At 35.8% G+C, this 72,089-nt stretch overlaps 3 protein-coding genes across 3 annotated transcripts; 1 reads left to right on the top strand and 2 right to left on the bottom strand.

Annotated features, from left to right (window-relative positions):
- The first annotated feature begins 29,205 nt into the window (after window positions 1–29,205).
- On the top strand, window positions 29,206–31,108 carry Idgf4_1 (chitinase-like protein Idgf4). The gene is made up of 3 exons (XM_011190758.3): window positions 29,206–29,364; window positions 29,797–30,354; window positions 30,428–31,108. Exons 1-3 carry the CDS (start codon window positions 29,265–29,267, stop codon window positions 31,066–31,068), a joined length of 1,299 nt encoding a protein of 432 aa, XP_011189060.2. The 5' UTR covers window positions 29,206–29,264; the 3' UTR covers window positions 31,069–31,108.
- Window positions 31,109–35,313: 4,205 nt separating this feature from the next.
- Window positions 35,314–37,158, bottom strand: LOC105216321 (phenoloxidase-activating factor 3). Its single transcript, XM_011190757.3, has 6 exons — window positions 37,003–37,158; window positions 36,762–36,889; window positions 36,270–36,640; window positions 36,017–36,204; window positions 35,830–35,934; window positions 35,314–35,772 (listed from the first exon to the last, which is right to left on the bottom strand). The coding sequence occupies exons 1-6, from the start codon at window positions 37,073–37,075 to the stop codon at window positions 35,426–35,428; spliced, it is 1,212 nt and encodes a 403-aa protein (XP_011189059.2). The 5' UTR covers window positions 37,076–37,158; the 3' UTR covers window positions 35,314–35,425.
- Window positions 37,159–44,826: 7,668 nt separating this feature from the next.
- LOC105216320 (tubulin beta-3 chain) lies at window positions 44,827–68,804 on the bottom strand. The gene is made up of 4 exons (XM_054233246.1): window positions 68,418–68,804; window positions 47,175–47,283; window positions 46,084–46,328; window positions 44,827–46,022 (listed from the first exon to the last, which is right to left on the bottom strand). Exons 1-4 carry the CDS (start codon window positions 68,472–68,474, stop codon window positions 45,069–45,071), a joined length of 1,365 nt encoding a protein of 454 aa, XP_054089221.1. The 5' UTR covers window positions 68,475–68,804; the 3' UTR covers window positions 44,827–45,068.
- Window positions 68,805–72,089: the final 3,285 nt, after the last annotated feature.

The following is a 72,089-nucleotide window of genomic DNA, read 5'->3' as shown; positions in this document are numbered from 1 at the left end:
TTATCCATGGTGTCGTTTCCATCGCTCTGAATCGTCGATATCATTCCTCCGCAGTTCGAAATAATAGAGTACCATCCCCCAAAACACCATTGATCTCACGGAACGTTTCTCTAGCGGATTTGCCTTTAACGACGAAAAACTTTAAAATAGCGCGAATTTCGGCCTTAATGAAATCCATGTTTACACGTCTATAACTGTTGAACTTAATATCCAAACTAATCATACATAGCGTCGTTTTGTAGGTTATGTCAAGACCTTTCAATGATATATAGTACAGCCAGATACGAGCTCTATAGCGCTGTATGCATATGTAGTCGCGATTTTCAAAAGACAAAAAGGCGCAAGGGAGATATATGACAACCTTATATTTAAACAAAATTTGATTCATTCTTTGGTTATCCATTATTATCGTTGGATCCAAAATAGATTTTGATTTTACGCACTAAATGCTAAACTTAATTGCACAACTGAAGGCACATTATTGTTTCAAATGCGAAGTAGTATTGGAACCAAGAGAAAAATTGTGCTGCATTCCGCCAAACCAACGGTTTTCCCTTTCGCTTTCATTGGCGCGTGAAGTGCCGAAACAACCGAAAATTGCCTGCAGACGAAAATAGTTAGCTAAGAAACGAAAAAGCCAAGAAGTGATCACTCAGTCAAGCATAGGTGGCTATAGCAATACCAGCTACTCAGCTCAGCTGGAATGTGTGGATTTTCGGTTTTTCATTTTTTCATTTGCTAAATTTAAAGCTTTAATGGTGATCAACCAAGCTGCAACTTTACAAAACCGTAACTGAACTGAATTGAATGAAAATGGAGACCTCCTTAAGAGAAATATAAATTTGTGCCAGCAAGGAAAGAAAAAAATTCGCTAAAATATTTTGAATGTTAGAAGAAACAACAAAACTAGTCAAATAATTATTACTATCTGTTGGGAATAGTAATTTTTGTTATTTTAACACATCACAGGTACAGTCGCTAAGTATCCACCGGACACTCTTAATACGTTACTAGTTAGCAAGTATAGTAATGTACTTAACTACACATATGTATAGGGTGATCCATTTCGTGGTTCCCTACTTTTATAAGAAAAAAAAAAACACAGAAAGTTCAAATTTAATGGAGAATTCGAGAATGTTCTCTTAGCCATTTATTTTTTAAAGATTATCTCTTTCAAATGTTGGCCGCGGGCACGTCTCAGATGGTCCATCCGTTGAGTCCAATTTTCAATGACTCGTTCGAGCATTTCGTCTGGTAACTGGCGAATAAGATGTGAGTTGTTTTGCTCCAAGACCTGAATCGAATCGGTATTCTTCGCTTAGACTTTGGACTTTACATATCCCCACAGTAAAAGGTCTAACGGTGTGATATCACACGATCTTGGTGGCCAATCGACCGGCCCAAAACGTGAAATAATCTGCTCACCGAAGTCTTCTCTCAATAAATCCATTAATTGATGCGATGTGTGGGAAGTGGGGCCGTCTTGTTGAAACCAAATGTCGCCGAGATAACGAACTTCAATTCCAGTCATCAAATAGTCGGCTATCATGTCGCCATTGACGGAATAATTGTGGACCATATTACAGAGGATATAAACCAATCTAGAGCAGAAAGGTCTCTGTATGGTTTTAAGTATAATTAAAGTATAATTATATGGAAGGAAAACTAGATACTATCAGACCTCCAGAAACACTCATATCGTATCTACCTTGTGAACCCATTTTAGGTCGAATTTGTATTTATATTATGAGCTCGGAGGGATGCTGTATGAAAGAGATATAAAACCTATTTAGAAAGCTTACACTAAATTTACTAAAAAATATATTAAATTTATTATATTGCTTAGACACCTAGTAGTAGGCTTTTCGCATATTTAAATAGATCTAACACCAATCGCCAGTGACGACGCTTGCGACGACATCTCACATTTTGTATTGCCGATTTATACGCTTTTCGTTTACGCATTCATTTCATTTCCTTCTTTTAATTTTACTTTCAATATTTTTTTCTAATTTGCTTTGTGCGTATTTCTTTACATTGGCCGCTGCTTCTTTCTTTGCGTTTGTTAGCGTCTTATTGTCGTCAATAAGCTTTGCGGCTGAAATTTCGTGTTGTTGTTTCTATTAAGGTGGTTAAGCTTAGAAAATTTAGGTCAAAGTATTATTTAAATGGACAAACACGAGCTCATACAAACTTACATGCATACAACTGTCGCCGTCACAAACGTCAGTTGTAAATAATGCCCTGCAGGAAACGCTGAGTGGAAAAATTTAAAAATATATTGTGCAGAAAATCGGCCGAATTTGATATTTTAAATAATTTTGTATTGGTTCATGGTAGTTTAGAAATGTTCTGTATTCAATGTAAATTATATAGCGTTGGTCAATTGCTTTCTTTCTTTTCATTGATAACAGTTTTGTATGGCTGGTAGCATTTATAGTACTGAGGCTATTAAACAATCTGGAGAAGTTGGAGCTCTCTATAGAGCTTTATAAAGCAGAGGGTATATTAGGTCTACAACTTTGCTTCCGCCGTTTTCCAAAAGATGTCGCTAGGGTCAAGCACTGGTCGATTAAATCGTTTTATATCGATCTTGGACATTTGTGTCAACATTAATCCAACAAAACATTTGTAGAGATCTGTTTGCTTCGCAAACTTATTCTCAACTGAAAAGGTCACTTTTTGAGCCGAATTTGCGGGAAATTTTGCTTTCCTTTTTTAATTCCAAGAAATGTGCGTCTGAGTCTCATCCAATGTTTTCGGATACGTACGATAAGGCGAAAGGGATTTTTACATCGCATTGTAACTGGCGACGAAAAATGGGTCCTCTACGATAATCCTAAGCATGAAAGTCATGAGGAAAGCCTGAACATGCCGCCACGTCGGCAAAACCGAACATTCACGGCGTCAAGGTCATGCTCTACATTTGGTGGGATCAGCTGGGGGTGATATATTATGAGCTGCTAAAGCCAAGCTATATTTTTAACCTTTGTTCGCTATATATCGCCTATCTTAGTTCGTGATGGGAACTATAAAAAACGATTTGATGAGGTTGGCAATGGTCACTCTCTAGCGGAGCACAAAAATTAATTTATGAATTACGCGTGTGGATACGAGTGTATTTTTCATAGGGAATGGTGCTCAGTGCTCTAAAATCAAACACATTTTGTATCACAGCATTTCCTACAGGGTAATTCCACACGTTAATATAAAGCGCACACTCATAACAATAGCGTTGGATAAATAGTAAAAAAAACTCTCTGACCGGCAATTCCATCCAACGATAACAGAACTGCCCAGACAATGCTAGACGAAACGATGCGAACGTCGAGCGGCTTGAAGTATGTAATTGCTGCTGAGTTATCCAGTTGAAAAAGTATTGTTTTTACACACAATCAGCGTTTGTTTATACTCTCAATCGGGCCGTCAAACACAAGTCAGACGGTCAGATTAGCGCAGTACTTTGGGGCTGGTGAATTTAGTGAATTTAGTACAAAAACTGACTGACAAAACGCGGCTGAAAGAAGATGCAAAATTCATAATGTTGCCGCTCGCGTCACACGCTTAGTGAAACGCCAGTATTGACGCAGTGATATAATAATATTAAACGAACAGTAACTTAACAGTCGTAGGCAAAATACAGAGGCGCAGATACGCAGTTAACACGTTGGTTTAAATGTGCGACGCAACAACAAATATATGCAGCGGTGTTGACTTTTCTGTTGTTGTAAAAAAGCTCCAGTGAATATCGCGATCAACAATGGGCAGTGGACTGCAGTAACATTGGCGTCGACGTCGACGCAGTACATCTTCGTCGTTGCATAATCACATTCGCAGCGCTTCAACGAACCCGAAACTGTGCTTTTTCGGCTTTTGGTTTCACCTTTGGATTTGTACGAGTAGTTTTGCTCATTCTTACAAATTTGTATTTTTGGACTCAAAAGCAAAATGAGTGCTTTACAGTTATGACTGTAGTAGGTGTTTAAGGTTTATCGTCAACTTAAAAAGTAAATATGAGTCACATTTGGGAAAATTCTCAAAATTTCGAGTTAACGGACTCTCAATGCCTCTCTATGTTATATACGTTACAGATAATGGTAACGATACTTCGAGAAGTGTCCAGAATTGTTGGCAAAACCCACCGAACTTCCCCATAATATAATATTTCTTAAGAGAAGACGCTGGATTCTCTCAAATGTCTCTCTCTTTCTATAATCATATCCAATAACTTTGATTCTGGTCTCATACTATTTCTAATAATTTCGAAATTTTTCGATGAACATTTTATTTTTTAAACCCTCGTGTGTATGTGTTCAGTTATAAAAATTTCTTCTGACTAGTTGTTAAAAAGTCACTTTCCTTAGACTGCCAAATCAAACTTTGTTTTAAACCATCAAAACGTTTATCGCCAACAACATCCCAATAACCATAAGCATAATAAACCTGCTCGGCGACCCATTGACCAATTTGTGCTATGAATTCTCGCTGCTGCCCACATGCAACTATCGAACACCGGACCAGCCAGAATCCCACCCAATCGCCAGAGTTTAAGTAATCGCCAGAGTGGCTTTTAGTTTGAGCAGTGCAAGTCTCGCCTCCACGCGAGCAGCGCAGGCTCAAAACGCAACGGTACATGTATTCACCAATACCTCGAGTGCAGTGTACGGCAGTCAACGGTGCTGTAGAGATTCCATTTACTTCTATACTTAATCATGGTTAATCTTATATTTTTGTCGGCTGCGTCTGTTTTCCAGCTGGCTAGCTGGCTGTTTTTTTGGTTTGCACTGCCTAGGTGTGGCTTCCACTCGTGGACAAGTGTTGGCCATTCCAATTGCCTAGCGTTCATACCACACATTTTTTATGTGTTTCTATTTATATTCCTATTTTTACATTATTTCTTCTTTCCTGGTGCTGTTACGTAAGTACTTGTATGCAAATACTAACTAGTATGTGCGTGTGTCTGCCGGTGTGTGCCATCGCGTTTTTATGCGCTGTGCACATTGGCAAGCCAAGATATTCCTCCAGAAAGCTCTTGTAGTTGATTGATTTGCTCCTGGTGCCAAGTGGCCAAGTGGCTGGCAACCACTTTTAGTAATGAGCTTACTTAATTAAAAATGTAACGGGCACAATTGTATGTGTTCAATCTGACAGGTTTTTATAATACCCTGTAATAAGGCGGCGGAAGCCTTTTTTCAAAAGATCTACATATATTTTACTGCTTTAAACCAGAAATATTTTCATCCAAGTTAGGCGATCCAAGTAGTGGTACTTTTTCAATACCATTTTTTGACAGATCACGCGTGAGTCGTGTCATCATCACCCATCTTCAGGCCAGGCATTAATTATTGGATAATATTCGACCATGGATAGTCGATTCGGTGCCGTTCACAGCAACTTCGACTGACGTATGAAACGACTTGACGCCTTTTCCGTCGAGATCTTAAATTGAAAACGTCCAAAGTACAGCTTGTATAAGGACTGAAGCTGAGGTCGAACTTCCACAGCGACATCGCTTCCCTCTATGGGCTCTTGAAAAGTTCCATGAACATCCGACGTTTTTCGAGCCAAAATCTGTTCAACCATTAGGCCCACTTCTGGCTCAAGCAAAATTGCCGCATTTGGGACGAAGAGCAGCCTGAAGAGATTCAAGAGCTGCCATTTCATGCATTACAACGATTTGGTGTGTTTTGTGAGTCGGTGGAATCATCAGTCCATATTTCTTCAAAAATGATTCCGGTGAGAATGTAACTGTCAATGGCGACAGATTTCACGCTATGATAACCGACAATTGATATCTAAAATTGAATCGCGTGATCTCAGCGACATTTGGTTTCAACAAGACGGCGCCACTTCCAACACATTGCATCAATCAATAGATTTATTGAGAGAACACTTTGTTGAGAAGATAATTTCATATGTTGGTCCGGTCGATTGGTCACCAAGATTCTGTGATATTACACCTTTAAACTTTTTCCTATGGTGATATGTTAAGTCTAAAGTCTATGCGGACAATCCCGCTTCGATTCAGACCCTAGAGCAAAACATCACACATGTCATCCGCCAGTTATCAGTCAAAATGCTCAAACGATGGAAAATTGGACTCAATAAAGGACCATCTGAGTAGCTGCGGCCAACATTTGAATGAAATGATATTAAAAAAATGCCTAAAAATGTTCTTTCGAATGATAATCAATATTCCCACATAAAACTTGATTATTTTGTCTTTTCTTCTTTAAAAAAGTGGGAAGCATAAACATAGTTAGTATTTGGGTCAAATGAAACAGAAAACACACAAAATGTATCTTAACTCCTGTAAAAGGAAGAACTCGCAAAAAATTTGTTTGTGGCTCAGATAGCAGCTTACCAATGCTTATCATAAACAAAACTGAAAAGTTATCAAGTAGAACTTCGTTCATTTAATCGCGCTGTGCATAGCTAAGATACATAATAAGCCCCAACCAATACTGCTTGAGCTCTATAAGCCACCGCATTAGTTAAAACTAGAGAAATATCAAAGGCAATTGCCTTAGACCGCGAGCTGCAATCAGTTGCCGGTTCGTGCCATTTCTGTCAGCCCTTCGTTTATCGGTCGATGCAATAGGCAACAATACAAAAAAAAAACATATTCCTAAATCTTCGACAGCCACAATAATTCTTTAAACCTCTTTTTCTTCCTTAATAATTACACAATCGAGCGAATGCGGCCGCCTGCAGTTGCCCTATACTTTCGGTTTCAATTTTTAGAGCTGATTGTGATTTATATGCTCAACAATTGCTGCTGCTACATGAGGATAAGTACTACAGTCTAATTCCCGAAATGCAGAGCGTGGAAATCGCAAGAAGCCGTTCTTGTCAATCCCAAAGGCAACAGTTAAAGGCCAAAAGCAAACTCTTCCCCGCTACACCAACTGTGGAATGTTTGCTTCCTTCGAATGCTCAATATTGGAAGAAACGCGCAGTCGCACAGTTAAGCACGGCTGATATTTACAATTCCACATACCTACTTATTAAGTATAACTACCAGCCACTACTGGATCGCGCTACTTTTCGTTGGCAAAAGAGAAGTTGACTACTGATTGCGGCAGCGCCACTCAAACTGTCTGTTGCTTGTCTAGTTGTGCGGAGCACTGTCTGCTCCCTTTACTTTGTCTCACCCACTTCCACGACCGACAATCAGCGATCGACTGGTAGATACTCAGTGAGCAGGCTGGAAGCAATGACATCCATCCGTTGAGATTCTAGAGTCTAGACCTACTTACATCTCAGATTTCTTACTTTCGTTGTTGCCGCCGGCACTGCTGCAGCAGCGCTTGTCTTTTATATAATAATAGTGAGTATTATTTGTCGTAATTGTTAAGTCACGTTTTGCTGCAAACTCAACGAGATGCGAGTTTGAATGCACCGAAAGCAACTGACAGTTACCGCTAAGCAGTTCGCAAAACTAGCGAACTGGGCCGGCTCCTAACTACCCTGGCGTTGAGGCGCTCTTCAGCTGTTTGGTCTTCGGTTCTTCTGGCAGCCGGCTGCTAACGAAGCTATTGTTTGAATAATTTTTCATAGCATTACAATAGTTGTGCCTTTTAATGCTGCTAATATGATAATTCTTGACTGACGTCTCGCGCGTTTTCCTCGTTTCAATGTGTTATTACTTACACTGATCTACAGTGTCGCATTTTCAGAATCAATTAGCTTTGAATATATTTTCTTTCTTGTATATCTTATATTGAAAACGAAATACTCTTCGCCGCCCCTTCTCCTATAAACTAAGAATCGCCGCAACAGGAGTTGTCACGTCTGAAACAGCTCTAATGAAACCAAACAGTTTTATCGGAGAGCTTTTCTTAGTTCGTAATATTTATATCACTTTAGTTTTTAAGATACTTAAGATTTAATTCAAATCATATTTTAATTTCTTCCCACTATAATGTTTTTTTTTGGACTAGTTTTATGCCTAATAATTTCTTAACAGTAGATATACCCACCCCATATTTTAGACGGAATCTCAAACACAGCTGCAAGTTGTGGCAACCAATTGAAAATCATCTAGATCTAGAACATCACTCTTTTACTTTATGAAATATTCTCTAATAGATACCACTATTATATATCTCTCTCCTTTTTAATATCCCCTCCTTTGTCAGTTTTGAGAACCTAACTGCTCATCTTATTTCGGACACACACTTTTTCTTTTTCACCGGCTTTTATCAACTCTGATCTGAATACTAAGCTCAAGAGGTTCGCTGCGCTTGCTCCTTTCAGAAATGTTCGACTACTTACTATCAAGATATGACATATATTTTGGTGTGATAATAGGAAAATCCACCATGGATCAGATATTCACCATATGCCAAATCTTGGAAAAGACCCAAGAAGAATGGACACTCACCACCTTTTCATCGATTTTAAAGCAGCCTTCGACAGCACGAAAAGGAGCTGCCTCTATGCCGCGATGTCTGAATTTGCAACAACACTAAAAGCTCCGCCAGGATCGGGAAGGACCTCTCCGAGCCGTTCGATACCAAACGAGGCTTCAGATAAGGTGACTCACTATCGTGCGACTTCTTCAATCTATTGCTGGAAAAAATAATACGAGCTGCAGAGCTAAAGAGAAGGTACAATCTCAAAGGAACAAACAAAGGAACACAAAAATTCAAACCCTACAAGTCGCTCATTATTCGCGTCCTGATGTATGGCGCCGGAGCGTGGACGATGACAACATCCGATGAGACGACTTTTGGGGTTTTCGAGAGAAAGGTTTTGCGCAAAATTTATGGTCCTCTAAACATTGGCAACGGCAAATACCGCAGACGATGGAACGATGAGCTGTACGATTTATACGACGACATTGACATAGTTCAGCGAATAAAAAGACAGCGGCTACGCTGGCTAGGTCATGTCGTACGGATGGATGAAAACACTCCAGCTCTGAAAGTGTTCAATGCAGTACCCGCTGTAGGAAGCCGCGGAAGAGGACGACCTCCAATTCGATGGAAGGATCAAGTGGAAAGTGACCTGGCTTCACTTGGTGTTTCCAGTTGGCTGCAAAAAGCAAAAAGGAGAAACGAGTAGCGCGCTCTGGTGGATTCGGCTATAATCGCTTAAAGCGGTTCCTACGCCAAATATATATATATATTATAGGAAATTAACAGTTGCTAGTTTATAACTAATCAATAATCATGAATACTCCACTGTGCAGTTGATCTGATAGATTTAAATATACATATACATATGAGTTCACCCAACATAGTTTGACAATATTTATAGAAAATATTTTCTTTTCATTTTATTGAGTTTAAAAGTAAAAACGAAAATTTGGAATATGCATGGTGTTTTCAAAATTTTTGGTCCATGCTTTAACTGTTCTTATCATGTATTTGTGTTCGTACTATTTATGCTATTTTAGTTGCTTTTGGCGAAAAATTAACTCGAAGCCGGCAAAAAATTTGGCGCAACTGATATGTCGTGATCTTCTATGCGCCCCTTTGATTCTAGCTACGACCCTTGCTGCGCGACCTCTTTGCTAGTTTTCTTAACTTATGTAGATAGAAGCTTGATAAGTTCGTGTACATATTCAACTGTCAACATGCAAAAAATATCGATTGATGTAGTGTGTTTACTTGGCGTATGTAAGTAAGTGCTATGGAGTCCATTAAAGTCTTATGTGATCCGATTTGTTAGTCATGTTTCCTGTGTCTGTCAAAATATCAATATGTAATCAAAATATTATCAGTTGGGAACGTTAACAGTGCTCAATTTTATAAATATGTAAATAAAATTCCATGTGAAGGGAGTCCTGATTATTTAAAGAAATTAACAATTATAAACTCAATCTTCGCAGAATGTTGTGAATAGGAATGCGCACTACTATTCCGTAGGATTCAATATCCGTTGATTCCTCGCTCATACAATTTTTTATCCTTGGAGTCAAAAAAACTGGTCCAAGTGATTTGATGTGAAGGTTCTCCCATTCAAAAAATTGTGTAGAGACCGCAACAAGTAATAGTCCGAAGGTGCCAAGTCTGGAGAATATGCTTGTAAAAGCTTTTGGCGAGACATTATCTGGTGGAACCTACACCCTTTCCATTGATCAATTCTGGCCTCTTTTGTTTGAGTCCATCACTCAAATTGTTCAGCCGATCACAATACACGTCAGATATAATTGTGGTATTGTAGGGCAAAAGCTCTAAAACACCTACCCAGTGGAAACCCACCAAACAGACAACATAACCTCTTTTTGGTGACTATCGGCCTTCGAAGTGATTTGAGCTGGTTCATACTTTTTAGACCATGATCCATGATGATGTTTACATTTGAAAAGCCGTATATTCGGTTTATGGGATTTAGGTGTAGTAATGACCAGGTTTTACCCACCGAGGCATATTATTATATGAAAAGGTTATGTCTGAATTTCTCTAGAATATTTCATAAATCGTCCAGCCGGTAACTCTGCAGTGGGATTAAGAAAGACTCAGTTCAAATAGTAAATAGTACTAAACTCCGAGTTATTCTCATTGTTTGTATGTAAACCATATAATGACTTTCAAATAATGCATGTACCGTTAAACAACAAAAGAGTAAGGCACATTAATTCACAAGCAGCGTATAATAATGTGATTATTTATATCTCATGAGAAAATAGTTAACATAATTCCAAAAACAAACATAGAAGCTCAGCCCCAACTTGCCGCAGAATGTTCGTATTATCTAAATTTTCTCATAACTAGTATTTACATATATGTATGTATGTATGTATGTATGTACATATAGTATATTAACTTACGTGGATGCATTGTTTTGGTTTTTTGTAGAAGCAAGTATTTTATTCTATATAATTGTCTACATGTTCAACGAACCAAAGGAGTTCTTGTATTTCACATAATGATAAAAGTAATATTATTATTAAGCTCACATTAAAGGGTTGGGTGGGTTTAAGGGACCCTCCCACTCTCGATTTGAAATTTTGACGATTTTCAATGGGCTGGTAAATGAACATAAATTATTTTTTAGGGTTGTAACTTTGAATACATTTATTTGAAGACTTAAAACATTAGAAACAGATTTTACATAATTTTTTTTGTTGTTGTTGTTTTTTGTGATCAAACAAAAGCCATTTTTTTCGGCGGCGCATGTGATTCCCGCTCACTGGAACATCTGAAACCAAAAATTCCAACGGGATTAGAAGGAGTACAAGTTTACCTCTGGTATGAACTAGGATTATTAATTTCGCACAAAAATTAACAAAATGGCGGACCTTAGAAATTTTTTTTGAAAATCTCCCTTTTTCAGCCAGAAATCAAGTAGAAAAGTAAAGAAGATCTTCACCGATTTGATTTATCCTAGTTCAAACCATAGCTATATATGTATAGAATAACGTATTAAAATTTGGAATCGATTGGATAAATAGGTATTGAGTAACCTCATGCGCCAGTCATAAAAACACTGTTTCGAGAAAAACGCGTTTAAAGTTTTGAGAAGCAAATTCTTGGGAATAAAACCTACCTACGTTCAATCTTCAATAGGCTATATCTACAAGAGTTTTTGAAATTTTCACTAGAAATTTTTAAGGAACATTCTTGAATAGTTATAGGTTCGATTTAAATTATTTGATTTTTGAAACCGAGGATGCGATGGTGTCCCATTAAAACAAAAGGTCTTGCAACGGACATCATAACTCATGCTTGGTTCATCTAGAAACAATAAACCAAAAAATATTTCGTCTATACATGGATAAATTTAGTTAATGAACGACGGAAAAAAAATATTGAAATTTGAATTTTCGGCAGCATTCCAAACAGGACTTTCCAAAGGATATATCTCTTAGAATATTAGTCGGATTGATTTGATAATTTTTGGATAATATTATATGTGACCTGGTCTACGGAAAGGGGGCTTAGGTGTCAAAAAATCAATTTTCACTTTTTAGTTGATTCGGATGGAAGATGAGATTTGTTTATTTTTAACAGCTGTTTCCCAGAAAACTAGTTTTCGTTTTCGTTTTTTTATTTTATATTATATTTTAACATATTCCACTATTTAATAAGTAAAAAAAAATTCAAATATTCATACAACAAAAACCTTAATAAAATATATGATATCATTTCACAAACTGTTTCAGAGAGACGTATTTAGTTCCGGACGTAGTAAAAATTCACTTCACGGGACCAATGTATTTATGTGTTAAAGAACTAAATAGAAAATAAATTCATACTTACCATCTCTATGATAGTTGTACCAGTTCAACTTCAATCGCAAGCCCTTGGAAAAATCGAAATAATTAAAGGATAATTTTTAATTAATTTGGGAAGAATATTTAATGAATATTTGAAAGTAGAAATGTATAAATACATACATACATACATATCTACATATAAATTCAGATTTCATAAACAAATTTATTATGTGATTATTTCTCTCACGCCTTTCAGAAATTCTTAAATTTGTACGTAAATGCATTATTCGAAAATATTATTGTGGTGAATCAAAAACTGTTTAACTGTTTTTATAGTGCAACAAGTATTATATGCATATATTTATTAACCACTTGAGTGTATGCTATAAAAATTTGACAGCCACTTTATGAAATTAACAACAGTTCGGAAGGAGGTCCAAAGCAGAAACAAAAATGGGACATGACAAATGTTAAGTAATTCAAAAGTGAAATAAACAAGCGGCTAACCACTAGTGCTAACTGTACAACAATGTAATTAAATGTCAAACAGGAGTTTAAAAAACGGTAACAATGTATGGAAATAGGAACGGTTTAAGTTTGGACAGAGAATGAGTTGTGTGGCTTTTAATCATACTAAAAGGCTAAGCATTGTTATACAAAAATATAGTAGTGGATTTCTATGAATATGTGTATAAATGGAAACTGAAAAAAAAATATTATGCAGCTAATCTAATAAATATAACTCAAATTGTTCCCAGCGAGACTCAACCAGTTTTTGATAAACTTCCAGTAAAATAGTGTAGATATTCTGTAACTGTATAGAACCTCTCAAACCCTTCCCAAGTCAGCTATTATCAAAATGTGTAGTACGTACATTTCTGCTTTTTCCCGCCTGGTTAAGGAAGCGAAGCGAATGGGTCTGGAGGTGAATAAGGACAAGACTGTCTCATCCTCCTGTCATCAAACAAACAGTCAGCGCATTCGCGTCTTGTCTCCCACGTCACTGTTGACAGTCATAACTTCGAAGTTGTAGAAAATTTTGTAAACCTGGGAACCAGCATCAACAACACGAACAATGTCAGCCTCGAAATCCAACGCAGAATCACTCTTGCCAACAGATGCTACTTTGGACTGAGTAGGCAATTGAAATGTAAAGTCCTCTCTCGACGAACCAAAATCAAACTCTACAAGTTATCATTCCCTTTCTGCTTTATGGTGCAGAAGTTTGAACGATGTCAACGTCAGATGAGACGACACTAGGAGTTTTCGAGAGGACAATTTTGCGCAAGATTTATGGTGCTCAGAATATTGGCAACGGCGAATACCGTAGACGATGGAGCGATGAGCTGTACGAGTTATACGACGACATTGGCATAGTTCAGCGAATAAAAAGACAGCGGCTACGCTGGCTAGGTCATGTTGTCCGAATAGACGAAAACAGTCCAGCCCTGAAAGTGTTCGATGCAGTACCCGCCGGAGGAAGCCGAGGAAGGGGAAGGCTTCCACTCCGTTGGAGGGACCAGGTGGATAGCTACCTGGTTACACTTGGGATCACCAACTGGCGCCGAACTGCGAAGGAGAGACTGAAGTGGCGCACTATCATCGATTCGGCTATAACCGGCTAAATGGTTGCCAATCACATACATACATACATGGTAGATATCTTGCTTTAAAATCAGTGATTTTCAGTATTACCATGTTGTGGAGAGATGCCACTCAACAAAATCTTCTAAAGGCTTAAATTTACGAGGTACTATCGTCCGAACAAACGAACGGTTTCGTACAGTTCTGACCTCTATCGATGGACCGACGGTTCACCGAATAGAAATCACATACTCGATTAAGGAGGTTCACTGGTAAATTACGGTACAGGTTTACATAGTGATACACACATAACATAGCAGTACCGCTATCTCATCGTCACTATCTTATATTTCCGCTTTATAATGAATTTTTGTCAAGAAGTGCATGCTACTAAATTTAAGTTACTCTCTCAGATATGCACATACTTACGTGTAAGTAATTATTTTTCACTAAAATGACCGGCCTACTTTTAGAGAAGGGTTTTCTGTGTATATGAGTGTGTGTGTCCGGGCAAAGTATCACATCCGCTATCACCACGAGAAATCGTTAAATCGGTGGGATCAAAGCCGGTCAGAGAGATATGCGCCGTTACTTCCGCTTATGCACTTCAATGCGGCATCTTGTTAATCTAGAATCGCAGCGCCGTTATTTTAATAAAAATGTGCCACATTTAAGTACTTGCGGCGATCAGCGTACACTACTGTTATTTTCAAAGGAATTGCCATTAAAGCAGGTATATACATATGTATGTCTGTGTGGTAAAGAATTACCAAAAATGTAATAACGAACGAAAAATTATAACTTGTCGCATTAACTAAAACGCGTAATGTGCACAGATCAACTGTTGACCCTATAAACTGGTATTCTATCCAGCCATCCATCAACTGGAAGAAGAAGCCACTGCTGCAACAACAAAGGCACATGAGACGCAGTGCGATAATAACAATGTGTCAACAACATGTGAACTAATAAAAGCGCACTAATTTTTTAGTTTTCCTTAACGACTTGCCTGTCAGCCAGTTAAGCAGCGAGCTGTGTTGCCGCACAAACTGTTAAGCGGCAAGCATTAAATTAACCGGTCCAGCAAAAACTACATACATACATACATATCTCGCACTTTATATATCTAAATGCTTGACATTCGACAATACATATGTACATATATACTTAACTGATTGTAAATACTCAGATATACATATACATATGTATATGTAAGTGTAACTGTCTTGCAATCGCTAAAACTAAAAGAACGACGAATCAAATGAGCAATGAGTATAAATCAAATATCGAGAATGGTGTTATCAAATGATATGGGATTGAAAGAGGGCATACTACTTAAAAAAATAGTATTGATCAGCATTGGTAAATATGTATTTTGTAGTTTTCGCAGGTACATTTTTTGACACGCGAGATTTAAAACAGTTTATTTAAGTGCTAATTATTAAAAAATATTCATGAAAATATCCTCCGATCTCCATTTTTCAGTTTTTCGAAATTAATGCCTCCAAATAATTTGCCCTCGATTTTCGATATTTTACTTATAGAAAAGCATTATTATTAATTACAGTTACCAATTAAGCTTTCGATAAAGCTTATATTATATGTCAGCAGGATATCCACTTATTCTTAGTAAGGTTCAGCTCGACGTAATGCCCGATGGGGCTACATATCGTGAGACTAAATATCCTGACGGATGCAAATCGCTAAAGTTTGTTGTATGGAAGAAGGGTAAATCGAGACATCAAGACACATTCTCCTTCATCATCTAGCTTTCGCTAGCCTGCGACTGAAACATTTTAGCAGGACAAACTTCAGAGAACCAGTTGAACTTTCCCGATTGCAAATTCATTGGACATCCATTTTGAAGAGTTTATGGCATCAGAAAGGAGTGGCTTTAGCTGTCTGTGTAGGATCTCCTGTGGCACAGGGATCAGCCCTTTTATATAACCTAACTTAACCTTATATGGCAGTTACTAAAAGCGATTAAATGTTGGATGTTAAAAAAAAATGAATACTCAATATTTCTAAAAATGCCGAACTATATTTTAAAAATGGAGTTATTGAAATAAGAAGAAAAGGTTGATTAGGCCGCTGTACTGTGTCACAAGCACTCACCTTCTTCCGTCCTTGTCCCGTACATCCCATTTCTTGGATGACGGTGATGTCAGCCTTTACTTACAAGGATATCAACCATCTGGGCAGAGACACCTTCCCAATTAAGGATCCGGACATTCCAGGTGCATACCCTTAAATCGTAGTCCTTGATACGTTTGCTGTGGTCGTCATCAACATTGGGGTGGTGGGTGCCAAACTCTACGCACAACCGCATACGCCTTCTCACTTTAGCTCGCCTCCAATCGGATGTCTGTTCGCTACCCAAAGGATACTTGGTCTAAGACCTGAAGTCGTGAGCTGCTTGAGGCACATGCAAGAGAATCGATTGTGGCTACTCCGACAGTCAGGAACCTATGAATGAAAGATTGGAGATTTTGAACTAGTACAAATTATATCGGACCGCTATAAAGCATTACTTCCTTAATTATTACCACGAACAGAGATATTTTCATATTTAATATCACAGTATAAATAGATAAATTTATGTCGAATGTTTTTTGTTGTGAAAATAAGGTAAGTAGCAGTACAAATATACACATGCCTATTCAGTATATACAAATCTGCCTTTTTGTATAATATGTAAGTGCAAATATCTCATATGTGAATAGAGGCACGATCATAAGCTCATACAAGTTATTTAAGCCAAGAAGAGACGCAAATGGCCATATATGTGTGTGTACGAGTATACGTATGTATGTGCAAAAGAAGTCATAAACGAAATGAAAAACAAGAATAATTGAAAACTGTCAGCACCAACAACAAAAATTGACCCAGTTTTCAAGAAGGCAACGAACGACCAAGCCAACTTGTACAGCTCAGCAACCCCTCTAGCGCCAAAGCTGCCGATCATGCTCAGTTACCATGTAATACCAACACATATTCGCACATACATACATACAAACATACATATAAATAACAAAAACTACCGCCAAGCAATGGAGCACCGACCACCGGGTAACCACAGAAGGCAGCGCGCTGCTTTGTTGTTGGAGTCAATAAACTATGAATTTTACAACATTTATTTGTAACTAAGACGAGGAGGGAAATCATTTTTCATAGATACATATGTGTATGTACATATATACTTGTATTACATATGTATATGAGTATTCTTCTAGTTTGATTTTCTGCTGTTGAAATGGTGTAAATTTGAAATTCAAATTGCAATATGTTCTCTTACTGGCATGTTGTCTTCCGTCTTCATGGAAGAGCGATCTCCACTACTGATCTTCAGGACACTACATCTATACAATCTACATATACATATACTTATATCAATGTGACATAGATACAAGTCGCTTATCATTCCCGTCCTGCTTTATGGTGCAGAAGCTTGGACGACGTCAACATCCGATGAGACGACACTAGAAATTTCGAGAGGAAAAGTTTGCGCAAGATTTATGGTCCTCAGAACATTGGCAACGGCAGATGATGGAACGATGAGCTGTACGAGTTATACGACTACATTGACATAGTTCAGCGAATAAAAAAACAGCGGCAACGCTAGCTAGGTCATATTGTCGGAAAGGACGACAACAATCCAGTTTTGAAAGGGTTCGATGCAGTACCCGCCGGAGGAAGCCGACGAAGAGATTCCAAAAATTCTCAAAATCGGACTATACTTTTCCAAGCTTTTGAACTGATCTTATATCGAAAATATCAGCCAATTTATTGATCACGATATTTGCTTGATCATCAAGTACATTCGGAACCTTGTGCCAAGAGAAAACCGTTATTAAAAAAAAAGCTGTTCTCCACCACCACCACCGGAAACTGTGAATAAACATGTCCTGGATACATCTAAACGCTATCTAAATGAAAATACTAGTATTAGAAAATAACGGTAGATAAAATTATTGCATTACAAGTAGGTACCTAAGTACCATTTCAATAACCAAGAGTACCTGATACATTTAATAAAATAAGCAAAAACCTAAGTTAAATTATGTTTACTATTGAATTGAAATTAACGCCTCTTTTTATGTCCAAAAGCGTCTCTGCGGCCATGTTTGGCGCGCATTCATGGCAACAATGAGACTTTTTTCAGCGCGCACAGCAAGCAACACTTGCCACAGCAACGTCTGGCCAACATCATGCAGGCTGTGGCTTCTGGACAAGAGTTCGCCTCAACAGCGCGGCTTTGCGACTTATTAGACAAATTGATTTTGCTGGTCGCTTGCAACTGTTTACAAGTTATTTGAAGCTGGTCGCCGACTGCCTTTCGTTGCTCGCTTAAGTTAATGGAATTTGTATGCATTTATTCATTATTTTTTTTTTATCGAGTCCTGGCTATCGAATCCACTGGAAGAAGAAGAAATTCATTTCGCTTTTCATATTCTCGCAATACAGTTGAACTTCCATAACACGTACTGCTATAACTCGAGGATCTCCATAACTGGAACTCTCGAAATGTCAATAGAAGTCAAATTTCCTACAAAATACCTTCCGTAACTCGGAAGTCTCTCTAACTCGAAGTTTTTTGTGTTGATTATGGTGATTCGAGTAAGGGAAGTACAACTGTATATTCTCTAGTTTTTATTAGTAAAGCGTAAAACATTGGAAGAGCGTTGCGAATATCTAAATATTCAGAATATAGAAGGTTTAAGGTCGGCTGTAATTTCAAGCGAGTAAGTAAAATATATATTGGTCTACAACTTTGCTTCCGCCGTTTTCCAAAGATGTCTCTAGGGTCAAGCACTGGTCGATTAAATCGTTTTATATCGATCTTGGACATTTGTGTCAACATTAACCCAACAAAATATTTGTAGAAATCTATTTGCATCCCAAACTTATTCTTTTTTAATTCCAAGAAAAGTGCGGCTGAGGCTCATCGAATGCTTTCGGATACGTACGGTGAGGCTGTCCTAAGTGAAAGAACAAGTCGCCCATGGTTTCGATGTTTTAAGAATGGTGAATATGAAGACAAGGTCATGCTCTGCATTTGGTGGGACCAGCTGGGGATGATATATTATGAGCTGCTAAAGCCAAGTAAAACCATCACAGGAGATCGATACCGAGCACTAAAAGAAAAACGGACACAGTACGAGGAAAGACACGATATAGTCATTCTCCAGCATGACAATGCTCGGCCTCACGTCGTAAAGGTAGAAAATAATTTTTGGAGACGCTGAAATGGAAGATCTTACCCCACCCGCCGTATTCTCCAGACGTTGCTCCATCTGATTACCAATTGTTCTGATCGACGGCACACAGTCTAGCTAACGAGCACTTCAGTTCTTATGAAGAAGTCAAAAATTGGATTGATACTTGGATCGACTCGAAAGATGAGGAGTTCTTTCGTCACGGATGGTCAAAAGTAGCCAATATTTTGAATAACATTTTTGTAACCGTTTTATACAATATAGCCTTAAATTAAAAAAAAAAACGGCGGAAACAAAGTTGTAGACCATAGTTTATTCAAAAAGCTAAAAAACTACGTAAAATATACCAAAGAGGCCTAACGTTTTCCTCTAAAAACAAATTTTGAGGTTAAGTTATATATTAGAAAAGGTTCTTGTCTTCTTTTATTGATAACACTGCTATTCTAAGAAAAAATTAAGCGATTTGCCTTTGTTTTATTTCAGTGAGTATTGTGTCTGTTCTTAACTTCCGTATTATGGATTATGGGTAGCCACTAATCACTATTTTCTGATAATATCGTATTTAGTGGTTGTATTGATACAGATATTAATACATGTGAGATCTGTATAGCATGGACTAAGGCTATATGATAAAGTATCTGAAGCTTCGGATTGAATATTAACCGAGATGTATTAGCTCTGGAAAAAAGTAAAAATAGTTGCTTAAATTATGCAAGGAAACTCCAAGTAACTTTAACGAGTTTCCATAATATTTCAGGTTCCTTATGCCTTTATCAATGTTAACTCAAAAATCAGTATAAGATATCAAGATCTAATATCCTTTTGGTATCATTATCCTGAATGTAAATTTTTTAGCCATCAGATTTCCCATTATAAGATTAGTACTAGACTATTAATATGGCTCTTGGTTGATGCTTCATTTCAATCATAGTTAACACCAATTAAAACCAGTGATGTCTGCGATTGTTGCCGCGTTTCACATATGTCTATGTCTCACTTGCAAGCGACTGTCAATCAACATTTAATTCGCATAGTTATAGAGAGCATGCGATGACAAATCTCATACCGCATTTGCACAAATCTAAGTAATCACATGAACATGTAGCTACTAATTCAGTGAAAATCCATTTTTGTAAGTTCCGAAGACGACTGGCAATTTGAATATGCAATCTAATGAAACAGTGAATGAAAGAAGGTAGGAATGATATGAGTTGCAAGTTTGGAATTGAGTGCAACAACCTTTGAACAAAAAGTATAAACAAATAGTATCATTATTATAAATATACATACATACAAACAAACATACATATATATGTATAAATATATATCTGAGTTTATTTTTTGTATGGAGCGCATGTGAACAGAAATCAAGAAGCTGTCTGATTTTGACAACAACCGCCACTAAAATCACTGACATGTTGCTTTGCTGCCATGTACGAGTATGTGTGTATTCGACAACATTGTGGAGCTGCCGACTTGCCAATCTTAGGTGAGATGCCAAAGCGCTGAGCTGCCAGCTAACGTGACCCACACTACAGATACGTGTTTATTATATGTTAATTAAAGTCTGTGGGGTGAAATATGTATATATTTTTAATTTTTCGAAAAATTTTCAACTACTAAGATTTGGTAAATTTTAATACAGAAACTAGAGTTATTGGTCTAAACTTTTTAATTAATGTTAAAATGTAGATGGATTTTCGTATTTTTACTAATGCAATGAGATTAAATCATTACTTACGTCAGCGCATCTATGAGCCATTGGTGTTATAGTTTATCGATAGTAGTATACGGAACGTTCTCTATTTCTTTTTTGAAATTTTCCTGGTTGCGGATACGTTGACCCGAAACTGTAAGCTTTAAAATACCGTAAAAGTTCACTATTGTTTAGAGTCTAGCGATTGAGCTGGTCAACTTGAACTAAACGTTCCCTAAGTTTTTGACGGTCATTCACTTGGGAGTGGCCAGGAACGATTCTTTTGCATGTGGCTCAAACAACTCACGACGAAGCCCGCTTATGTGGTGGTGATGTCACCACATGAAAAACTCTTCCCAATGAAAATAAAACATCAGCCTCGGGTGAGAGACCAAAATTTTGATGACGACCACTGCAAACATACTAAGGACTATGATTAAGAGCATGCACCTGGGATGTCCGGTTCCTTAATTGAGAAGGTGCCGTTGCCCAGCTGGTTAATGTTGATGGTTGATGAAAATAAGGCTGAGATTACCGATATCCATGAAGTGCGACAAGGACGGAAGAAGATAGATTTTTTTGACATCTACTTCAGCGGCCATATAAAGGAGCTCAAAATCGGTGTGAAAGAGAGACTGAGTCGTCGATCCCTGGCATTCTCCCTGGTGGATGAATGTCTAGCTACAATCCGCATCAAAGTGAAGTTCTTCAACATATCGCTGATTTGCGCCCACGCCCCGACGCAAGAGAAGGACGATGTGACCAAAGATGTTTTCTCTGAGCGCCTGGAGCGCAGACCCGCGACGATTTCAAAATTGTGCTTGGCGATTTCAACGCTAGGGTGGGTAAAGAAGGTGTCTTTGCTTTCAAGACTGGAGCACACTCTTGTAAGACCTCCAGAGGTGATCTGGAGGTTGATGCCGAGAGTTTACTGAATTGGTGGAGGGAACACTTTTCCAGCCTGCTGAATGATAGTAAAAGCACAACACCAGTAGATAGTGAACCCGATACCCCAGTCAAAACGATGGAACAGATGTTCCATGCTTGATGCTTGAGGAACAACAGAGCAGCGGATTGCTGGCCGAGCTATTCAAACACGGATTTCATTAAATTATTTAGATTTAAAATAAGCCATGCATAAGTCATCTTCTTCAAATGTGAGTTCTTCAGTTGTGAATTAGTGGTGCTGCGATAGTTGTTATAAATAATTTTGAAGATTATTGATAATATCACTAAAAACTGAGCACGTGCCAATAATTCAGCTAAAAACTAACTGTATTTACTACAAACCACCGTTGTGCACATATTTATATATGGACATATCTATAGTAATGTGTTAAGAGTATATAAATTTGCATACTTAAATAAGTAGATATGTGATTTTGCTGAATCCGGTAGGTCATTTCCATTAAAGCATAACATATCACGCAATATTTTTCACTGGAAATAATAAATCTTTATCTCTTAAAATTTGACTTCCCGCTGAAAGTATTTACCATCTTCAAGATTGAAAGAAATTTATCATATGTATGAATATGTATATAAATATGTATTATTAACATAAAGATATGGCCAAAAGAGTGACAACAATTAGACTCGGTCTGTATTGACATGAGCAGTGACAAGCTTAACGTACCATTTTCATATTATCTAGAACATTTCATCTTATTCTCTTGAAAAGACATTATTAAAATTATATTCAGGCAGCAAATGCAGGTTTTGCTTTAATACCATCTTACAAACGGAATAAAAGCGCCACTTACATACACATGTTATATACAACTTGAGAATATACATGTATATATTTTTTCTGATCGTCAATAACTAAACGTTTGCATCTTATAGACTGCGTTTTTTAGTGAGAAAATAAATTAAATAAATTAAATTAAATTTGAAGGTAATCGTTAGGTTTGTTGACTTTTCATATAACGGAATCGAAAAAGTAGCATGATATGAACTCATATAATGTTGTCAAATGTCTCCCTTTAACTTTTTGAATTTGTCGACTATGTATAAAGCTCTATAGAGCTCGTATCTGGCAATACTACACATATTTGAAAGGTCTTGACATAACCTACAAAACGACGCTATGCATGATTAGTTTGAATATTGCGTCCAACAGTTATAGACGTGTAAACATGGAGTTCACTATCGCCGAAATTCGCGCTATTTTAAAATTTTCCTGCGTTCAAGGCAAATCCGCTAGAGAAACGTTCCATGAGATTAATGGTGTTTTGGTGGATGGTACTCTATCACTTCGAACTGCGGAAGAATGGTTTCGACGATTCAGAGCGGGGAACAACGACACCATGGATAAGACAGCCAACGGAAGGCCAGCATGTGGCATCTCGTGACATCGCCCAGGAGATGAGAGTTAGTCACCAAGCCGGGATTGGCAGCCAGGAAGGTTTAGCTGTGTGTTTGGTGGGATTGGAAGGGAATCATCCACTATGAGCTGCTCCCATATTGCTAGACGCTTAATTCTACCATCTACTGCGAACAACTGGACCGCTTGAAGCAGGCTACAGGAAGGGTATAATGTTCCACCAGGACAACGCCAGACCGCACACTTCGTTGATGACTCGTTAGAAGCTACTGGAACTCACTTGGGAGGTTTTATCGCATCCACCATATAGCCCAGACATAGCGCCAAGTGATTATCCTAAGCCAAGTGTTCCTAAGGGGCTTCTACGAGGGGGGTTGCCGTCTAGATGGAAACCGATTATCGAACGAAACATCTTTGAGTGGAAAATGAGCGAAACCGGTTTACAACCATTTCTACTTTCCTTATATCACAATTTTGAAGCCCATTCGTTCACAATCTATAAATTAAGCACCAGTGAAGATATCGGAACAAAACTTTGCACAAATATTACGTTTCTAGTGTTACATCACCCATCTTAAAATCACTGAAATCAGACTATAACCTTTCAAGGCCCCAAATACCGACAATGTGGTCAGCAGGTCTCGAGACAAATTTTTATCGAAAATATAGGTAAATCTGATCGATCGATCGATTTTGGTATTAAAGTAATCAGATCTCCGCTCTGTTGACATCGAATTGATTGGTGGTTTGCCGACTTGTCTGTGTATTCATAATTAGCAAGCTGCAAGCTCATCTGCGAAGCGCGTCAAGCAGATAGACGATTTGGCAGCCGTTGTGATCTCAGGTCATTCAACTGTATCACGACGGGTAACGCTATATCCATTTGCTTGTAAATGCAGACAAAATTGTGCACATGTGTGATCACTTATAGATATATATTAACATACATATGCAGGTAAATGTATATGCCTTCAATGAGTAACTGCCATAGTTACTTTGTAGCGCGAGCTTTGACTACTCAAGTGTATAGCATTCGTAATAGAGTATAGTAATTTCCTCTTTTGCTCTTTAACCGTATTTCTTGCCATTTCCCACTACTGATTAGTTCATATGTATGTAGTTAAAACTAAATTTTTGAAAATGCTGTTTTTGGAAAATAATTACGATGCAACCAACTTTTGTTTTATTTTGTAATATGTCTTTCTATTATAATATAATCATTTTTATTTGGTGGAAATTTTGTTGAAATGGGTCTAAAAATCAAGTTTTTCTTCAATTAGTTGCCTGTACCAGTATCAACTTTCGTTCTCTTTCCTGCAATAAAATAAAAAGTCCATAAGAACATTTCGAAATTATATTTTCATGATTTCTATATACTAATTCATATTAATCTTTTCGGCTGATAGGACAGTCTTTGTTTTCTTCGGAGCACTTTCGACAGATGAAGTCCAATGTTTCGACTGTTCTTTGGACCCAGGTGTGCATCAATGGATTCATGTTTCATCGAAGATCATATTTTTTCCCGCTCTTTTGACATTTCTCTTCAGTAAGATTTGTCCTTTCATAATGAAAAGATATACGATCCAACAACGAGTCGAAATTATTAATATTTACTACCGAAATTCAGAGTCATTGAACTCAACTTTAAGAGCGCTACGTGCAATTTATGGTCGTCATAATCGTCCTGCCAGATCAACGATTGATCGTCTAGTGGACAAATTTGAATCCACGGGCATAGTACAAAATCTTCCCGTGCCAGTGAGGCAAAGAGAGAATATTGCTGCCTCTAAGCCATCAATTGAGGAAGACCCAAATCAATCTCTCACACGTCGTTCTCAAGCGTTGGGTATATCTGTGACGTGGTTGCGGCGAATTTTGCGAAAAGATCTTGGGTTACATTCTTGCAAGATCAAATTGGGGCAAGAACTGAAGGCGTTTAACCATCAGAATCGTCGTATGTTCGTGAATTGGGTTGAGCAACAACTTGAAAATGATCCGAATTTTCGTAGAAAAATTATCTTCAGCGATGTGGTTCATATCTCAATGAATGGCTTCATCAATAAGCAAAATTAAGCTTTATTGATCAGGCAGCAATCCACACGTACTCCATGAGTCACCATTGCATCCCGAAATTTACGGTTTGGTGCGGTTTATGGGCCGGCGGCGTCATTGGAACGTACTTCTTCCGTGATGATCAAGACCGGCACTTTACGGTGAATGGGAATCGCTACCGCTCAATGATAACCAAATATTTTTGGTGCGAAGTGGATGATATGGACTTTGACAGCATGTGGTTCCAACAGTACGTCACCACAAGCCACACAGCGAATGTCACAATCGATTTATTGAAAATCAAGTTTGATGAAAGTGTTATCCCACGAAATGATCCAGTCAATTGACCGCCTCGGACGTGCGATTTGACACCTTTAGACTATTCCGTGTGAGGCTACGCCAAGTCTATGGTCTATGCCAACAATCCAGGGACGATTGATGAACTTCGTAAGAATATCGCACGTGAAATTGTAGCAGTATAAGCCGATTTATGTTTGCAAAGTGTCGAAAATTGAGTTCATCGTCTGGACTTCTGCGTGTCAAGTTCCATACATAATGGTAGCGAATGTACTTTCACAGGAATACACTTTTGTAGTGCTCTCATTGAAAATCCCTTTACGTCATTAATGATGTTGTTGTACATAGTACAGTTATTATAATAGTATGATTGTTTTTATTGTAGCTATCGCATATATGTACATATAGTCACATAGTAACTGAGTAACTGTTTGTTGTGTCTTTTTGCGATTATAAAATCTGCACTTCATCGTACTGACCCACATTTTACCATTCCTTTTCATTTCCACCGCGATTCGCGCGCAAAATCGCTGTCTCGCATACATAATGCAAATACGAGTATATAATTGTTGTTGTTGCTATTGCATTTTGGCTGAATTTAATGTTAGTTGCTTACATGCAGAGTTGCTATAAACACTGGTTTTATCGTATATCAATAAACTATACTTTTCTTCCAAATCAGTGCCGACATGGAAGTGTTCGATGTCTCGGGTATGTCTGCTCGTTGGTATATATACGAGTATATGTGAGGAAATTAGGCTATAATATTCTTAAATGGTGATGCGAATATAGGTGAACATTCAAACTTTCCAACCTCATACAATGCTGCTTCTTCGGAACCAATCCATACGAGTTTTAACAACTTTTCAAAGGTAATGATGATAGGAAGCTGGATTCAATATACGGAAGCTGGGGTAGGTCCTGTATCGTTTCCAACTATTTTTGCCACCATTCTACATTATATCCAAGATGTTACATTCACTTAATTTTGCTAAGATAACTCACATATTATTAAATATACGAGGTCTGAAGGTCGAAAATAAGTTTAATTTTCAAATCTCATGGGGCTACATACATTCGATTATCGATTTAAAAATGGATCAACGAATTTCGAGTCAAATTTGTGTGAAAAATGAAATTAAGTGCTCAAAAACATTTGAAATGTTGACAGTGACATACGGTGAGTGTACTCTGAGTCAAAAAAATGTTTACAACTGGTACAAGCTTTTCAAAGATAGTCGGGAAGATGTGTATGACGACGCTCGCCCCAGCATATCAACAACCGATGAATATGTTGAGCATGTGAAGATAATTGTTATGGGTAATCGTTGAATCACTTTTAGTGAAGTTGCTGAAGATGTCGGCGTATCGGTTGGCTCATGCCATGCAATATTTTCCGAAGTTTTAGGCATGAAGCGTGTGGCAACGAGGTTCAATCCAATGTTATTGAATTATGAAAAAAAGTCACATGAGCATCGCTCTCGAATTGCTTAAAAGGGTCATAACCGGTGAAAAATCATGGTTATATGGATATGATACCTCACGAGGAAATAAGGCGCTATATTGGAGTTCTTTTTTATCTCGGTGTACTAAAATTGACTCAATTAAAAATGTTTTGGACCGCAGACTTCAATCATACTGCAATTTCAAACTCTTTATCAAGAAATAGATTTGAAAAGCTTTCTGAATTAAGAAAAAAGTGAGCAAGGGTCTTATGACAATAAATGTAAAATCAATCACAATTTAATATGAAGATGTGTGCTGGTTAAGAAAACAAGTATTTGGAGATCCCTAGGCCTGCTGTTGTCACCTGCTATAATAAACACATGGGAGGAGTAGATCTTTCGAACATTCTGATGGGCCCATATAAAGTTAACCACCGCTCGAAGAAGAGATACATATATGAGAGCAGTTTACTATTGCTAAGACAGATCTGTAGTTAATTCCTGGCTGCTTTATCGCAACCATTTGAGTGTGCTTCAACCATAACTAAAGGACATCTGTATGTTTGATCCTGAGAGCTCAACAAGCAGTGTATAAGTTTATCTCTACACCGGCTAATGCTAAACGCTATGATTTAAACGGGCATTGGGTTGTGTTTAGTGAAAAATTATGTTGTAGACTATACAAAACTGGGACTTCATTGACTAAATGCCTCAAGTGTAGTGTATGGGTCAAAATATGTGTTCTTTAATAAAATTAAATAAATAACTTGCTAGAGTAAATAATGTTCGGTTACACCCGAACTTAGCACTTCCATACTTGTTTAATTTAAAGCTTTGCTATTTCAAAGAAAAGAATGTGAGGGGATTTCCATATTTTGATTAGCCGCGGTTCTAGACTTATGTTTGTTTGGAAGTGTTTTTATACTCTCGCAACAAAGTTGCTAACAACAAAGTTGCTACGAGAGTATAATAGTTTTGTTCAAATAACGGTTGTTTGTAACACCTAAAACTAGAACATCTTAGATATAGTGTCATATATACCAAAGTGATCACGGTGACGTGTAGATTTGAAATCCGGATGTCTGTCCGTCTGTGCAAGCTATAACTTGAGTAAAAATTAAAAATGGGCGAAATCGGACCATTGCCACGCCCACAAAATGGCGAAAACCAAAAACACATAAAGTGTCATAACTAAGCCATAAATGAAGTTATAAAAGAAAAAATTTGGAATAAGGGATCGCACTAGGAAGGGGCATATTTGGGTGTAGTTTTTTTTGGGGAAGTGAGCGTTCCCCGCCCACAAATCGGTTATTTATATGTAACTCGCAAACCAATAAAGCTATATAAACCAAACTTTCTGCAGTCGGTTCTCTTATGTACCCCACCACACACCATGAAAATAGTTGAAATCGGATAATAACCACGCCCACTTCCCATACAAATGTTAGGTTGAAAATTACTAAAAGTGGGTTATCTCACTAACGAAAAACGACAGAACCACTAAATTTCACAGAAATAATAGTAGAGGGAAGCTGTACTCACAAAATGAAAAATGGGCGTGGCATCGCCCACTTATGGGTCAAAAACCATATCTCAGGAACTACTCGATAGATTTCAATGAAATGGGCGAAATCGGTTCACAACCACGACTACTTTCCATATAACTCAAATTTGAATTCCATCTGATTCCTTCACTTTATAATATATACAATAGGATCCAATGAAGAAAGCGGAATAAAACTTTACACAAATAGTACACATCATCTCTGACTTCACTTGTGAAAAAATTGCCGAAAACGGACTATAACTTTTCAAGGCCCCAGATATCGAACATGTCGAACTCAGCGCCTAAGAATAAATTTTAACCGAAAATATGGGTAAATCTCTCAGATATCTCAATTTAATTCAGAGGAAATTGTTTTCTACTAATAGTGTGTCTCTATACCAGAAATGGTTAAAATTGGGTCATAACTTCCCTAGCTCTCTTATACCTAATTATAGGATTTTCAAAAATACGGTGGACTTTATTCTGAATATATGTATTGGTTAATATGTGAGATATCTAAGCAAAATTAAGTGAGCGTATAGTCTTGGATATAGTCTACCCTGCTGGTGAAAATGAAGGAATTACCTCAGCCCAAATATAATAGTAAATTTTACGATTTTCGTTGTTCTATTAAACTTCATGCCGAATTTATGGGTAAATTTTGTATGTTTGTAAGTTTCTTCAATAAATTGCGAGAGTATAAAATGTGCGTTTGCAACCGAACTTAGCCTTTCCTTACTTGTTTTTTTAATGTTAAGCTTAGATTTAATAGCGACCTCATACGACTATATACATTTGAGTTATCATAATAACTGATAAGCTTGTCTTATTTATGAACCGCAATTCGCTCTTCGAACAACACAATTTGCAAGCGATTTCAGTTTAAATTTTAAATTCGAACCGTGCAGTACATTTTGATTTTATAAAATTAAAATGTTAAAATATATATTACTACTAGTAACTCTGGTGATTGGGACAACACAAGCAGCCAGAATGGTTTGTTATTATGACTCAGCCAGTCAATTTAGAGAAGGTTTGTTTGTTTATAAAAATTTAATTGTGATAATTAGTCTAGGTGTGTGTGTGTGTGTTGAATACAAATTAAAACTTTGGAAATCAGAGGACTATTTATCGTCCAGTGCCAAATATACACGGGTCTAGACCATATCGAGGTGCATTTGTATATAAATATTATGTCTATGATAATGGTTCCTTTTACAACTTCATTTACAAATCTTCATATGTCTAATTATATATGTAAATAAGTGTTTTAATACGAAAGCACAAATGTTTTAAGGTTATCAGCGTTGAGTTTATATACTGACTTGACTTATCGTCAATTTTTGTTGGCACAATCATGAAGCTTTTATTGTGTGTGTGCGTGTGTATTTATAGAATACATTTTGTTAATTTTGTCAAAAATTAAAAAAATAATTAATAAAATGCATTACACTACGAAAATTAGGTGCAGGAAAATTATCGCTGCAAGATCTGGAACCGGCTCTGCAATTTTGTAGTCATCTCGTTTACGGTTATACGGCAATCGATCCGGAAAGTTTCCAATTGAAGCCCTTAAACAAACAATTGGATATTACACTCAACAATTACCCTAATATTACCGCCTTACGTCGCAATCATCCACAACTTATGATTCTGCTCTCTGTTGGTGGAGATCGTGATTTGGGTGAGGAATTACCGAGCAGTTCTTACCTCAATGTGCTGGAGAATCAGGCACATCGAAATGCATTTATCAACAGCGCTGTAGCTCTCTTGAAAGCTTACGATTTTGATGGTTTAGACTTGGCATGGCAGTTTCCAAAAAATCCTCCCGTAATAGTTGAGAATAAATTGAAAAGGTTTTGGAGGGGCTTCAAAGGTTGGTTTACTTCTTCAAAAGCCGTTGATGAAAACGCTGCGGAGCACAAGGAACAATTCACGACACTGGTGAGAGAATTGAAAGATGCTTTTCACTCGGATGGACTAATGTTGACCTTAACAATGCTCCCGCACGTTGATGCTAATCGTAGGTTTCTTCCATTACTCAAAACCAAAACGTTATTTCACCAGAATTCCATTTTTTTTTATATATTGTGTAGTTTTCATTGATGTCCCCTCTACTATAAACAATTTGAATTTCGTCAATCTTGGTAGCTATGACTTCCAAACACCAGAGCGCGATCCCAAAATTGCTGATCATAGTGCGCCCATATACGCAATGTCAGACCGCGACCCCACCCACAACATTGACTACCACGTACAGCTTTGGCTCAATAATTCAGCACCGAGTAATAAATTAAATATTGGAGTACCAGCTTATGGGCTTTCTTGGATTATGTCAGTTGACTCGGGTATTACCGGTTTCCCGCCGATAGAAAGAACTCTCGGAAAAGGTACCGCCGGCAAACAGATTCGCATACCCGGCTTAATGAGTTGGCCGGAAATTTGCGAAAAACTACAAGCTAACAAAGAATTGAGCGGCGAAGAAGCGCGTCTACGCAAAGTTGGCGATCCAATAAAACGCTTTGGCAGCTATGCTTATCGCTCAGCCGACGATGAAGGACTTAATGGTCTATGGGTGAGTTATGAGGAGCCAGACACTGCTGCAAATAAGGCAAGTCATGCGGTCGCAAAGAATTTGGGTGGTGTTGCCCTGTTCGATTTATCGCTGGATGATTTCCGTGGCCAATGTGATGGGGAGAAGTACCCAATACTCCGAAGCATTAAATACAAATTGTAAAACCAGTTCTTTGTTAATAAATTAGTATCAAAAAATTTAATTTAAAAATGAAAATTTCCAGAAAGCAGCTGTATAGATCCTTGTGTTACCAATGTTAAAACTCAATCTTAATATCAATCACGCTATATTTCCCAAGAAGTATGAAAGCAAATGTTTCATTTATACTAGATTATCACTGTTTGGGTAATTCTCCCAAATATTTTTTAAGGACTTCAACTTTGATCAAGATGCTAAAAGAAGCTGTCTGAGAGAGTTTTGCTACGTCCACAAAAGTTGACAGACGATTTAAATTGTGAAATATATATAAAGCGCTAAAGAGCTCGTATCAGGTAATAATATACATCTTTGCAAGGTCTTGACATAACCTACAAAATGACGCTATGCATGATTAGTTTGGATATTGCGTTCGACGTGTAAACATGGAGTTCACCAACGCCGAAATTCGCGCTATTTTAAAGTGTTCCTTCGTTAAAGGCAAATCCGCTAGAGAAACGTTCCATGAGATTAATGGGGGATGGTACTCTATCACTTCGAACTGTAGAGGAATGGTTTCGATGATTCATAGCGGAAGACCTGTGACGACGAATATCGAGCAAATCATGGAAAATATCGAGTTAGACCGACATGTGGCATCTCATGACATCGCCCAGGAGATGGGAGTTAGTCTCCAAACCATTTTAAACCATCTGCAGAAGGCTGGATACACAAAAAACTTGATGTTTGGGTGCCGCATGATTTGACGCAAAAAAAACTTCTGGACCGAATCAACGCCTGCCTTCGATATGCTGCTGAAACGGAACGAACTCGAACCATTTTTGAAGCGGATTGTGACTGGCGACGAAAAATGGATCACATACGACAATATCAAGCGAAAACGGCCATGGTCGAAGGCCGGTGAATCGTCCCAAACAGTGGCCAAGCCGAGATTGACGGCCAGGAAGGTTTTGCTGTGTGTTTGGTGGGATTGGAAGGGAATCAACCACATTGAGCTGCTCCCATATGGCCAGACTCTTAATTCTACCATCTACTGCGAACAACTGGACCGCTTAAAGCAGGCGATCGACCAGAAGCGTCCCGAATTGGCCAACAGGAAAGGTGTAGTGTTCCAGCAAGCAGTTCGGATGGGAGGTTTTATCTCATCCACCATATAGCCCGTACATAGCGCCAAGTGATTACCACCTGTTCCTGTTCATGGCGAACGGCTTTGGTGGTGTAAAGTTGAACTCAAAAGAAGCTTTGAAAAGTGACTGTCCGAGTTCTTCGCAAATAAGGGGGGAGAGATATTTGCCAACCAATATTTATTGATTGCAAAACCCTTTTACTGTCCGCTTTAGTCTAATTTGATGAATTACGTTGTATATAGTATGTCCATATACTGCATATTAAGAATATTTGCATTATGTCTCCCTTATTTTAGAATTTTCGGAAATTTAATTTTGATGTGTCCGATTAGATCTTAGGTCATTCTTGCACGAATTATTGCATGTTAAATGGAAAAATCATATATTCGTACACATAGCAAAGTACATATGTACGCATACATATTCAGATACATGAACGTAGCTATCCTTACCTTTATGACTCACTATGCGATACTTGTACTGCTAGCAATAAAGATGACCTGTCAAAGGCGTAGTTACATAATATATAGATTTGGAGGTTTTCAACCCCTTTGAATGAATATCATGGATACAAAGCGATGTACAGTACTACGTTAATATTTGAAAAATCGAGTCGGTTGAATTCTGAAACACTTTTTCATCAAAAGTTAGTCATTTCATATATTCTGTTAATCGAATCCATGTAGAACTTTGTATACGATCTAACCCTTTTGGATACGTTACTGTGTTTACTGTACTATATGTATATTCCGCACATGCAAAGTAAATTTACATTTCATGTCCAAAAATTTGATAGTCCTTTCATCGCAGTTACAAATATATAATAATCGTTAGTTGGCTTACTAGCCACATTCAGTGCACTTGTTGTAATTTCGCTCCAAATTTTCAACTTTTTTTTAAGAAAATTAAAAATGCATATTTTAACAGAATTGTCGTTGAGGTTGTTTATATTATTTACATTTGGAATATTATTCGTTTCCTGCAAGGGAGATAAAAGTGTAAGTATTTTAAAATAAAACAAAATACTAGTTAAATGCGTGTCTTTGAAATTGTTTATATGAAATTTATTTAAAAAAAAAATATTGTAAACATATTCTAGTTTCCAGCCTCTAAAGCCCTCTTAACCCTTTAAAACAAATCTGCCTGAGGGCAGATATCAATAAAAGTAGACAGAAACCTACCAACTCGATATATTTATTACATAATCAGTTTGAACATTTTAGATAGTATTCAATTCTCTTTTCATACAATTTACACAATGATTTATGCTTTTTTTCTTTTGAAGGCCTCAACAGTTTGCATTCCAAATATTTCGATGGAGGATTGCACACATCACGGGCAATGTTGCTCGAATTTTTGCCATCCAGATTTTGGTTTGTGCTCATTTGATGTAAACAATATGCCACCAGTGCTATCCTAAGTGAAGTGGCCAGAAAAAACTATAAACTATTGCTGATGACACCACTCTTCAAGTTGACTACCGGTTGAAAAAGAAACTAATGCTTAAAGCTACTGCTTAAACCCATACGGCTGGTGCGACATCTAGCGTGGGACGGTATGCCTGTTTTTACGTGTTGATTATAGCGCCACCTAGTGTGAACCAGTATTCGAATGACAGAGTATGAAACCGGAAATTATTCGCTCTACAGTTTGGAGAATTAAACATATGTATATATAATTATTTAATTAAATTTACTTCGAATTATTAAAGCAAGGCGAAAACAAAGCAGAATGAAAACAAATGTATTAAATTTGTCTTGTCAAATAGTTTAAATTTGTCTTGTTCAAATATTTAACTAAGATCCACATAAGTATTTAGGTTAAAAGAAAATGTGATCTAAATTATACTATGTACTTACACTACTATACTTATATCAAACTGTTCAGGGTGATGAGACGAGTAACACAGAGCCATAAATAAAGCTATTAAAATTTGCCAAAGGGATCGCACGAGGAAGGGGCATATTTGGATGTAATCTCTCTGGGAAAGTGGGCGTGGCGCCGCTCCTAATACGTTTGTTGTCCATATCTCGTCAACTACAAAAGCTGTATAAACCAAACGTTCTGCAGTCACTTTCCTTATAATACAAATAGGTGAAATAGGATAAGAACCACATCCACCTCCCATATAAAGGTTAGGTTGAAAACTACTAAAATTGCGTTAACTTACATTAGAAGCACTAAATTTTACAATAGAAATGGCACAAGTAATCTGCACTCAGATTTTTTTACAAAATGGAAAATGGGCGTGGCGTCGCCCACATATGGGTTAAAAACCACCGACCGATTTCAATAAAATTTGGTACATAATATTTTTTGACACCCTGATGAGACGGATGGAGTATGGAAATCGGTTCACAACTTCCCATATAACTTAATTTTGAATTCCGTCTGATTCCTTCACTTTATAATATATACATAAGAAACCAATAAGGATAACGGTATACAATTTTACACAAATACTAAATTTGAGCTGTGTCATCACTTCTGGAAAAATTGTTGAAATCGGACTATAACTTTTCAAGATCCCAGATATCGAACATGAAGAACTCAGTGACTAAGGGTAATTTTTCAACGAAAATATCGGTAAATATCTCAGATATTTTAATTTAATTCAGAAGGTTGAAAACGGATCATAACTTCTCCTAGCTCCCATATACCTAATTATAGGTTCTTCAAAAATACGGTGGGTTTTATACCTTAGAAATCGGTTAATATATGAAATATCTTAGCCAAATAAAGTGAGCATATAGCCTTGGATAAAATGAGTGAAATCGGTTCAGAAATTACCTCTGACGTCATATACTATAAATGATGATTTTCGTTAAACTAGTAGACTTTATACCGAGTACATGGACCAAATTGTATTACCTTTTTAAATTACATCAATAAATTGCGAGAGTATAAAATGTTCGGTTGCACCCGAACTTAGCCTGTCCTTACTTGTTGTTTTTTTTTAATATTTTAAAAAAGTTCAGAAATTCGCTGATCGGCTTTTAAAAAAAGTTTTCCTGTATAGCGTTATTCATATCAAATTCATCTATAACTTAGGTTAAAGTTTTTATTTATTTTTTTTAATTTAATTTCCTATTTTTCCACAAATACACATGCCGTTTTAAGAGATTTTACAAACATTTTATTTTAAAATTAATTTTAGAAAAATTTACTACAAACTCCGATTACTTTAAAAATCAGTTCCACCAAAATTGTGAATTAAAGAAGCGTGGTACATTATTTTAGTAATTAAAATATGCTTTGTAAAGAGCATGAGTAATCCAAATCATGGAGTCGCTTACGTTTTCATACATAAACGGATCCGAAGTGAAATCACCACACTCCTTGCCATAACCCAGAGATACCAAACCAATTTGCGTGTAATGCTGTTTAGTGAACCAGCCAATTTTGTAATCGGTTTTCCAAAACAGTGGGCTTCCCGAATCGCCATGACAAGATACCGTGCCGTTAGAACCGGCTTGTATACAGAGCTTCGAATTGTCAATCCTCATACGTGGGTATAAATTCTTGCAAAGATGCAACGGTTTGATTTTCAACTCACCTTTCTGAAGTACATCAGCGTAGAGATCTGCAAGTGCACATGTAAAATTAAATATAGAACGAAAAATGAATGTACTTAAATTACCGTATTTTTGTAGGCCCCAGCCCGCTAAGATTAAATTATCCTTTGGCCGTATATTATAATCCGATGGCTTTGTGGGCAAGCAAATGGGTGCAATGTGGTCGTAAACTTAAAAAAAACATATATAGTATATGATTTAAGTCTAGGTCGGACACAGTTTATGAAACTTGTACACTTTTGTTATACTCACGTTTAAAATCGATATCCCTATTGAGCTTTATCAGCGCGATGTCCTTATGATAGTTCAGAGATCTGTAGTCTGGATGAATTAAGGGTTTCTGGTATGGGTCGATGCCAAAATCCACGTATGTTTGACAAACGGTTAGTGTGCAATCCATTTTGGTGGAAATTCTATGTTCACCAAAGCGCACCATTCGTCTAAAGCGAGTTTTTAAATAGAGACAATTCTTTCAGAGAGAGGGTTTTTAAATTTAAGCACTTACAAATCATCAGTAATACAATGGGCCGCTGTGAGCACGAAGCGTTCGGTTATTACGGAACCACCACAAAATGGTTTCTTCCGTGCGTTAAGTAACATAGCCATCCATGGGAATTCGCCTTGTATAGCATTAATGCCGTTGGCCAAACGAAAATCCATAATACTACCGCAATTATGCTTGTTCAGTAGTGCCAAACCAACCGAATTGAAGTTCTGCAAATCTTCAATATTGGTTTTTCTATTAAACTCGTTGCGCTCAGGCCACCTTCTTTTCAATGCTATTTTTTCTGTTGTTGTGGTTGTGGTTGTTGTTGATGTTTTTCCACGATTAGGCCGTCGTAAATTCCTGCGCGGACAACAGACAACTCGACCGCTCTGCGTAAGGATATGTCATATGAGCGAGAGATAAAGAGAGAGAAAGAGAGAGAGAGAGAGAGAGTGAGAGAGAAATATTGCGCACACGTATTAACACAATATATAGAGTATAATTTCTTACAAGTCCGGAATTTCTACAGTCTTTTCGATTAATCATGTCGTCCGTGAATGGAGTGTCCTGTAGAGTTGGGCAGTTCTCATACAACATACAATCGCCGTGAATGTTATTTTCTTTGCACACATAAACACCTTTGGGAATATTTCAATATGAATTAGCTTTCAAGAAATGCACTATTTCTAAGATACTCTATACAAAAATATGTGCATGTGACTGTATGCTTTACTATTCTTATCAAACTCACGCGCTCTAACGCCAAGATTGCAGCAGAAAGCCACACAAAGGCAGGCAAATAATTTGAAGTGAAACTCGACCATTGCAACAACCGCGCACTTGAAGCTCTTAAGAGAAACTATTTTCTGTTCACAAAATCAAACGATCTTTAAGCGTCGTATTATAATGTAATCCGTTTGGATTAAAATGAAAAGCTAACGGAAAAAGTAATGCTATAAAAACTAAACGCGGGAGGCACAGCTTATCTTATTCACTAGAATTAAAAAAGGGTTTTTTATATAAATGGAACTTATAATTTTCGCACAAATTTAGAATGAACTACAAATATGTACGTCACTATGTTATTTTTATTTGAAAAAGGGTTGTTACAGATTTATATTTAGACTCTCGCAACATGTGTCATTATAGTATACTAGTTTTGTTCATATAACGGTTGTTTTAACATCTGAAACTGAAGGAGTAATATGATTATACTAAATATCAAAATGATTAGGATGACGAGTAAAGTCCGTATATTCGTGCAAGCGATATTTTGTACAAAATATTAGGTTGTCACATATCTTTTCTGCTCTTTATTCAATGCTTTATAAAAAGTGTTACAGTAAAAAGTGAAATTTGCGAAGAAGTGAGACAGCCACTTTAATCACTTGACGCTATTTTCGGGGCTATATGGTGCATGCGACAATATCTACCATCCGAGCTCCCGTAGCTTCTGTCGAGTCGTATACGAAGTGTGTACTCTGGCGTTGTCCTGGTGGAACACTACACCCTTTCTGTTGGCCAATTATGGACGCTTCTGGTCGATCGCCTGCTTCCAGCTGTCCAGTTGTTCGCAGTAGATGGTAGAATTATGCGTCTGGCCATATGTGAGCAGCTCATAGTGCATGATTACCTTCCAATTACACCAAACACACAGCAAAACCTTTCTGGCCGTCAATCCCGGCTTGTCCACTGATAGGGACGATTCACCGGCCTTCCACTACTTCAAAAATGGGTCGAGTTCATTCCATTTCAGCATCATATAGCAGGCGTTGATTCGGTTCAGAAGGTTTTTTTGCGTCAAATCATGCGGCACCCAACGGCAACATCAAGTTTTTTGTGTATCCAGCCTTCTGCAGATGGTTTAAAATGGTTTGGTGACTTACTCCCATCTCCTGAGCGATATCACGAGATGCCACATGGCGGTATAACTCGATGTTTTCCATGATTTGATCGATATTTGTTGTCACAGGTCTTCCGTCGGCTGGCTTATCCATGGTGTCGTTTTCACCCGCTCTGAATCGTCGAAACCGTACCTCCGCAGTTCGAAGTGATAGAGTACCATCCCCCAAAACACCATTGATCTCACGGAATGTTTCTCTAGCGGATTTACCTTTAGGGAAAACTTTAAAATAGAGCGAATTTCGTCGTTAGTGAACTCCATGTTTACACGTCTATAACTGTTGAACGCAATATCCAAATATCATGCACAGCGTCGTTTAGTAGACCTTTCAAAGGTGTATAGTATTGCCAGATACGAGCTCTGGAGCGCTTTATACACTTGGTAATAGCAAAAGAGAAATTCAACAATAACTTATTATTAGAATAAATACAATATTTTAATGATATCATATTATTAGACTCTCGCAACATGTCTCAAAGAGAGTAGTTTTGTTCCCATAAAGGTTGTTTGTAACACCCAAAACTAAAGTTAGATATAGAGTTAAATAGTATAGCCAAGTGTTCACAGTGACATATTAGGTAAAATTTTTGTGGGAAAGTAAGTACATATCTCGTAAACAAATCAATCTATATTAACCAAACTCTCTAAAGTTATTTGTTTTAGCCTCTCTCTTATACAGTCTAAGAATAAAAAAATAGGGCTATAAATATGTCTGCCTCCCATACAAGGATGATGTTGAAGATTACTAAAAATGCTTTCATTCCGTAAAGATGACGCAGAAAGGTTGCACTTAAATTTGTATACAAAATTTGAAATGGGCGTGGCTCCACCCACTTTTGATACCGAACATGAGGACCTCGAAGTCTGCGGCTAATTTTTAATTGAAAGACGTGCTCCTTCTAATATGTGCCTCTGTGCCAAAATCACGTCAACATTTCCTCTAGCCCCCATAAAAATACTTCATATTTGGATTTTTAAACTTCCCGTGCACTGGACCTGATTTTCGATAATCCTTTTCTAATGGTAATGTAATGAATCTAATATCTAATAGTTATGTAACGAATCGTTAGAAAAAGGGGAAGAAATGATGATTTGTAATTCTTTGTTCCTATAAATTTCACAAGAGAAAGTGTGAAAGTGTACACTGGAGAGAAGATGTATTTATATTTTCATTTACATTATTTAATGCTTGATTTGAAATATGGATTGACGTAAATTATTACTGGAAATATGATTTGAACTTATTAACTTATGTATACATTATATTACGCCATTCTGCGAAAATCATACTTTCTAACGATTTTTCAATCGGCTAAATTTCACTATTCAATGACTCATCTGTTAAAGTATATCCCGTAAAATAAAAAAAGAAAACTTCAGATATGCTGAATAATTTAAAACATGTCAACACGGGATGACGCAAAAGCGAAATATATCTACATACATATTTATGTCTAATATTTTTATATTCCCGCCACATTTTGCACAGAGTATAATTGTTTTGTTCACCTAACGGTTGTTTGTTTTATATAAATAAGTTTTTTTATTTGTCAATCAGAGGGGAGGAAATCATTATATTAGGAGTATATATATGGCAACTAGACCAAGAAACGATTTCATTATAAGTATATTGGGGATACAAAACGGCCCGAAGTGATGGCATTCTTTTTTGGCATTAATTTAACGGAATATAATATAATTCGTGAACCGATTTCACTCATTTTTGCCACCTAACTACACACATTATAAATGTGCCACGCGCATTATTCAACTTTTTTACCGACTCATTTGATGAAGAATTTAATGCCTCTCACGTTTTAATAGGTTTCAACACAACATATGTCATAATATACAAAAAGAAAGATTTTCAAAAAGTTTGGTTGATATAGATATGTATGTACCTAACATCAGCTTGTGAGATATGTGCATAAAACTTATTGAGATTCGGGGACAAGACAACTTTTCAAAATTTTTGAACCACGGATGCCACCACTACCTACTGAGATCCGCTGTATCAAAAATATCAGTTTTGGAGCATAACATGTAGCTCAGCTATAGGTTTTCATGGTTCTTCGTTTAACTTCATTTTGAGGGCGATTTCGCATGTCGGTTATAAGTATACATCCAAAGTTGGTCAAAGGAAGTAGCTAACACAAACTAAACAAAATTTTAACCAAAAAAGTTTTGAAAAATATCCATTTCCTCGGCTGAAAATTTAAAAAATATATTGGAAAATTAAAAAGAGAAGAAATTTTCAACAGAAAAATATATTAAAACGACTAAGATGTTATGGCCAAAACTGATGTGCCGCAAATTACAAAAAGGCTTCAAGGTCATTCGATTCCAAGCACCAGGTATGTCAATGCACCTCTTTTTAAATAATATAATATAAAACATTTTTAGGGTCTAAAAATTATGAAAAATCTCCTTCTGAATGCCATACGCAAAGAAAAACGGCTTCAATTTGCGGAAGAGTACATACCTTGCAGTGTTCATACTGACACTCCGCTCAATGATCGATGTTCTTTTGTTTTACTGAAAAAAAAAAATTGTTTTAATGCCGATGGCTTTCAATATTATTTTCATGATTTATGCAAAGAATAAGTATGTTTAAGCCCTATTTGAAAATGTTTGGTGTTGGCTTTCATTGTTGCTTCTAACCTTTTATATACATATGTATATCTTCCTACATATTATAGAGTGCTATAAAAATCGAGTGTTTAGTACTTGCTTGTGTGCTATTAACTATGTGGAACAGATTTGGCACAGATTTAAAAAAAAGGTTGGTGGAGTATACTTTGCTATATTGTTTGGATTGTCGCGCGCTTTACGAACGTGTCAATTATGAATTACGATGTCTAACGGAAGAAACTTGGTGCCACACATGACTATAGGCGATTTTCATAGATAATTGAGTCGATAGTCACCATATTTGCTGACGATTGCTATCATCCCTTGATATTGTCAGAAAAGTCAATTGAAATACAATGGACCTAAGCATTGAAGCGCCATGCGCCAAATTTTGGAGAAGACCCGTGAAAATAGGATCGACACACACCATCTCTTTGTCGACTTTAAAGCTGCTTTGGACAGCACGAAAAGGAGTTGCCTTTATGCCGCGATGTCTGAATTTGGTATCCCCGCAAAACGAATACGGCTGTGTAAGCTGACGTTGAGCAACACCAAAAGCTCCGTCAGGATCGGGAAGGACTTCTCCGCGCCGTTCGATACCAGACGAGGTTTCAGACAAGGTGACTCACTATCGTGCGACTTCTTTAACTTGATGCTGTAAAAAATTATAAGAGCTGCAGAGCTAAATAGAGAAGGTACAATCTTCTACAAGAGTGTACAGCTACTGGCGTACGCCGATGATATCGATATCATTGGAAACAACACCCGCGCCGTTTGTTCTGCTTTTTCCAGACTAGATAAAGAAGCGAACCGTATGGGTCTGGTGGTGAACGAGGACAAGACGAAATATCTCCTGCCATCAAACAAACAGTCAGCGCACTCGCGTCTTGGCTCCTACGTCACTGTTGACAGTCATACCTTTGAAGTAGTAGATAGTTTCGTCTACTTGGGAACCGGCGTTAACAACAACAATAATGTCAGCCTTGAAATCCAACGCAGAATCACTCTTGCCAACAGGTGTTACTTTGGACTGAGTAGGCAATTGTAAAGTCCTCTCTCGGCGACCAAAAATTCAAACCCTACAAGTCGCTCATTATTCCCATCCTGATGTATGGCGCCGAAGCGTGGACGATGACAACATCCGATGAGACGACTCTTGGGGTTTTCGAGAGAAAGGTTTTGTGTAAGATTTATGGTCCTTTGAACATTGGCAACGGCGAATACCGCAGACGATGGAACGATGAGCTGTACGATTTATACGACGACATTGACATAGTTCAGCGAATAAAAAGACAGCGGCTACGCTGGCTAGGTCATGTTGTACGAATGGATGAAAACATTCCAGCTCTGAAAGTGTTCGATGCAGTACCCGCTGGAGGAAGCCGCGGAAAGACCAAGTGCAAAGTGACCTGGCTTCACTTGGTGTTTCCAGTTGGCGCCAAAAAGCAAAAAGGAGGAACGAGTGGCACGCTCTGGTGGATTCGGCTATAATCGCTTAGCGGTTTCTACGCCAAATATATATATATATACATATATATATATCGATTCAGCTTTTTTTTAATAATATAATATAAAACATTTTTAGGGTCTAAAAATTATGAAAAATCTCCGTCTGAATGCCATACGCAAAGAAAAACGGCTTCAATTTGCGGAAGACTAGTCACCATACCATATTTGGTGACGATTACTATCTTCCCTTGATATTGCCAAAAAAATCAATAGAAATACAATATGCCTAAGCATTGAATCCCCAGTTAAAACGATTTCGATACGATAAAGATTTTCAATCGAAAAAGTTCATGCAATCATTGATTCCGTCGAGAAACTGCCTTACCACAAAGTAAGAACGTCAGATTGTTTTATCGACCTTTTTCGACAAATGCGACAAATTTGATAAAGTGTCCGTGCTTCTTGATTTTCGAGGGGTAACTTTATATCGCTTTTAAACATTTTTAATTTATGTTTGTTTGTCTGTTTTTGTCTCTTGTCTCTAAAATACCCATTTAAAATATAATTTAGTCTGTCATCAGTAATTGTTTACATAAAAACTTCCAAATGGTTTACATCTTTTAAATTTCCGCAACTCACTCATCGACGGATAGATTTCGAGCAAAATTTTCGATTTTGCGGATTCAATGATTTCGTAATTAGCGACATCTATTAGCCGCAGCATGTATTTTTTCGAGTCGGTAAGTGAGTTCAATGTGATTGTAAATTTTATTTCAGATAGAGTTTCAATGGGCCTAATCATTGAATCCGCAGCGAATTCGATTTCGATACGATAAAGATTTTCAATCGAAAAAGTTCATGCAATCATTGATTCCGTCGATAAACTGCTTTACCACAGAGTGAGAACGTACAACTGTTTTATCGACAAGTGCGACAAATTTGACAATGCTTTATTAAAAAAACTTCAAACTGACCTTTAACTATTGTGAAATTTTTTCCATAAAAATATTTAATTCGACAGAGGCTCTTTGAGAAAATTCGTTCGCTATTTCGAGGGGGCAACCTTATATCGCTTTTAAACATCTTTTAATTTATTTTTGTTAGTCCGTTTTTGTCTCTCGTCTCTAAAATACCCATTTAAAACATGATTTAGTCCGTCATTAGTAATTGTTTACATAAAAACTTCCAAATGGTTTATTTCTTTTACATTTCCGCAACTCATTCACCCACGGATAGATTTCGACAAAAATTTTCGATTTTGTGAATTCAATGATTTCGTAATTAGCGACATCTATTAGCCGCGGAATGTAGTATTTATACGAGTCGGTAAGTGAGTTCAATGTGATCGTAAATTTTATTTTCGATACGGATTCAATGATTCCGACGTAAAATTTTTCGATCGAATCGAACCATTTTTCGATCGAAACGGATTCAATGATTAGAACCATTGCATACAGACTTATTTTACATATTTTATTCCGAAGTTTTTATACGAGTGTAATTTATAATTCTATGTTTAATATACACAGAAACATATAATTTTCGAAATTGTAAAAAATCAACCTAATTTGTAGTAAAACCAGTAATGTGTAGAATTAAAACACTTGATATATATAATTTAGTTAAATTTTATTTGAATAACAAATTAAAATTTTGATGTTTATGCGAACAGACAAATTAAGATACATAAGTCATAGAAAACTCTTAAATATTAAAAAGAATACCATTTTTAGTTATGTATGTTTCGTGAAATGAGTTTTTAAAATGCTATAATATTTTTTTTGTTTTTCAATTTTATTTAAGTTATTAAATTCGGATATTTGTGTTCGTATATATGTATGTATTTAGATAAATTTATATTGCCCCATTACTTAATTTTATAGGAAACTACATATAGTATATATGGTAACAAATTGAGTGTTAGTAAAATGTGTTTGTGAAGTCTTAATAAAATAAAGGCGAGTTTACATATTTATGTATATAGATGGAGCATAGCGCTTGACTACTATATTTTGTTATGTAATTAAGTAAAAAAATTGTATATTTGAATTTACTGATAGAAATTATTTCGAATTAAGGATTTTTAACTGACAATACAATTGTTTTTTTTTTTCGTAAATACCTAAGAGTATTCGAATTCCTTTCCGGTTAATACTTAAAATTCTAAAACTATATGAGATTTTCTTTCGAAAAATAGTAAATGTTAAAATACATGTGAAAATTGAATGAAGTTGGCATGAAACGCTTGAATTGGTGTGGACATTTAAGGTAATGATATGCATTTAAGGATGAACTATTACAAAAATTAATAGCATTGAAGATAGAACGATTACGTGTATGTGAATAGTGAATGATATTTTGATGGTTCCATGAAAAGCTCCATACCACTAGCAGAGAAATGCGATAGACGTGCCCTAGATTTGTTAAATAACATTGTCGAATGAGAGTTACAAATAAGTTTTTTTTTTCTAATTAAGACAGACATACACATATGCATGTATGCAAGCATGCCTGAGTAGGTTGGTGCCGATATTTTCAACTACATACGCGTTATATAATAAACTAAATTGAAAATGGAACATTTGTTTTTCGTTACGTGCGAAATACTAATTTAAATTTGATTTTATCTCTTTGTCTTGTAATTGTAACGTTTACAGTTTTGGACGTGTAGGCGGCGGAAAAGAGTGCCTCAAAGAATCTCACAGCTAACATATTTGTCTCGCCAGTCGTCGAAATGCATACCCGATAGCCAAAAGCGTTCTCGTAGCGCTAAATTTGTTATGCCTCTCCTTCCCGCCGCACTACGCACGCTCCCCATTCCTCTGTTGCTTACATTAAATACAATCGCCCTCTACCTCCTCCTGATTCACATCCTGATCGAATTCATCGTCAGCGGTAGCCTCCTGGTATTGTTGATACTCGGACACCAAATCGTTCATATTGCTCTCTGCCTCGGTGAACTCCATCTCGTCCATACCCTCGCCCGTGTACCAATGCAAGAAAGCTTTGCGCCTGAACATCGCCGAAAATTGTTCGGAAATACGCTTGAAGAGCTCTTGTATGGCGGTTGTATTACCAATAAAGGTGGAGGACATCTTCAATCCCTTGGGTGGGATGTCACACACGGCCGTCTTCACATTATTCGGTATCCATTCAACAAAGTAGGAGCTGTTCTTATTTTGTACAGCCAACATTTGTTCGTCAACCTCCTTCATGGACATACGACCGCGGAACACAGCAGCGACAGTCAAGTAACGACCATGTCGAGGATCACATGCGGCCATCATGTTTTTGGCATCGAACATTTGCTGCGTCAATTCGGGTACGGTCAGCGCACGGTATTGTTGCGAACCCCGCGAAGTGAGCGGCGCAAAGCCGGGCATAAAGAAGTGCAGACGTGGGAAGGGTACCATGTTCACAGCTAGCTTACGCAAATCGGCGTTCAATTGACCGGGGAAGCGCAAACAAGTGGTCACACCGGACATAGTAAGCGATACGAGATGATTGAGATCGCCATAGCTGGGGTTGGATACCTTCAGTGTGCGGAAACAAATGTCGTACAGTGCCTCGTTGTCAATGCAATAGGTCTCATCAGTGTTCTCCACCAATTGATGTATGGAGAGCGTGGCATTATATGGCTCGACGACAGTGTCAGAGACCTTGGGTGAAGGCACCACCGAGTAGGTATTCATTATGCGATCGGGATACTCTTCGCGTATTTTTGAGATGAGTAAGGTGCCCATACCAGAGCCAGTACCACCGCCCAATGAGTGCGTCAATTGAAAGCCCTATGTTGAGTAACCATAATTAATATATTGTATGTTGAAACACATTGTGCTTGAAACTTACCTGCAAGCAGTCACAGTTCTCGCATTCCTTGCGCACCACATCCAAAACATTATCCACCAATTCTGCACCTTCGGTGTAATGCCCTTTAGCCCAGTTATTACCAGCACCCGACTGGCCGAATACGAAGTTGTCTGGACGGAAAAGTTGTCCATAGGGGCCGGAACGCACCGATTCCATGGTACCTGGCTCGAGATCGAGTAGAATGGCACGCGGCACATATTTGCCGCCAGAGGAACGCGTCACGGCTAGAAAGGAAAACAAATAATTTGGAAGATAAATAATAAAGAAGCGAAGAAAACAATAGAGTGAGAGTAAGTTAATGACATGCGAATAATAAATATTTATTTATTTATATGGTTAGAAAATGAAAGGTGCATAGAGACTGTCTCGAATAGTTAGATTGTATATAGACTTATGCAGAAATATGTGCCAACGGCATTGGAAATTGTTAAATTATGTACCACATAGTCTCCCCTACAGCTTTGACATTGGTGACGTGTTAATATTAAATTAATTTCTTTTTGTTCCAGCCTATGCTATAAATCATAATTGAAATTATCAAAATGCATGGCACGTGCGCATACCTCATTTCTGCGCATGCGTGCCACTGCAACCAAAGCGATAGGAAACATGCTCAGCGTTGTCCAAAAAAGGAAGTGTGCGACAAAACTGTGGGGACAATGACAGCGATTGAGGGTATCGCCGCTTTCTTAGTCACAATTTCGATGCCAATTCCCATTAAACTTGCCACTGGTATTGATAGTCAACACTTAAAGTTAAAGGCCGGCATAAATCCAATGGAAGCATAAACAAAAGCAAGGGTTTTTCATTATTTATACGATTATTGTGATGTCTACATAATGATTCTGACTGTCTCTACGACAACAAATAGTAGAACTGCACTTTAAAAATGTCGTATTTCCATAAAGGCTAAAGGTAAAAAAGAAATATCAGTTCAGCGAATACCCTATCTATATTGCCGAGGTGCTCGTAGTTGCAAATATTTAAATAAATATTATTTATTATTCTTTCTTCTCATTAGAGCAGTTTATTTCATAAACTTATAAATTTATTTTTTTTTTATTTCTTACCCGAAGCTTCATTGTAGTAAACACTGACTCGCTCCAATTGTAAATCGCTATCGCCATTGTAAATTCCATTGCTGTCAATTCCATGCTCTTCCGAGATGATCTCCCAAAACTGTAATAGAAAGAAAATTGAGAATTATAATCCATAAGATCATAAGCGTATGCGACTATAATTGGATAAAACAGGCGGCACTTGAAGTTCGCATCATTTTAAAGAGAAACATTCGATTTTATTATTCAATATATTTTCTAACGAGTTAGATACATCCATTATGAAGATCTTCCAACTTGTAATATACTTGTCTTTTGCAGCCCTTTCGCACAGGAGTTAATTGATCAATTAACCGCCTTTTGGTCGATTAAAGCGCTGATTTGGCTCAACTTATGTACCATAAATTTTAATCTACATTAATTTTTAATCGAATACAAATGGAGTTTTCCACGCTGAAAATCTGATTGTGGTTTTTGATAAAATAGCAATCTGCTGATGATATTTATCAACTTCTTATGAACAGTAAAAATAACAAGTAAGAAAAGGGTAAGTTCGGGTGCAACCGAACATTTTATACTCTCGCAATTTATTGAAGAAATTTAACCAATAGATATATGCGGAATAAAGCTCACCGTATTTTTGAAAAACCTATAATTAGGTATATGGGAGCTAGGAGAAGATACTTTTGAAAAACCTACAATGAGGTATATGAAAATGTTATGACCCGATTTTAATAATTTTTGGAACAGAGACACACTATTAGAAGAAAACTATTTCCTCTGAATTAAATTGAGATATCTGACAGATTTACCCATATTTTCGGTTAAAATTTACTCTTAGGCGCTGAGTTCAACATGTTCGATATCTGGGGCCTTGAAAAGTTATGGTCCGTTTTCGATGATATGCACTAATTGTGTAAAGTTTTATTCCGTTATCTTCATTGGTTCCTTATGTTTACATTATAAAGTGAAGGAATAAGATGGATTTCAAAATTGAGTTATAAGGAAAGTAGTAGTGGTTGTGAACCGATTTCGCCCATTTTTTGTCCGTGTTATCAGGTTGTCAAGAAAATATTATATACCGAATTTCATTCGAATCGCTCGAGTAGTTCCTGAGATATGGTTTTTGACCCATTTTGTAAAAAAATCTGAGTACAGCTCCCTTCTGCTATTTCTTCTGCAAAATTAAGTGTTTCTGACGTTTTTCGTTAGTTAGTTAACCCACTTTTAGTAATTTTCAACAAAGCCTTTGTATGGGAGGTGGCCGTGGTTATTATCCGATTTCAACTATATTCATGGTGTACGGTAGGGTATGTAAGAGACCCGACTGCAGAAAGTTTGGTTTATATAGCTTTATTAGTTTGCGAGTTAAATACAAATAACCGATTTGTGGGCGGGGCCACAACCACTTCCCCAAAAAAATTACATCCAAATATGCCCCCTCCTAGTGCGATCCTTTATTCCAAATTTTACTTTTATATCTTCATTTATGGCTTAGTTATGACACTTTATGTGTTTTTGGTTTTCGCCATTTTGTGGGCGTGGCAATGGTCAGATTCTGCCCATTTTCGAACTTGATCTTCTTATGGTGCCAAGGAATATTTGTGCCAAGTTTCCTCAAGATATCTTAATTTTTACTCAAGTTACAGCTTGCACAGACGGAGAGACATCCGGATTTCAAATCTACTCGTCATCCTGATAACTTTGGTATATATGACTCTATATCTAACTCTTTTAGTTTTAGGTGTTACAAACAACCGTTATGTGAACAAAACTATAAAACTCTCGTAGCAACTTTTGTTGCGAGAGTATAAAAATGTATAACAGCTGTTTGTTAATTGAGTAGCCTGCTGTGCGAAAGGCAAAAACTGGTTTCCCAATTATAAGCTTAATGTATTACATTAATTTGGCTATGCGAAAAGGCTATAAGCCTCAAATGATTACCTCTTCATTATGGCTCTTTCAATGAGTGTTCTTTTCAGTTCTAAAAACAGAAAATAGTCGCTGGCACCAAATTTGGAGGAAACGGTGGACGCAAAATCAATTTGAAGCACATTTAAACTTGTTACTGTTTTGAGCGATTTATGAAACGATGCATTGCCTTGTCTTCTTTTTTCAAGATTTGGACTTTAAAAAGATCCAATAATGCTTTCTTCTAGTAAATTTTCAGAAAACAAGAAATCATTTTCACGATTCGAATTCGTTTCATCATGTGAAGTCCACTAGGATAACTGCTGATTGGGATCATAGCTTCTGATCTATAAATTTTGAGCTCTGCTTTTTTTCAAGAATTTGATATTAAATAGTTCAAATAGTACTTTCTTTTAGGCAATTTTCAAAAAACCAGCAAACATTTTCACGATTCGAATTCGTTTCATCATGTGAAGTCCTCTACTATAATTGCCGATTGGGCGCCTAGATGCTGATCTATGAATTTTGAGCTCTGCTTTAAATCATCAGTTCGTGGTAGTGTTCGGTCGATTACGAATTCGTAAGGCATCCAATTAGCTCGCTCTCATAAGAAAGATATGATCTTTTTAGTGTGCCTAGTGTCTGCCTAGTACATAGATAAGCTTATTTGTTACAAATAGAGGTGTTAAGAGTCTTCGAAACAATTACTTCTGAGCTAGAAGGAACAGTAAAATATAAATTCATTATTTAAGAGATCTATAAGCTTGTTGTTGCAAGTTCGTTGGTAACTCACAGTGAAAACATTTTTGTTGCAAAAATAATCTATCTAGGATACATGCTCTGATTTTGTTTCATTAAAGATTTCACTCAAATGGCAAGGAAAAATATATTTTACAATTCTAATCTGTCATCTGTAAACAATATTGTAGCAATTAGCAAAAGCTTGTTTTTAACTCATTGAGCTGTATTGAATATATTTGGACTTAAGCTTTAGAGCTCGTTCACCAGATTTAAGTGCGTGTGCGTGTTTGTGCGTCTTGATTTTAGTGTACGATACTTATATAATGTTAACTTATCTGTCGTCTGTGCTGAGTCTATGCATTTTAGGCTGCAACCATATTTGGGCATAAATTACACACGTACCCTATACAGCAAATGAATACGGCTGACGTCACTTATTGCTTCACTTGCGTATAACTAGAACGTCTTTGCTGATATCATGGCAAAAAAAAGTTTTCGAGAACTTAAAATGTATTTTTTTAATTGAAATTTCGAAAATAGAAGTTAACCTGGTATAGGCATAACATATTACATCACAATAGAAAGTGAAGGAATACATGCAAAACTTTAAGATCAAAAAACTTCTAGAGTTATTTATAAACCTACCGGTTCGAAAAAAGAGAAGTTGACTGATACAATTTGGTTGTACTATTATGGTGACAAAATGGAAAGACATTATGACTCAATAGACTGCAATGCAATGTTTGACTTGATCCTACATAATAAATCCATACAAAGTTCAAAAATTAAACATTGAAAGATTCATGATTTATGACTCTCCAATACACACACTTATGTAGCAAGTAGATACATTTATATTTATAGTTGAAATGACAGTTTATCGCCTCCCTAAGGCTCCACCACACACCTAGTTATGTACGAAACACTGCGTTGCCCTGATTTAGAGCTAAATTTAAACTAACGGTATCTGCCCATATCAACACAAATATGCTCAATTGTGTGTGTGTGCGTTGGTTGTCAGCTAAAAATGCTTTCCGGTAGCGATCGAGTGGAGTTTCCACAGCCTACCACTTGGGCACAGTGGCGCCTTTCCCCCAAGACAATTTAAACTGGGAACGCGCCAACTTTCCTCATTGCATTGCATGTGTCTTCTCCAAAAATAGCTGCGATATGTGAAATGCATTTGTTGTCGCCTCTTTTTTAGACGACCAGCGTAGCGATCTACATATATGGTAGAGGCTAAAAAAGCAACACTCCGCTCCTGGGGAACATTTCTGGCTGACAAATTATATGTAGATACATAATTTCAAAAATATCACAGCAAAGTGCAACACTGCGAGTCAACTCATGCAATGCGTTCTGGGTGTGCAACAAACACATTTGAGGAGATTTGAAAATAAATGCATGGCGGCTGACGCAACATCGTGGAAATTTGGTTACAAAGCATTTTTTACATATTCGAAAATGTGGTTTCTGGTGCTATAATTACTTGTGGTTGGCATGAGTCATTTATGCACTGCAGAGTACATACTTTCTTAAAAAAAGTATAATACATAGTATTCATGTACTCACTCACATTAAGTTTGTGGTTTTGAAAACTTTATCAAAATTAAATGCAAGACCCATTCGAATAAATATGATTCTTCAAGAATTTCTAATGAAACAGTTGCAAATTCCATGACTTGAATAGAAAGATTATTTGTATTCATTGGATGATTAGAGATTTATATGATTCTATATAAAAGGACTACTATGTTCCTCCATTTAAGTTGAAAAGTCACATGATTGTCGGTTTTGAAAAATCGAAGTTCTACTGCACTTCGCAGCCATTTCCGTTCAACATTGACATGAGTTCTAGAAATTTCGTCATTCTGTCACTATCTTCCCGAAAGTCGGTCGCTTTCAAACATCTCTCATATATACTCATAGAGTAAGTTCTGGTAATATGGCATAACCATTTTTTTATTCATAACTATGAAGGTATGATTCCGAAACTTTCGAAATTCGAAACACATCATCACTGAAATATTGGCTAAAAGAACAAGAAGAAGAAGAATGTCTTTTTCCTTTTTGTGCACTACTGACAGCCCTGTTTCGTCATCGTTCCAAATACGAGTTGCCAGCAAGTTGAAAAACGAAAACACATTTTGTCGTATGCATCCTTTTGCACGGTCGGAAGAAGTGGCGGTTGGTGAACGCAAGCTCAATATATCCCGATGTCGTTTACAAAATCCGTATAACCAGTCTTCACCCGCAGATTTTGCCAAAACTTTGGATTTATTAGGAATATTGTTTTTTTAAGTCAATTTGGAATGCAAGGGTGACTCCATCTTCAAAGAGTACCTTACAATATCACTCTCTATTTCTATTTCTGCTAAAAAGTGGTTTTCTGACAAAGTTTTGTTTTGCAAGCAGTTCCTCTGATGATTCGTTGCTTCAAGCCATACGCACTTTCTTTTAAACTTTTCTGTTTTAATTTAATTGCGATAAGTTATTTATCAGTTAAAGAACTAAGTTTCATAGGAAAATCCGTTATAACTTAAAAAAAAAATTACTTAATGTTGTGTCCTCACAAAAATTATACCACGAGCAATCCCGTGTTTTTAAGAAATGAAAGAAAACTTGACAACTTTCGGAAATGTCACCAACTTTGCTTTACTCTTTCCAAATTTCACAGCTTTTGTCGTAATCGGCGTTCCCACAGAGCACTTAGATTAGGAGAAAAGCAGGTGTACCATAATACCCGAAGTTACTCTACAAATAACATGTCAGCAAGTCGAATCCAACAATTTAAGAAAATCATTCAAAGATTTAAATATGAAGATTATATTATATTATTATTATCAAATTTTTGATCAAATCATATTTTTAAATGAGAACCCCATAATTGTTCCATGTCACTCTAACTAAATAGTTGACAATATCTTACTTTGTACTACTTGTCATAATCATTTATAGCACTAAGTAGATTCTAAAATCTTTTCAATATCATTTAAGATGCAGCGAGCTGCAAGCCGTATAGCAGGTACAATTTGTACAATTTCGGTTATCCGATATGATACGGTTATAATTACCACAATTAACGAAACGCTATAACGGAAGTAAGCAATTAGCTAGCATGCTGATACCGCAACATATAAGAAAAGTAATATTCATGGTAAATGATTTTTCTAAAACATCATTTCATTTATCGCTGCAGATAATAGTGCTTTTGTGTGAGTTAATCTCCAATGGCAATTAAGCGACTTTAAAGTATGCTGTGACGATGTCTTTGTCAGTATCGCTACATTGAATGCACTTACCCCATTCTGAATGGGTACACGTTCACAGCTGGATGGAGTACTCACATTGCTGCTGTATGAGTGTGCGAGTGTAACGCATCTCGTTCTTTAGAAACCAGATATGAATCAGCAATTGAGGGATTTCTAAACTAATTTGTTGCAGTTGAATGTTTTGTGCATTACACCACAGAGATTATGATTTTACTTTGTATACTATTTGGTAGTCATTGAAAGCGTTGGAGAAAATATAGTGGCTGCAGAGTTCAAGTACTTTGGAATTGAAAGATTTATGTTCATAAAATTGGAAAGAAGCAATCAAATATCGTAAATATTTCATAATTAGTAGAATATTGAAGAAATAAAGTCAGTTGAAATTCAAAACTATGCACTTAAGTTTACTTAATACTAATTTGGGTGGGTACATGCTACTTAAGTAAACAATGGGTATGAACCTTATGACTATATGTTTACTAATTGCGGAAGCCATTTTCCAGTCAATTGATTCACGAAAATGTGAAAATACCGTTTGTTTTCAACATTCGAATGATTTTGATAACTAATTTTGGGTATAAAATTTTAAAATACAGTACATACATATGTACATATATCATGTCAAACACATTTCTTCAAATTTTGAAGCTCAATGATCTGTTTAACTGTTATTATTATTATTACAATTTCTTATTGAAGCTTGCAGTCTGCGCTTTGTATCTAATTGGGCGTCAGCTAAATTAATTACTTAGCAGAGCTCATCTTTTTCTGCCAAATGAATTCCGAATTCGTGCATTGTTGTCAAGTAGGCTGCTTACGACCAAAAAAAAACACAAAAAACATGTATAACTTATATATAAGATATGTATGTACATAGATACATATATGCCCATCTAATTATAAGAAATTATACAAGTCTACAACTTGTGTCTACAGCGCGCGGTTTTTTTGTGTGCAATTGTTTTTTTTGTTTTTTTTGGAGAAAGTGTTTATTGCCGCAATTAAAACAAATTAACAATGCTGGAAATGAGCAAAGGTTTACTGCCTACTCGTTATTTACAACTACAAAATATCATTTACTCAACTGCTTCCAAATGTATAATGCACAGTATGTTTGCCATAATTTTTTTTTATTCAAATAAGGCTTAAATTATTAGAAAAAAAATGATTCGGAAAACAACAAAAAAGATTAGTAAATGAACGAAAATTTTGCAACAACATTTGAATGGTCTCTAAAGCCCTCAAAGATTTCGATGACCATTTCATTATTATACTCTCGCAACAAAGTTGCTACGAGAGTATTATAGTTTTGTCCACATAACGGTTGGTTGTAAGTCCTAAAACTAAACGAATTAGATATAGGGTTATATATATCAAAATGATATCCCCGCCCCTACTAAGTTTTTCGTACATATCTCGCAAACTACTAAAGCTGTATCAAGGAAACCTTCTAGAGTCATTTATTTTAGGTACTACCTTATACAGTCCAAAAATGGAGGAAATCGGATTGTAACCACGCCCACCTCCCATACAAAGGTTATGTTAAAAACTACTAAAATTGGGTTAACTCACTAACGAAAAACGCCAGAAACACTAAATTTCACATAAGAAATGGCACATGGAAGCTACACTCAGATTTTTTTACAAAATGGAAAATGGGCGTGGCATCGCCCACTTATGGGTCAAAAACCATATCTCAGGAACTAGTCGACCGATTTCAATGAAACTTGGTTTGTAATAGTTTCCTTACATCCCAATGATATGTTGTGAAGATAGGCTAAATCGCTTTACAACCACGCCTACTTCCTATATACCAGAACTTTGAAGACAATCTGAATCGTTTACTTTACAATATATAAAGTAAGTACTAGTGAAGATATCGGTGCAGAACTTTGCACAAATACTATGTGTACACACTATGTAATAGTGTGGCAGCCCCATTCTAAAAATCGGCGAAATCGGTCCATAGGTTTTTAAGGCCCCATATATCGAACACGAGGACCTCGGTGCTTCTAACCTAATATTATGGTTTCCAACTTTCAATGGGCTTTATACAATACATATGACGAATATGTGGGTCAAATTGTGTATTATATTAATAAAGTAAATAAATAAATTGCGAGAGTATGAAATGTTCGGTTACACCCGAACTTAGCCCTTCCTTACTTGTTAACATTAGTTTTACCACTCTCATAGCCTTTTAATGTTTTATTTAAAACAATTCTATATTTGCGAGTTAAACTGTGAGTATAACCAGTAGCCTTATATTAGGTCTCCAACTTTGCTTCCGCCGTTTTCCAATAGATGTCTCTAGTGCTTGACCCACTGGTCGATTAAATCAATTTTATTTTTTATATCGATCTTGGACATTTGTGTCAACATTAACCCAACAAAATATTTGTAGAGATCTGTTTGCATCCCAAACTTATTCTCAACTGAAATGTCACTTGAGCCGAATTCTCGACATCTGCGGCAAATTTTGCTTTTCTTTTTTAATTCCAAGGAAAGTGCGGCTGAGACTCATCGAATGCTTTCGGATACGTACGGTGAGGCTGTCATAAGTGAAAATCTTAAATTTACAAAAAAAAACGGCGGAAGCAAAGTTATAGACCTAATAGAACATGATATGTTTTCTTTCTTCAAATTTGAACATTCCAATTTTATTACCGATTCTGTCTTTGAAACAGATAAATATACTAAAAGAATCCACTTATAACTTATTAAAGGGTTAGGTGGGTTTCACAATTCCAAAATTTGCAATTTTTCTTATCTTCTTAAATAGTACAATATGTCATATATCGATCCGAGTAAAATTCTAACAGAAACACACTTTGGAGGTTCCGCCCATCAGGTCACGTCAGTTTGAATGTAAAACTTTACTTCGGTGTCGGTGGATACGATATCTCGAAAAGTTAAGAAGTGATTTTGTTCAAATTTTGCACACATCTTCGGAATAATATTAACTAGTTAATTACCAACGATTTTTTATATTTTTATTATAACTATTTTTTCGACCGAAAATTGGCCAAAAACGTGAGTTTTTTTGGTTTAAATTCTGTCAAAATACAAATTTTAATATTTTAATTTCTCCTTTGTATATTTATTAGATTTATCCAATTACTATAGGATATTTTTAGTTTATTGTTGTTAGATGAACCAGTCATGAGTTATGATGTTTACGGCAAGAGCTTTTTTCAGGCACGTCATGGGAGATGAGGTTCCAACGTTTCAAGTATTTATGTTTCAAGTCTATATGTACGCATGTTCCTCTAGTCCTCACCACTGATGTCTTCTTATTAATTGAACCGCCTACGATGTCTTTAAGTATATTAAAGGAGTACTCATTAACTTACAAATGATATTATGAGGCAGTTGCATTTACTGCTAGACACTTGCTGTTGGCCAACTCTACAGATAGCGCGCTATTTACAGCATACTTCTTGTAGAATTGCCATGTTAAAAATGCGTGTATTTTTAGTTTCTCTCGCATTTTACTGTGTTTTACTTGAATTTTTGATTTCTTCCAACTTTTCGCTACTTGCACAAATTTACATTCACGTTGCATGCAAGTCGGCATATACTTCATATACAAGTATGTAAGTATGTAGGCAATACACAAGCATGCCGGCGCAAGTGTATGTATGTTTTGCCACAGCCGGTCATTGGCCGTTGTCTTCGGTTGCTGGTTGCTGCTGGTCGCTACTTGGCGTTGTCTGCTGCGCTAGCTTGCTGGTTTGGGTGTCTTGCGCTCGCCACACCAGCACCCGCCGCTGTGTTAATTTTAATTAGAGGGAACAGTGAAGCGTAAAATAAAGAAAATGCGCCCACTGTACTTTAGAAAGGCCCTCAAATAATGAACATACACCAACTATGCATACACATGTGTGTGTGTGGAGAGATTTCCCACCCAAAATGATCGCACTCAAGTGGCGTTAAGTAGCGGAAAGAACGGCGGTAGATAGTATCGGCCGGTTTTTTAAGTGCGATAACCGCATGCCGTACAAATATACAAATGTATGTGTGTGTGTGTGTATTTTTTTATATGTAAGTATGTGCATATAGCACTACCGAAGTGTGTATTGAAGCATTAAATATGCAATCGATGGCCGGCACTGCCTTGTATTTGCCGCCATCAGCCATTGTTTTCATATTTGGTTATTGGAAATTTCACCCTTTTGAAGAGTACAAGTGTAAATTGAAAGTCTTGAAATTTTGTTTATAACTCATTATTCTTTCTTCATTATTGACCATGTCAAGCTAATGCTAGAAAGTGCATTAACCAGTTGTTTGTTTAATAAAAAAAAACATTATTTGCGGTAAATGCAGTTTGTTGCATGCAACATTGTATGCGTGTTCTTGTCAAGTGGGGATGCCGTCTCACTTAACTGCTGAAGTAAACAATATGCAACAAAAGATCATTACTCAGTATGATATAAAAAGTGCATTACATTACGGCGGACCTTAAATTTTCAGTTGAAATAATCGAAACTAATATATCCACTTTTTTTCATCTGAAAATTCCACTTTACGTATGTACATATATACAGGGGAACTTCCATATCTCGAACTTCTATAACTCGAAGATCTCCATAACTCGAACTTTTGAATTGGCAATATAAATCAAATTTCATACAAATTTCCTTTCATAAATCGAACTTTTCGACCAGGGCATAATACAAAATATAAAATTGTACTACCGAGGCAGAATATTAAAGGAGCCTCTCTATATCGTAAGGAGGCGAACAAAAAATATGATACAAAGGCATGGGATACAGACGTCAAGAGCCAATCAATAGTAAACAAAAACTTTATTCGAATTAAATAAAGAAAACTGTGTAAATATCTATATTTCCAAAAAATATACAATTCTATAATTCGTAGTCTCTCTATCTCGAAGTTTTTTTGTGGATTGTGGTGACTCGAGTTAGAGAATTTCTACTGTACTTATATTTGAAATTTTTGATATTGCAGAGTGAGTGAAAGGCTGAAAAACAAATTTAATTTAAATACTTTAGTGCCACCCTAAGGTGCATTGTGTTAAATTAATATGATGGGATCACTTTTTAATGTCATAAGAGCCCTCTCGTTAGCAGACGTCTGGAAAGCATATCATAACAGTAGAGTGCTAATACTGAAGATATGCATTTTTCATACATCTGTCTACGGAGAATATATATGTATGTACATTAAGAAATGCTGTATATACTGTATAAGATGCGAGCTAAAGCTACGACGGACACTCATATCGGAGTCATAATAGGAAGAAATGTTGAACGTAGTACGCGAATTATGGTTTTTAATTGTTCAGACTCAGACTGTTGTATACACCCACACTTCCCACAATATAAAGAAAGCATGAGCCCTTTCGATAGTGTAAAAAGTCTAATGAATATCGCTTAAGGTGTTACAAGGGGTTTTGTCGGGCCTATTTTCAATATTTTTTTTCTATGTAAAAAGTTATTTATTTAATTCAAATTTTTATACCCTGAACAGGGTATATTAAGTTTGTCACGAAGTTTGTAGCACCCAAAAGGAAGCGTCGGAGGCCCTATAAAGTATATATATAAATGATCAGTATGTTGAACTGAGTCGATTTAGCCATGTCCGTCTGTCTGTCTGTCTGTATATATACGAACTAGTCCTTCAGTTTTTGAGATATCGGTTTGAAATTTTGCAGACGTTATTTTCTCTTCAAGAAGCTGCTCATTTGTCGAAACTGCCGATATCGGACCACTATATCATATAGCTGCCATAAAAACTGAATGATCGGAATCAATGACTTGTATGGAAAACTTCCGCATTTTACTACTACACCGAAATTTGGTGTGAGTTATTGCTCATAGAAATAATTTAATCTCCGAAAAAATTGTTCAGATCGGTTCACTATAGCATATAGCTGCCATACAAACCGAACGATAGGAATCAATGGCTTGTATGGAAAATTTTCGCATTTGACCTGGTATCTTCACGAAATTTGACATGGATTACTGCTTAAGGTAATAATATAATCTCCGAAGAAATTGTTCAGATCGGTTAACCTTAATGTTTCTAGCAAACAACGCGACTAAAAAGAATTAGTAAAATGTTTTCTTTTTTTTTACTTACTTTTTCTTACTTTGATTTGCTTAAACACATAGTTACTAAAAGAAATGCATCTGTGAAGGGTATATTAGCTTCGGTTAAGCCGAAGTTAACGGTTTTTCTAGTTTTCTGTCTTATGGATACATATTTAAAGAGTGATTTCTGAAAAAAAAAAAAATTAAAACTCCTCCATTGTGACGGCATTTCCGGTGACTCCTCGGAAAAAAGGTGGGTCCGCGTTGTCAGCATAACTCCTGACAGGATCATCCAAAATGAAAAAACAATATAATAAGTGTTCTGGTAAAAAACTCGTGCTTGAACGTAGGAAAAACAGAAATACTGAAAATTGGAATTTTGGCAGCCATTCTTCCAAAAAAAAAAAAATTAAAATTTCGGTCAAATTTGCTTGACATTTTGTTTTTTTTTTAAATAGTTGTAATTGAAAAAAGAAACAAACCTTCGTTCAAGCACGGGTAAATTCTATCTCAAACACCCATGCAAAATTTCATCAAGATCGGTTGAGTAGTTTTCGAGAACATTTGACAACCGACTTTGAAAACTCGGTTCCGAGAAAAACGCGTTTAAAGTTTGGAGTAACAATAATACCTGACTTGGAGCGGACACCTTCCAAAGGCTGTATCTCTGAAACTATTATTCGGATCGACTTGAAAATTTAGGATAACATTATTGAGATGTTGTAGAAATTAATACGCAAAAAACAAAAAAAAAAGATTTTTTGAATCCACGAAACCCATGTAACCCCTTAATAGCTTAAGAACAGAAAAAAATCCCTCTCAACGGAAAAATATATTTATTTTTATTAAATAAAAAGTTACTAGCTGTAGTTGAAGGGCTGATAACCGCAAAAGTGATCAAAAGGATTCCATTTGATTTATGGAACTGGGATACATGATTGCCTTGTTGATCACTCCCCAAACAATTTTCACAATTCATCTTCGAAGCAAAAATATTTCTGCGCTACAGTGATCTTTCACATTTCTACATCTGCAGTCATTCCCTACTTGGTATAAACCTAACAATCCTTCAATTTTAATTAGCTTTAATTAATTGTTTTGGCTGATAATTTTGTATTTACTCCCTCCGCTTTCCTCTCCAACTAACTACTTTCTCACCAAAACAAAAACAAAGACAATCATTATCTGCATCAGTTTGAGATCGTATGCCTTGCATTGCAATCTTTTCTTTCAACATCGACATGAAATATTTCCAAATCACTGCACAATGTATGATACTTGCAGTCGGACGCTGCTGCAAAAATATTGCGCCCATACACGTAAATGCACTCTTATCTGCGCTGCGCACACGCACAGCCACGGCTGTATTTATGTATGCGCGACTGGCATTCGAATTGCTTTGGTAATGCAATTGTGCTAATATAATAACGAAAGAAATAGCGCGGTCGACTGCAAGTAACCTCGAAAACTCCTCAGCTGGAAATATCCGCGCCAGATTAGAAATTCTTTCAAGTTGGAATTATGAAAAAAAAACAATGCAGGCGCAATTAACTGATGCCAATTGTAGCGCCGTAAAATACGTTTCACTATGATATGTCATACTAACATACATATATCCAGCCGCCGTGAAATGCAATTGTACATAATATAATCGCACAGGCGAAGTATACTCGTATATTTCTATAGCAACCTTTTCGCACAGGAGTTAATTGTTTAATTAATCATATTTTACTCTGTAAGTTGTTATCCACACTGTAAATTTGGCTGTGATTATTGATAAAATATCAATCAGCTGATGAAACTTACCAACTTCTTAGGAACAGCAAATAGAAAAATGTATAACAGCTAATCTTTAATCGAGTAGCCTGCTGTGCGAACGGCAAATACTGGCTTCTCAATTATAATCTTAATGTATTAAACAAATTTCGCTGTATGAAAAGGCTATAATGCAATAATTAAGGCTATATGAGGAGTAACTCAAACAAAATCACTCATAAACTAGTGAATAATGAGAGAGGTTTATCTCTTAGAAATCTGCAAAATTTATTCTTCGATGTCATTCAATAAAAGGACGATCCCAGAAAGTTACTATATGAGTCCAATCGCTATTAAATTAAAAGAAATATATATATCCATCAAAGTGGATTATGGAACAAAATTGAACGATCGATCGGTTACTCTCTCAAAACTTTGCTTCATATTACACTGCCTTGCTCCGAATATAATTTGCGGTTTTTACGATGTTGCATTTTTACATGTTAAAACTGAACGTCATCTGTTTGTAAACTTTGCTTTGTGACTTGGACCATATGCTATATATGTATGTAAATATATATGTATGTATGCAACTTTAAATGCATTCCTTATGTTCTTGTTTCAGCGATAATCGTTATTGGAGTTGCAGATAATTATTTACATGCAATGAAAAGAATACGTTTCATACGTTACAACCATAATTCATGACAATGACAATGAACTCGAAAGAAGCACGCAAAGCTCATTAATAGCAGCAATTTGTTTATGCCTCCGATCTGGAGCAGGGTTAATGTTGCATATGAAATCAAATAAACACTGATATATGTATACCTATAGAGTGTTTTTAACTTTTATTTCAAATAAAAGTCAGAGATATGAATGAAAGGATTACTCAAAAATTGTGTGACTTTCAGTGATTTGACAGAACATATAGTCTTCACAGCTATGCTCAAAGAGTACCAGCAATTTTTACCTTAGCCTCTATCTATCTCATATCTCTAGCCTAACAAAATTAGATTTTTCACAAATTTTTCAAGTCTCGTCGATTGTGGATCAGTCGATGTTTTGTCGCCATATATAGATCATAGACATAGACACGTACCATAAAAGGTAGTGTAGCATTGGCAAATCTGTGAACCTAGGTGATCAGTATTCAGGCCCATTTCTTGCTGGAGCATATAAACTCCACTATACAATAACTTCTAGATGATAGGGCGCCTGTAGAGTATTTTGAGCATTGATATAGCTATAACCTTTTGATATATTTAATGTAAGAATGATAATTTGTCAAAGTATACTTAAGAAGAATCCAAAATAGTTGTCTTCTACAACTCTCTTTCAATTACAAATACGTAATATGATTATTTACTCAGATTACTAGCAGTGAATATTGTAGTAATTAAATCCCTGAATATAAACGAGTAAAAAGGGGCTTCGTTCCAACTTTGGGATCACAGTTGGACATTCGTTTCTTCTGTATTACGTTCATTTTTATAAAATTTTGGTTGGTTAAAAAAAATCAAAAATAACTATTTTAGGATCTGCTTTTCATCTGTCAAATCAAATCAAAAATAAGTAAGTTATAGATGATAACTATTTTAGGGACTATATTTATTTTTACTTTAAGGGAAAAATATTTTCATGTATGAGAAGTCATAATGAAATAAAGAATTTCAATTTCAGAAATTATATGAACTATATGGAAATTGTACTGCGCTAGCAAGACAACGATTCAGTTATCTAGGGGCTCCACAGTACGATAGGTTAGAAGTGATATCGTCAGTAAGGCCTCAAAATCTCTCAAAACTTGTGTCAAGCGCTGGCATCCTAAACAATGACTACTACTCGGGAAATACGTGACGGCACTCCATCTGGTATCGCTAAGGACCGTAACTAGTCTATGTGTTGACCCACCTATGGTTACTTTTCAAATTACAGTGGAACTTCCATAACTCGAACTGCTCTAACTCGAAGTTCTCCATAATTCGTACTATTGAATTGGCAATAGAAGTCAAAATTCATAAAAATTACCTTCTGTAACTCGGAAGTCTCTCTAACTCGAATTTTTTTTTTTGTGGATTATGGTGATTCGAGTTAGAGAAGTTCCACTGTATATATATTGTTTTTTTGGCTTCACGTAACTCCTTATCTTTTGTTGAACTCTCTTCAACTTCAGAACAGAACTGACAGCTCATCTTGTGGCTTACCACTAATTAATAATATATTTTCAAAATGAAAGCGTAACTTTGTAAAGAAGACCTATAAATTGAAGCATGAACCCAAAACACTTATTTCCTGTATATTTAGATGTATATTTGTAAGTATCATCATGTTCAAACTTCCTGTAATTTGAGCTCGTCCTGTGCAACGAAGAATACCAATTGTTTGTATGGACAATACTTCCGCATGTCACCTACTGGCCGTTGAGTCATGCTGACACATTTCACTTGCCAATGGATCATTGCATTATATACAGTTACATGCATGTGTCAAAATATACATAATATACATATACATATATATGTAGCTAAATAATTTTATTGCACTTGCTACGTCGTGTCTACTTGGGTTATTATTGTCTGCATTTTATTGTGCCAAACGGAATATTCTTATCTTTGCGTGTCATTGCACAAGGTTATTAAGAATTTGCATTGCCATGTGTGTTCATATGAATTGTAAATATATATATATTCCTATATGTATATGAAGATTTGCATGTACATGTCTTGCGAATGTGGTTAACTGCACACACACATATCTGCACTTGGGTGCATTACATGTGTCATACATATGCATGTATGTATATTATGTGTATGAGTTCTTGATTTCCCTACTGCACACTTAACACCCAAATTCTTACAAAAAAAAAATCCCTGGAGTTAAGGTTCAAACTTGAAATACTTCGAACCCAGACCTCGAGTGTTCTTCGCTCTTGCGCTGTTGTGGTAATTTGAAACCGAAGAGTTGGCGTGCATTATGTACTTAATATATGATATATGTATATACAGTATATATGCAACTGCACATGTGTTTATATATGTATGTATATAGCTCGTTTTGTTCGACGATATGGTTTCTCAAATGGCAAGCCGTTTCCGATTACGTTGCTGTACATCAAAATATGGTTTTTAGGCAACTAACTTTTAACATATGACAGCGCTCACTTACTCATATATGTACATATATGTAAATATGTATGTGTTGATTGCATTTGTTAGATAAAGAAATGTGAGATTGTTTGCCAGACAAATATAAAGTAGTCGTTTGAGACATGCTGATGCATTGAGTCTTTGAAAAAGTATAAATAATATGGAGTTGATAAATAAATCAAAGTGCTACTATATATATGCATATATATGTATATGCAAATATACATACAGTTAGTGGAAATTATCAATGAAATTTGATATCGGTAGCTGTAAGAAATTACTTATTTAGTTGGACTTTAATCAATATTTCAACAATTGTATAGGAAAAAAATGAGATATACATACTATATAGACAGAGTCTTTGAAAGTCAACCGAAACCCGAAAAGTGATTATTCACCACACCAATTATTTTGATTTATATTTGAATAAACAGAATTACTCAAATACAAATATTTCAACCTTCCATAAGCAAAGCATTCATATTTATTCTTTTCTATTATTTTCAGTATTTTTCGTTCGACAAAATAATGGACCTAATCATAGCATCCGTATCGATAAAAAAATGGTTCGATTCGATCGAAAATTTTTACTTCGAAATCATTGAAATCAATAACAGTTGAAATCGATAATAAAATTTACGTTCACATTGAACTCACTTATCGGCTCGAAAAAATGCATTCCGCGGCTAATAGATGTCGCTAATTACGAAATCATTGAATTCGCAAAATCGAAAATTTTGGTCGAAATCTATTCTTTGCTGAGTGAGTTGTGGAAATTTAAAAGAATTAAACAATTTGGAAGTTTTTGTTAAAACAATTACTGATGTCGTACTAAATTATGTTTAAAATGGGTATTTTAGAGATAAGAGACAAAAACAGACTAACAAAAATAAATTAAAGATGTTTAAAAGAGATATAAAGTTGCCCCCACAAAATAGCGAAAGAATTTTCTCAAAGAGCCTCAGGCGAATTAAATATTTTTGTAAGAAATTTCACAATAATTAAAGGTCAAATTTAATTTTATTTAACAAAGTAAAATACAGATTAATGATTGCATGAACATTTTCGATCGAAAATCTCTATCGTATCGAAATCGAGTTCGCTGCGTATTCAATGGCCCAATATTTTTAGAAGAAATTTCATAATAGTTAAAGGTCAGCTTTAATTTTTTTTAACAAAGAAAAAAAGCACAACATTATCAAATTTGTCGCATTTGTCGATACCAATGATTAGACCCAATTCAATGCGGACATCGACAAATGCGATTCAATGATTAGACCCAATATTTTTCGCATAATTTTTTCCAATATATAATTTAAAAAATAATAATAAATGGTTGCTCGAATTGCCCGCATTCCCGGTATAATTAACTGGCTGGCCCAAAACTATAGATACATTGAGTCTAAGTATTCGATTCGATCCGCATTTAAAAATCTTAAAAATTTTGAAATAAATTTTTCAAAATTCGTTTTTTTTTTTTGAAAATCATTTTAGTGTTTGTGGTTTCATGGAATTGTATTATTTTGTGATTATTAAACTCTGGCAAAAAAAATATTAAGATTGTAAATTTTTGCTCAAATTTGTTTTTCAAGTGTGATCAACATTTGACAGATAAGTATTTCGGGATTCACTATTGTTTCACTTGCTAATCAAGTTTGTGTCTATTGTTATTTTTTAAGATTTTCTAAAATGTGAGTCATTTAATTCCGCGTAAAAAGTAAGAACAATAATTTAATATTTATTATATGTAAATAAGCGGTAGAATTTTTCCGCAGAAAAATGATTTAAGTGAGACTGTATAGAGGAGCGCTGGAAATTACTCACTTCTTCAAGCCTTATCAAAACGAATATAATTGTAAACTTGCTGAGAACTAAGTGATAAGTGTAATTAGTGAATAATGTAGACTCTTCTGTAAACACTCGTCATTTTCGCTGGACTTTAGATTTAGAGAATTAAACACGAAAAAAATGAAAAATAAGCGACAATGTCGAGATATATCGTATATGGCTTCACATATTGATAAAGGCAAATTTGTAAATTTGTATTGAAATGGAAATATGCATAAGTGGGTTTTAAAGGATTTACGCAGAGAATCATATATTACAATCATATATTATTATGTAGTATATGTATTTATATAATGTAAGTCATATTGCATATTACATACATATATACTTTAGTACTATAACGATAAGCTGTTTCCTGCCTATGTTCATCCATATAAGTGTACTTATGTATCCATATGTACATACATGTTTGCTACATGTTTGCTTTCCAGACAGCCGCCGTCACAGGCCTTTCACTCACATGTGTGGGGGTTAAAAACACACAAATCTTTAAAGATCACACGAATTCTGTGTGTTTTGTTTGTGTATCTTATGTTTGTATGTTTATAATTCAGCGATGTGCTAAGAGATCAGTTTATTTATTTGTTGTTAGAGAAGCTGTTTATCGCAAGTAAGCAACAGTTAAATTCAATTTGAGGCCTTTAATTGGCAAACAAAATATTTGCCTTTTCGGCACTCGTTTGGACTTTAAAAGTGAAATGATGAGGCACTATCAGATAATCTATTAATATACAAACATATATATGTAGGTACATATAATTTAATTATAGCACTTTTGGAATTTATAGTAAAGCAATAGCAATAAATATGTTTTCTTAATAATTTTAAAACAAAAATATAATTAAATATAATTTAAAAATGAAATTAAAAAAAAAAATATAATTAAAAATAATTTTTAAAAATTTGAAATAAAAAATATATTGAAATATAATTGTTTTCAATAATTTTAAAACAAAAATATAATCATTTATAATTTTTTAAAATATTTAAAAATAAAAAATATAATTAAATATAATTTTTTAAATAATTTAAAAATAAAAAATATAATTAAATATAATGTTTTTCATAATTTTAAAACAAAAATATAATTAAATATTATTTTTTAATCAATTTAAATCAATAATAAAATTAAATATAACTTTTTAAACAATTTGAAACAGAAATATAATTAATTATATTTTTTTTTATTTAAAAATAAAAAATATAATAAAATACAATTTTTTATTATAATTTTAAAACAAAAATATAATTAAAAATAATTTTTTAAAAATTTTAAATGAAAAATATAAGTAAATATAATTGTTTTTAATAAATTTAAAACAAAAATATAATTAAATATAATTTTTTAAACAATTTAAATCAAAAATATAACTAAAAATAAAATTTTTCATAATTTTAAAACGAAAATATAATTAAATATAATTTTTTTTAATAATTTTGAAACAAAAATATAATTAAATCTAATTTTTTAAACAATTTAAATCAAAAATATAATTAAAACAAAAATATATTTTTTTTAATTAAAAAAAAAATAAAATTAAAAATATTTTTTTTTTTTTTTAAATACAATTAAAAATATTTTTTTTTTAATTTTAAACTAAAATATAATTTTTCACTAAAAATTCTCAAAAGTGTAAAATAAAAAAATATGTAAAAATTTCTAAAATAAATCTGTAACCAAAAGTGCCTACTCGAAGTTCTTTCAAGCACTTGATTGTGTGTTTAGTCTAATATTAAATCAAACCAAATTATATCCACCTTAATGTTATAATCATTATTACTACGAATATTACGATTCGAATGCAATTACATTTAATTTTCTGTGGAATTTCAAAAATGCTGCTTTGCGATTTTTCAATTATGTACAGGAATCCCTGACATTGATTTTCAGCGGTGTTGAGATCATCGTGCAGCCTCTTTAACAATATTGCAAAGGCGTTTGCGCACGTACAACTGAAAATGTATAGCTTGCCACATATGAGCGCACATACGCACAGCATATGCTTGACTTAATATTGCCTACTGAAAATTTAAAAAATTGCTAAGGAAACCCGCTGACAAAACTGGATTTTTACCAAATTACCAAAAAGTGCGCAAACGCGCTTTTGCCACAGAAATTCTACGATCCGCACCGCAAAAGCACAACACGCACCGAAAACTTAACGCAAAAAGTACAACAACACGAAAATAAAGCAAGCAGCAAAAGCAATTGTAACAAAGAGAAAAAGCAAAAAAAAAAAAATAACAACAACATGAATGCACTGCAGCCTGCTACAAAGTGCGCGCGCCTAAAATGCAACGAAAATTTGCGAAAAGAAATAAATACAACCAAAAACTTTGACTGACCGAAATTGAAATTAAAATGCAGTGCATTTTTCAACTTTTTTGCTGCTCGTATTTCGTACGCCGCTGACAATGCGAAAAAAGGAAACTCGCTCGAGTGTTCGAGCGAGCTGACCGGAGTTGGGCTTTGGAACAACAGTCGAATGATCGTCGATCGACTTTCGAGAAATTCCCACTTACCTTAGCACCGATTTGGTTGCCACATTGACCGGCTTGCAAGTGCACGATTTCCCTCATTTTGCAAAAAAAAGTGGATTTGTTGAGCTTTTACAGGAGTTCGAAAGTGTTGGCTGTTTTGGCCTTGTGTGCTTCTGTGAATATCCTACGCGTTCCTTGCGTGATTTTCGTTTGTAATTTTAATTGATTTGATTTTCGAATCACACACCCGTTTGGTATATTTTCAAAAATATATGTATATGGATATTGTTGTTGGTATATCCTGCGCACAAAGAATAAATTCCGGTAATACTTTAATATAAAAATTGTTGGAACAGAGCACGGCACAGTTGTGGGCAAAGCACTTGGTGACAACTCGACGTACGAAACTGAACTGATCGTGTGTGGAATGCGCTGTGCCAGCATGTAGCATTCGCCGGTTGCCGGCAAAAGTAAATACGCGCAGACGGAGTTCGCCGCACGCCACATGCGTCATATAATAGGCGAGTGTACATTGCTATACACACACACACATACGCCTATCTGTGTATATTCCTCGGTCTTTGTGTGCGTGTTATACATATAAATGCATATGTGTGTGCTGGGTTGGGTGGTGGAGATGAGCTCACTTCGTGGTCGCTTTGTACCCATTGAGCGCTGCAGATATGCCGCACAGCGCGAGTAATTGAAGTTAAGCGAATACTCGCAAGCAAAAGAATGAGTGAGAATATTGCACGAGATGCAATGAGCGAGCGACGATCGTACAATACTGACGTTAACACTGAGAGAAATTCAGTTGAAATTCTATAGGCACTAAGTTCTTCTGCAGATAGTTGTGAAGGTAGGCCAGTGTCTTAGAAACATACTATGAGATTGAACAATCCGGAAAAGTAACGATATTCGTACTCATATAGATTGATCTAAAGGAATATACTCAAAAAAGTCGTGATAATACTCATATTTTCAAGAAATTCTGAGGCAAAAGTGATAGTAGTGGGTCATCCCATGTGATGGCCTGTATTTAGGGGTTTTGGACTTTTTCAACGACCAGTAAATAGATAGAGAGTTTATTATCATTCATTAAAATATACTTCGACAGTATAAATATAAATTTTAATCTGGAACATGAGTTACAGCTTTCTGAACAACCCTACCTCGAATGGAGGAAATTTTGAAAAACACAGTTTTCAGATTTCGACTTCGAATTTTTAAAACCACTTTACTACCGTATTCTAGAGAAGTTAAGAAAGCAATTTTTGATTAAAGAAATCGTTTTTTGAGCCCATCAAATGGGATGACGCCCTTAAATTATTTCGTTACTTCTGATAATACTTGATATTAGTTAGACGCCGATTATAATCTGTTTCCGAAGTCTAGAGAATAAGCATTCATCACCCCTCGGAAGTAGAAAAAAAGGTGAAATTAAAACTGTATATCGCAATCTATAGGCTCCAGCATAATTAAAGGAAGAAACAATTATCTCAAAATGGTTCATGATTTTCTATATAAAGGCTAATTTGATCAGGGGTTTCTTGTAACAGTCGAGGAAAACTCCATGCTAGAACTAAACGGTTTGAAGAACAAAATGTGGTTGTGAAAATATGGAATAAATGCTAGTTAAGAGTCTGAGACACTAATATGGACTTATGGACTCTACGTCTCACTACTATACCCAAAAAATTCTCTAAACTTCATTAAATCTGCAACATGTAGACTGCTCCACCTTAAAGCACTTATGTACATTATTTATTATGTAAGTACATCTACATATATGCATTTTAGTTTTCAAAAATAACTTAAGGCCTCTAAATACTTGTGAATACATACGCACATTTGATGTCATGCAACATTTACAGCCAGAATAGCAGAATGGCTCCTCGTACGCACGCACACATGGTTAAATAGCTATTTGCATGTGTTGTCACCGAAGGTACATAAATAGCAACTTTCCTTACTTCTAACGAAAAAGTCGAAAGCTGAACTGATCTTTTAGGAAAATAAAGTATCAAAGTTGTCGCCTCACGCCTAGCCAAAATTAGAAGCAAAACAAGCATATGGGCGCACCAAAACTTGAGGTGGCTCTGAGTTCAAAGCATCGTGGGGATTTGTAAGACATTACACGTCAAGTCAAAGGTAAATTGATTGTTTGGCGTTGAGATTTTCGAAAATAACATACATAATATATTTACATGCATTCATTAGAACAGATTTCGAGAAATCAGATAATAATTTTCCAAGAAATTAAGAAGATAGATTTTTGAATTTTCTTTTTATTTGGTACTTAAAAATTTATATATTTTTGTAATATATGTACTAATCCCAAAGCCTGGGAGGAGAAACCCCCATACATACTTATCCCAAATTAAAATAGCGAGAGAAATAAGCATTTCTTTTAACAGCTGTAGCCATTTTAGAACAGAAAATAACTCATGTTTCCTAACGAATTTGTGTTACAAAACTACAGAAATATTTTTTTATTAAACCAGAAAAAAGTTAAATAATTGTATCTCCCACGAAGAATTCCAGATAAAAAGTTTGATAATTTTAAGACTCAGGAACTCATTTTACAGAACATATAGTCTGAGAACTTCTTCCAATATCAAAAGAAAACAAATTTGTTTGGGAAAGTTTATCATACTCGAAAATTTCCACTGAGAGCAAGAATGATCTTCATATTCTTCAATAACATTTTTTTGTCGAAAATTTTGAATCGAACCATGGCTGGTGAGATTCCAAGTCTCACAGCCCTATATAAAAAAATGTATGTTACAGTTAAAGAAACGTGATTTTGTTCGAATGTATAACTGTGGCGAGTTTCGTATATTTTTGAGCATTTCAAATGCTTGTTTTGCTTTTCCGATGAGATTACATATATCCTCAGAGGAACCTCCTAAATCAAATAACTACATAATTGTTCTTCTCCCTTCACATGTTGCATCTCTCAACAAAGATGTATGAATGTTTTAAAGAGTTAGCTTCCAACCGATATCCAATTTCTGTCCGATGCCAATTATTTTTTTCCTTTAACGAAAAATGAGAACACGAGTTTACGCAAAACTTCATCGACCGCATTTCTTGCATTTCCTTGTACTGGACTTTATATAATTATCGCGGAGCATGATTGGTATAGTCAAATATGAATCAAACTGTGTTTTATAAACTGAACAGAAGAATTCATATTCGAAGCTTTAATGAAATCCAAAAAGTAGAAAAAAAAACTGATTTAAGTGATATTCGAAAGAAGTAAAAAAGAATCGACCAAGAATCGGCCAAATATGGTCGATGCCGATGTTAAAATTTTTGGTCGATACTGGCCGATACCGATTCCCAAGCCGATTGATCGGTCGGACTCTATGAAGAGTAAGGGGACAAGACACATCCTTGTCGCATGGAATGCAACCGAGTACAATCCCTTAATAAGTTGATGGCATAAAAAATGTTGTAATACATACATATGTGTCCTTGGATTATATATTATTGGTTCAAATCGGTATAGAAATTGCTGATGTGAACAAGGTGAAATGTATAATTTTTTACTGATACACTCGTACTATATTTAAGATGAAAATACATGCCTCTAACAACTATCGTCTAGTTTTTAAGGGGCATACGCCGCTATAGTCGAAACTTCAAACGTGTTTTTCTCGAAACGACATTTTTAAAATTGCTGACATCATAATAACTCATCGAGAAATT

This window comes from Zeugodacus cucurbitae, chromosome 6 (assembly GCF_028554725.1).
Source record: "Zeugodacus cucurbitae isolate PBARC_wt_2022May chromosome 6, idZeuCucr1.2, whole genome shotgun sequence".
Taxonomy (NCBI): Eukaryota; Metazoa; Arthropoda; class Insecta; order Diptera; family Tephritidae; genus Zeugodacus; species Zeugodacus cucurbitae.
Note: the sequence above shows the minus strand (reverse complement) of the source record. Positions and strands in the feature narration are given on the sequence as shown.

Bases quoted from the DNA above. Each gene is read 5' to 3' on its own strand.
- Idgf4_1 (XM_011190758.3), top strand. From the start codon at position 29,265: ATGTTAAAATATATATTACTACTAGTAACTCTGGTGATTGGGACAACA. The intron at 29,365-29,796 runs GTTTGTTTGTTT...TACGAAAATTAG, and splicing joins AGCCAGTCAATTTAGAGAAG to GTGCAGGAAAATTATCGCTG. The intron at 30,355-30,427 runs GTAGGTTTCTTC...TATATTGTGTAG, and splicing joins CCCGCACGTTGATGCTAATC to TTTTCATTGATGTCCCCTCT.
- LOC105216321 (XM_011190757.3), bottom strand. From the start codon at position 37,075: ATGGTCGAGTTTCACTTCAAATTATTTGCCTGCCTTTGTGTGGCTTTC. The intron at 36,205-36,269 runs GTAAGTGCTTAA...AACTCGCTTTAG, and splicing joins CATTGTATTACTGATGATTT to ACGAATGGTGCGCTTTGGTG. The intron at 35,935-36,016 runs GTGAGTATAACA...GTTTTTTTTAAG, and splicing joins TAGGGATATCGATTTTAAAC to TTTACGACCACATTGCACCC.
- LOC105216320 (XM_054233246.1), bottom strand. From the start codon at position 68,474: ATGAGGGAAATCGTGCACTTGCAAGCCGGTCAATGTGGCAACCAAATC. The intron at 47,284-68,417 runs GTAAGTGGGAAT...TTTCTATTACAG, and splicing joins GCAACCAAATCGGTGCTAAG to TTTTGGGAGATCATCTCGGA. The intron at 46,023-46,083 runs GTAAGTTTCAAG...TACTCAACATAG, and splicing joins AGAACTGTGACTGCTTGCAG to GGCTTTCAATTGACGCACTC.